Below are 72,089 nucleotides of genomic sequence, written 5' to 3' on the forward strand. Positions count from 1 at the left end.
ATATGTGGCTTGTGCCAAGCACTGACATTTACTATTCTTAAGCACATACTGGCAAGCTGAAAGCGGTCCAGGAAGCATTTCGGTCAACAGTGGACACAAACAGGAAGCTGCCTTATACTGAATCAGACCATCATTCCATCAAGGTCACTACTGTCTGCTCAAACTAGCAGCAGCTCTCCAGGGTCTCAGGTGGAGGTCTTTCACATCACCTACTGCCTGGAGATGCGGGGATTGAATCAGGGACTTTCTGTGGACTCGCTGCAGTAGGCCTTGCCCTGATGGGGCTGTAGACAGTGTGGTCACGTCCCATCCGGATAGCCTTTCGCCATCTGTGGTTTTAGCAAAGCTTTACCCCTCTGTTAAAGCTATATGAGGGAAACGACTGATACTGCCTGGACTAACCTTTCAGGAACAGCCCGTTTCGGGAGTGGTGAGAGGTTTATGCCTGAAAAACATCATGCATCGTTTGCAAGCCGACTTACAGTAAAGCTTTAATGGGCTAACTGAATCACAGAACGTAGAACAGGTTTTACAGCTCTGCAAGGCTACCCACCCTTCTTGGTTTCTGTATGGGAAAGGCTATACGCTGGGGGCTGAAGCACATCTTGTGTGTGTGTGTGTGTGTGTGTGTTAAGTGCCATCAAGTCGCTTCTGACTCATGGCGACCCTATGAATCGATGTCCTCCAAAATGTCCTATCTTTGACAGCCTTGCTCAGATCTTGCAAATTGAGGGCTGTGGCTTCCTTTATTGATTCAATCCATCTCTTGTTGGGACTTCCTCTTTTCCTGCTGCCCTCAACTTTTCATAGCATGACTGTCCTTTCAAGTGACTCTTGCCTTCTCATGTGACCAAAATGCGATAGCCTCAGTTTAGTCATTTTAGCTTCCAGGGTCAGTTCATGATTTGATCTATAAACCCACTGATTTGTTGTTTTTTGGCAGTCCACGGTATCCGTAACACTCTTCTCCAACACCACATTTCAAAAGAATCTACTTTCCTCCTATCAGCTTTCTTCAATGTCCAGCTTTCACACCCATACATAGTATTAGGGAATACGATGTCATATATTAACTTGATCTTGGTGGCCAGTGACACATCCCTACACTTAACCTTTTCTAGCTCCTTCATGGCTGCCCTTCCCAGTCTCAATCTCCTTCTGATTTCTTGGCTGCAGTCCCCTTTTTGGTTGATGATGGAGCCAAGGAATAGAAGCACATCTCAGACATAATTAAAAAAACAACCCTGCAGTTCCATTTCCTATCCCACCAAAAAGGGGAACAGAACAGCAACAGCAATCATCTTGTGTAAGAATGTACCACAAACTGTTGGCAACAGCTGCCTAGATGAATGAAGAGAACGGATCTGAGCAAATGTATGGAGACATAAAGCATGCACGTCAAAACAAGGCAGCGGATGCGGGTGACAAGTCCTTCAAAGTGAAACCACTGAACATTGCTAACTCGAGCAGAGGAACTTAGGACAGGTAGAGGCTCGAAAACCGCTGCCAAAGAAGTACAGAAAAATGAAAGCTGTCATACGGTTTCCTTTCCCGACTGCTGAACAAGAGGAATAAGCAGATGAGACCGCATTTGTGAATGGTTTTTATCAATGCACACATAAAATGTAAATATTTGCACAATTGGAAAAAATTAACATCTTCAGTCAAAACACTGGTGATGGGGAATGCACTTCGAGGGGCGGGGGAGAGAGATCTGTTAAGTCAACTATATTGAAAACGCAAGCAAATAACCAGCATTATTTCCTCACAGTTGCTTTACTAAGAAAGAACTGAATTGGTATTTTGTCATTTCAGTTTCAGGCTGAAATGTAATGATTCAGAGGAATGATATAAAGTCTTAACTTTTAAAATGTTTATAGAACTAAACACACACAATGGTCTCCCGAGTCAGTCAAAGAAAGGAAGCGCGAGAGAGAAAGCGAACAATCAAACTCCTTCCAGATTCTGAGAAGTCGTTTTGGTCTTGGCCATATTTCGGATGAGCCTTGCTGCTGCTTTTTTTTAAAAAACAAAAAAAATCTTTGTTTTGTTTTGTTAAGCCTGCCCTTCCACAGAGGTGAATACTTGCTCTCGGCAGTGTCTACTTGTCAAATACAGTACTCTGCTTTCTGAAGAAAGAAAGGGGAAAAAAATCAAAGGTTAACATTAAGGCGTACGCTGAGCTATGCGGTCTTGCTTTCGTTCAATCAGAATCGGTTCACTCGGATTTGAATACATGGAATGTTGTTGGCACAGGGCTGAAGCCGCAGCAGTCGCGGCTAACCGACCGCACCGATTCTGTCGGGGCCTCTTGACTTGCAGGTCCCCTAAGACACTCACACAAGCATGTCCTGAAATGGCTTTTCGTCATACAAATTGAAAACGGGATTAAAACCTCCAAATAGTAAGTGACGGGTTAAAATAAGGGGTTTGCTTTATTTGTATGCTATCTACAGAATACACTTCTTGGATTAGGATGGGGGGGGGCAGGTCGAGACCACAGCTGTAACCTCAAAAACGATGCTGTTCTTTTTACTTTCCCCCCTGATGCAGATGGGTTCTTTGCTCTGAACCGGATGGACAAAACAGTCTGGATTTCCTAAGTTGGTTGCACACGGTTGGAAAAAAAAAAAAGACGAGAGAGAGAGAGAGGAAGTTTCAATCCCCTACAGCCAAGTCAGCGTTAACTTATGTCTTCAGCAAAGACAACAACAACAACAACACCAAAAGTTCTAAAAAAATTCTTACCAGTTTTATGAAGATTGCTATCAATAGAATGAGATGAAAAGTGCTTTGCTGAACGGATCGATCAATTGATCTGCCAGGAATAATGTGAAATTTGGTCATTCAACAACTACCCTTTTAAGTTACTGCTTTGGGGAAAAAAAGCCTTTCGCTTCAGAAAGCATTACACAATCTTCCCAACTATTATTCTGTTCCTTCATAAGTTTTGTTGCCTTGCCTAGAGAGATTAGAACATCTACTCATTGACAAATTGGAAACTGACAGCTTTTATAAAGGTACCTTACTTAAAACTACACCAGGTTAAGGGGTTCTCTTTCATTTGTAAAACAAAATGGGACTAGAGTCTAAAGCTGTTTGGCTAAAGCTGCGTAATGTCAGCAAATAAAGAGAGGAGAGAATGGTATCAGGTGGTGTACCAGCCAACATAGAAAACCCAACTGCTTGCACAATATTCAGTCCATGCTACAGTTAAATTATGATTGTTCATGTAAAGGCCCGGGTTCTTCTTCCTCTTCCTCCTCCTCCTCTTCGTCGTCTTCTTCGCAGTCACCTTCGTCCGTCTGCTGGTCAAGTTCCTCTTTTGTGATCATTTCAAAATCATTCCCGTTCCCACTACTGTGCTGGGATCGGTCATCCTCCCGCCTGTCACTGTCTGTGTCCGAATGCCGCTCTCCTCCAGGACCTTCTGACCCAAAGCTTGCCAGCAGATCCGCTTTACCATCCTCGTCTTCCTTTTTATCGCTATCCGATTTCTCGTCACTGTCGGACTTTGGCTGCTTTTTGGACTCGGACTTTTCTTCTTTCTTCGAGTGAGCCTTTGGTCCTTTGTATTCGTGCGTGTACAGGGGCCTGAAGGAGTCGATGAAGCCGACGTCCGCTGTCAGATTCGGCAAGAACCAGAAGTGATGCCTTCCGCCCGTTATCACCCAGATGATAAGGAAGAGGATGCAGCGGGCTGCAAAAAAAAGAAAGAAAGAAGATGCCCATGTATTTTTAATGTGATGTTCACAAACCACAGAGATGCAGTTAACAGGAGCCAATGACAAATATCCAAAATTGTAAAACAAAATGAAAATTCCGAGTGAGATAAATCAGGTCATCCAGGACAGCTCTGAGGCTGACATGAGGTACCTGAAAAGTCTGGGTTTTCCCCACCTCCAGTTCTTTTAAACACACCGTTCCTCTTATCTATAAGCTACATTTAGAACAATGGTTTCAAAACACATATTCGATCACTCAGTTGGTATATGGCTCATCACATTCTCAAACTGCCTCACCATTTGCAGAGAAGGCATCTGGCTGGCTGCTACTCTCGAAAAGTAGGCCCTGAAGCAAAATCAGGGTACACAACTGAAGAGTGACCTGAGGACCAATAACCATACTGATAAAAGACTGTCCTATTTCAAAGTAATGAATAGTGATTGATGCTACCCCCCAATATCTCTGGAAAAGAGCTGAAGGAGAAGAAAGCAAAGTACTACAAAGTCGCACAGAAACAAGATAAATAAAAAAACAGGAACATAAGAAAAGAAATGCTGGATCAGACCAAGGCCCATCAATGTCAGGCTCAGGCATCTGCCCCTAGCATCCCAAAGCAAACTCGTCCAGGCAAGCGACTCTGATAACAGGATCAGTAAAACTATACACAGAGTTTGTGGTATGTGAACCAAGGACTTGAACTGAAGCCAGAGCCTGGCCTGCTCATGCCAAGAGCCCTTCTTCAAGTGACTTTAGTCAGGACCTGACAATCAAGTCCAGCAGTCTGTTCACACAGTGGCCAACCAGGTGCCTCTGGGAAGCCCACAAACAAGACAACTGCAGCAGCATTATCCTGCCTGTGCTCCACGTCACCTAATATAATGGGCATGCTCCTCTGATCCTGGAGAGAATAGGTACACATAATGACTAGTATTCATTTGGATAGCCCCACCCTCCACGAACATTTCCACTCCCCAATTAAAGCCTTCCAATATGGCAGCCATCGCCACGCCCTAGGGCAGGGAGTACCACAATGTAACTATGTGTTAAATTGTGCATTAAGTAGAACTTTTAATTTCTTCCATAAAATTGAATCCCCTCATATATCAGACAGCAGCCTTTAAGAAAACAAGATAACAATTAAGTTAGGAGTTGGAGTTATTGAACTAACCAGTCTAATTTTATCGCTGCAATCGAGGGTACTTCTATGACTGAGAGAGAACAGGATCAAAGCCATGAATGGCTCCTTCCAAAGTCTTGCAAAAAGTGTGTGCGGCTTGATCCTACGCATATTTATTCAGAAGCAAGTCCCACCAAATTCAATGAGGCTTATTGTCGAAGGCTTTCACGGTCAGAGTTCATTGGTTCTTGTAGGTTATCCGGGTTGTGTAACCGTGGTCTTGGAATTTTCTTTCCTGACGTTTCGCCAGCAACTGTGGCAGGCATCTTCAGAGTAGTAACACTGAAGGACAGTGTCTCTCAGTGTCAAGGGTGTAGGAAGAGTAATATATAGTCAGAAAGGGGTTGGGTTTGAGCTGAGTATTGTCCTGCAAAAGTATTGTCCTGTAAGTATCAAGATAATGTGCTAATGAGGGTATGGTATGTTAATATGGAACCATTGTATCCTGAAGTGATCTGTTAATGTGTGTAATCCAAAACTAATCTGTATGGCTATTGTTGAATGTTGTCTTTGTCTGGAGGTTTTTCAGGGCAGGAAGCCAAGCCTTATTCATTCTTAAACTCTCCTCTTTTCTGTTAAAGTTGTGCTGATGTTTATGAATTTCAATGGCTTCTCTGTGCAATCTGACAAAATAGTTGGTAGAATTGTCCAGTCTTTCAGTGTCTTGGAATAAGACCCTGTGTCCTGTTTGTGTCAGTCCATGTTCAGCCACTGCTGATTTCTCAGGTTGGCCAAGTCTGCAGTATCTTTCATGTTCTTTTATGTTCACATTATCTTGATACTTACAGGACAATACTTTTGCAGGACAATACTCAGCTCAAACCCAACCCCTTTCTGACTATATATTACTCTTCCTACACCCTTGACACTGAGAGACACTGTCCTTCAGTGTTACTACTCTGAAGATGCCTGCCACAGTTGCTGGCGAAACGTCAGGAAAGAAAATTCCAAGACCACGGTTACACAACCCGGATAACCTACAAGAATCAATGAGGCTTGTTTCCTAGAAGAGATGAGAAGGACGAGGCTGCAATCACCAGGCCAGTGAGTGGCAGCCTCAGTCCTAGAGCCAAGGGCTTCTCTGCCCAGAGGCAGATGCCCACTTGGCAGCTGCTCACCCATAGTGCAACATCTGTCCCAACAGCCACAAGTTGTTAAAACTGAGAAGGTGGGAAGAAAGAGGAAGCACGCAGGCTGATGCCATCTGCTGCATGGCACTGCAAAGTGATTTGCTCCTTGGCGGGCTTCCACCAGCAGTGAAGCGACCACCACCTCCATAGGGGATGACAGTAAACCGGAAGGAAATGTTTCCGGTGCCAGAGCAATGTGCTCGATGTGCAGGATTCTTGGCTCAGACTCTGCTATCAAACCTACTGGGACTTGGGAAGTCACAGCACAGGTGGGAATCTAAGTCTGCATGGAGCACCTGTGCTCAATTCGAGTCAATAAAGCTCATTCCCCACCCACCCACACATCTGGGGTTAGGGAACAGAGCCTCCAGAGGTTGGCTGGGCTTCCTGTCACTTCCGGGGCACCTGGATTTATATCCATGTGGGCAGTCGGTGCTGGGGGAAGCACTTCTGAAGGCTGGAAGGGGACAATAGAGTTCCAGGCACCACGGCAAGCTGGTGCCTTAAATTGCTGAGCCCTGGTTCTATGGTGAGACCACACTTGGAATACTGTGTACAGTTCTGGTCACCACACCTAAAAAGGATTTTACAGAGCTGGAGAAAGTGCAGAAAAGAACAACCAAAATGATCAGGGGACTAGAGCAACTGCCCTATGAGGAACGGATAAAACACTTAGGGCTGTTTAGCTTGGAAAGAAGGCGGTTAAGGGGAGACATGATAGAGGTCTATAAAATTATGCATGGTTTGGAGAGAGTGGACAGGGAGAAGCTTTTTTCCCTCTCTCATAATACTAGAACACGGGGTCATCTGCTGAAGTTGGAGGGTGAGAGATTCAAAACAGATAAAAGGAAGTTATTTCTTCACACGATGCATAGTTAAATTGTGGAGCTCCCTGCCCCAGGATGTGGTGATGGCTGCCAACTTGGAAGACTTTAAGAGGGGAGTGGACAGATTCATGGAGGAGAGGGCTATCCATGGCTGCTAGTCAAAATGGGTACTAGTCATGATGCATACCTATTCTCTCCAGGATCAAAGGAACATGCCTATTATATTAGGTGCTTTGGAACACAGGCAGGATAATGCAGCGGTGGGCGTCTTGTTTGTGGGCTTCCTAGAAGCAGCTGGTTGGCCACTGTGTGAACTGACTGCTGGACTTGATGGACCTTGGATGGCCTTTCTTATGTTCTAGTTCAGCTATCCGTTTTGCTGATTCCACCATGGGAAAAACAGAGTTGTGCGAAGCAATCTTTTAAGGGCTACTCTAATTAACAGAATGCAGGCAGAGTCCTTACCTCCAGCTCTACAGAAAAGTCACACAGCAGGCCCTTCCTGGGGCCTGGGTGTACCCAATTGTCAGTGAGAGGAAATTCCAACTGATCTCACAGGGCACTTCCCACTGCATTCGCAAACGTGTGTGTGTGGGTGGCAGAGACATGCAGTTCAGCCCTGAAACAAGTCGTTTCTGCAAGAGCAGTCAGGGGTGGGGGGAAAGGCAAGCAAGACTTCACCCTATAGGGACTGGTGCACACACTCTCCCGAGAGACAGAAATGGCAGGCAGCAGACAGCAGGGATGTCTGCTCACCGCTGCAAATCTATTGTGAGGAATGCACAACTGCAGGAAGCTGTATTTCAAACAGCGCAATGGTGACATGCAGTGGCCACCTGGGAAATATTCACATCGCAGAAGCTTGTGGGGAAACTTCAAGGAGACCTGTGCATACCTGGGAGGAGAAGGCAGAAGAGAGGGAGGAGGGCAAGGAAGAAATCACTGTATACTCACCAACAGCAAGTAGGAGAATGCTAGCCACAAAACAGCCTGCGCCGACGCTCAGATAATAAACACCTACTCGCATCTCTGCGGGCCAGAGTGGGAAGAGAGTGGCAGCTATAACAGCAATCACTGTTAAAGAGAGAGAGAGAAAGCATGAGAAACACGGGGAACTTCAAAAAGGAGGGAAATAGGCCTCCACATTAGTCAGCTGAATAAATATGTTCAGAAACACAGATGTTCTGCATGGAAGTGTAACCCTGCCAATATTGTGGGCTTTAGGACCTAGGGCTCACTGAGCATAGGTTACTGACTGCAACGGCCACACCCCTCAGTCAGTTGGGCTGGCTAGGAAGAGGGAAGCCAGAGTTAAATGGAGGGGATTAATCATTTCCCTTTACAGGTCAGACTGGGGAGAGAGAAGAAGGCCTTCAGCATCTTCACAGCATTCATCAAGAATGTAAAGGGAAGCAACAACCCTGCAGTTAAACTTGTGGACTTTTCTTTCTCTCCTTGTTATTGCACTTGGTGTTGTTTACCAATGTACAGCGTGCCCTTCCTGAAGGGCACTGAAGATTTTGTGTATTGTGTTTGTAATTGTTTGGTTACTTGAAGTTATATGTTGTGCTGTTATATTAAATGTTTTGCTATTCTATTGTAAGCAATTTCACATCTGTCCACAAGTAGTGCTGTCAGTTTATTGAATTCAGAACACCCCCCCCCCTTATCCTCTAGTGGGGATTTGTATCAACAGGGTTACAGAAGCAAAGGCACAACGGCCACTGGTTGAATCTGGAAATTACTGGCTTTCAGTCTGAGTGGGGGAAAAGGGCATGTTTTGAGCCTTCGTGTTTGCATAAGGAAGATTCAGGCAGGTATTTTCAAGAAGAAAAAGAAGAAGAGTTGGTTTTCATATGGCGACTTTCTCTACCACTTAAGGGAGACTCAAACCGGCTTACTATCAATAGAAGAAGAGTTCCCAACGGAACTTGGTTTCAGGTAGCTGGCTCAAGGTTGACTCAGTCTTCCATCCTTCCGAGGTCGGTAAAATGAGCAACCGGCTTGCTGGGGGTAAAGTGTAGATGGCTGGGGAAGGCACTGGCAAACCACCCCATAAACAAAGTTTGACTAGGAAACGTCAGGATGCGACATCACCCCATGCATCAGGAATGACCCGGTGCTTGCACAGGGGACCTTTACCTTTTACCTTAGAAGAGTTGGTTTTTATAAGCCAACTTTCCCTACCTTTTAAGGAGAATCAAACAGGCTTACAATCACCTTCCTCTCCCCATGACAGACACCTTATGAGGTAGGTGGGGTTGAGAGAGTTCGGAGAGAACTGTGACCAGCCCAAAGTCATCCAGCTGGCTTCATGTGGAGGAGTGGGGAAACCAACCCAGTCCACCAGATTAGAGCCCGGCACTTACGTGGAGGAGTGGGGAATCAAACCCAGTTCTAAAGATCTGCCGCTTATGTGGAGGAGTGGGGAATCAAACCCGGTTCACCAGATTAGAGTCCGCTGCTCCTAACCACACCATGCTGGCTCTTGTGCCATATGTTCCCACTAGCAGCCCCCCCCCTTCCCCAGTGCTCACACCATTACATTATGTACTAATAATAGCTTCTGGACCCTTTTCACAGGTGGCCCCAGAGTGTTACATGCATCTAGCTTGCATGTCACGAGAGAGAGAGAGAGAGCTTACATGTCACGAGAGAGAGAGAGAGAGAGAGAGAGAGAGAGAGGGAGGGAGGGAGGGAGGGAGGGAGGGAGGGGGAGAGAGAGAGAGAGAGAGAGAGAGAGAGAGAGAGAGAGAGAGAGAGAGAGAGAGAGAGAGAGAGAGAGAGAGTATTTGTTGGGGGAAATCTACAAAATAGTTGTTCAGAGCCAGCACTGATCTGAGAACAAAGGTTTCTGCCTTATTCACAGAATGGCTGTTTTCCCCCCTGCCCTGCTAGACCTGGGATCCTGAAGCAGGTGGTACACCACTATCAGAGCCAACTAGTAAACACTAAGAAGATTTTGCCCCTGGGAAAGCCACAGATGTGTTCAAAGGCAGGCAGCTTGTTTGGCATGAATTGCCCATGTCGCTCATTACTCACTGCTACTTACCAAGTATAAGTCCCATGGCAAATGTTTTGAAATGAACGGGGTCATAGATCCACACATATACCTGGAAAGGGAATGATTGGGTGGGAATTAGACCGATTTCCGAAAACATAACAGACTTCTGAGAAAACTGCTTTGTTTCCCCTGCAAGAGCTCTTCATCAGTCTAAGCGCACATAGAAGATACACTAGTGCCATCTAACACTGATGAACAAGATGGAACAAAAACCCCAAGCAGACTGAAGAGCTCCAAAAGGTTCTTATCAAGTTGGGTGAGAGGGTAACAAAATGGCAAATGAAACTCATTAAGTACATATAAAACAACATGTACAGAGGCAAACCCCCCCACAAATCATGCCTATTTATTGACCCGAGTTGGCTGTGATTTTCCAGGAAAGAAGGCTAGAAGAATGGAAATGTCAATGACGGGTGTTGTGGAAGTGAAAATCACTCTGGAGTACATTACAAAAAAAAATTGAAAATATATGGCTGGTACCATAAGGCCCTCATATTAATCTATAGCTCAGCTGCACTTGTAGAGTTCTCATTATTCTCTCTCAAAAAGGGCACCACAGTACCAGAAGCTATGCAGAAAAGGACCAGCAGAACAACTGCAGCATTTTTCCTACAAGGAAATATTACAGCATTTGGGGATTTTAGTTTAGCAATTTCTTTTCCACCATGACCTGAATGGCCCAGGGTAGCTCGATCTTGTCAGGTCTTGGAAGCTAGGCAGGGTCAGCCCTGGTTAATACGTGGATGTGAGACTATCAAGGAAGTCCAGGTTGTTATGCAGGAGAATGGCAAACCACCTCTGAATGTCTCTTGCTTTGAAAACCTTACGGGGCTACCATAAGTCATCTGCGACTTAACAGAACTTTCCACCATGCCAAATGTTGTTATGCCAATAAAGATACCTGAACTACTTTCCACCAGCAATGTTTTTTTCCTACTATGGCTAGTAGCTCCCATTTCCCTGTTGCTGCTACTAGAGAAACAATATGTGTATGGAGGGAGGTGGGTTTTCCCCCTCCCCTAGTACTGCAGCCCGGATCCAAGCCTCTTCACCCTGCTTAATTAAAATGTCAGAAGATCGGACTTCAGACCTTGCTCATAATGTAAAGTCTGGCCTTACACAGGTATGTGACAGAAGCTTTAAAACCCATGCACAGAAGAGAAAGTAGACTAAGTCCTAGTACTCTGAGAGAGCGAGACAGACCCACCTCATGAAACTGACTGGCAATACATTCAGGACACACACAAAAATACTGTAATTATGGCGTTTGCTGCCATAAAATGTGGCAATGACCACTGCCTTAGACAGCTTTACAAGATTAGACAAATTCGTGGAGTTCAGGTCTACGAATGGATACTAGTCATGATGGTTAAAAAGAACCTCTATTTTCAGAGGCACTATACCTCCAAATACTAGGTGCTACAGGCAGCAGCAGCTCGCAGGGTGGGTTGGCAGCAGAGGACAGGACTCACAATAACGGGTTTAAATTACAGGCGGAAAGGTACCGGCTGGATATTAGGAAAACAATTTTTACAGTAATAGTAGTTCTGCTGTGGAATTGGCTGCCTAGGGAGGTGGTGAGCTCCTCCTCACTGGCAGTCTTCAAGCAGAGGCTGGACAAGCAGTTGTCAGGGATGCTCTAGGCTGATCCTGCATCGAGCAGGGGGTTGGACTAGATGGCCTGTCTGGCCTTCCAACTCTATGGTTCTATGATTCCCACCCATCAGCAGTCCATCAAGGGCTGCTGGCTAGGGGGCAAGGAGTAGGGCAGGGTGGCGAAGAACAACACATGGAAAGAAAAACAGAATAAAGCAGGCCGCTAAAAAAGTATTAGAAAATTCACTTCGGCACAAACCAGGATGCAGATGAGGGAACGGCACATGTAAAATGGGAGGGATGTTGTGCGTTTGTCATTCCCTCCCTCCATTTTAGAAGTTGAACACACATAGCTTCCTGCCTTCACACAGAGTCATCCTTCTGAGCGGCAGAAGCTCTCCAAGGTCTTTTCCAGATCTGCTACCCAAAGTGAAGCTGAGGATTAAATCTCGGACCTTACAAACCCAAAACAGGCACCTCTGTTACTGAACCACCCTTGAAAAAATTTAGAAAACAACATCTACAGCCCTGAAAGAGCTGCAACTTCTAGCTTAAAAACAAGAACAATGTAGTCACAGTGTTCCCTCAGAGATAACTGATGTGAGGGATGTTAAAGACAAAGAAGGATGGGGAGAAAAATGAGAGAAATCAGCAAAAACTGCGGTGTAGGACAAGAACCGAAATGCATACAGGCAAAGGAAACCATCTTTGCTGAAGTGAATTGCAGACAAACAGACAGTCCTGTACAAGGTTAAAGAGCCTCCCAAAGTTTCTACAATTACAAACAACGGTACACCGTTTTATTGCAATCCACTAAAAAAGGAGATCTGCTCATCCCAAGGGACTGTTCGGCTACATAACACTACAGTACTATGAATAAGACACGGCGCCTTTAGCAGAACCTTACTGTTTGTTCAATGAGCATCATTCCAGCTGGGCTGAGCCCTTCATTCAGCGCGTGGCAATTCAACAAACACCGGATGATCACAACATATAATAAACCTCCTAGCTGTATAGTAAATCTCACATGTATTAGAACAGAGGAGACAATATAGTCACATGACCCATGAGAATGGCCAACAGCTTATGGTTCATGAATAGCAAGAGCTGAGCTATACAAAGGGGTGACTCTGCCGCTCTTGTTAACAAGTAATTGAAAGAGAGTACAAGGATTTTAAATTACTGCTCAACGGGAAATGTCCTTGATATGGCCCTTTGGCATGCAACAGTTCCCTGCCTATTCATCCTAGAAAGGTACACCGAATTCAATTATTTTGCATATCTTTTCAACAGAAGATCATGGCGTACATTAGAAACGATTTCCATCTTTTCTGTCCCAGTTCCAATGACTTCTGAAAGACCGAATGACATCAGAAGAACGTCTGTGACTTATGCACTAGCAGCAATTTTAGAGTCTTGCCAATTTTGTGAACAGAAGAGCATCGGAATATAACTAGCTCCCAGGTTCTCAAATAATGGGGTGCTGTACCTGGCAGGAAGCCACCGCTAACCTCCTCCAAATTGCACTTTTCTGTCCAAGAGACAGGAATGCCAACCCAGCTTTCTCCAGCTGTCTCTCTCCTTCGCTTCTTTTGTCTTTCTTGACAGTGGTGGAAATCCGTGATGCCAGACACTTTCCTTGCCATCACTGCCCCCCCTTCTGGGAACGCCAAGAAATCACCTGGCCCTCATTTCCTTATTTTTCTCTTCAAATTCTGTCTCTGATAGAGGACAAGAGCAGCTGAGCCATCCAGGCCTAATTATACTAGAGGAAGGATGAACATTTTCTCCTGGACTTCAAACCGCCACTTTGGCCTCTTTCATTAGTCCAGCTCATCTGACAGAAGAGAGTGATTTTACTCCCTTTCTCCTCCGCACTGCAGCCTCCCACGTGGCCATTAGTCCACAAGGTTCCTGCAACCCCGAATTTTCCTAGGTTTAGACATCTGAAGGCCCAGGAAAAAGCCGGAAAAAAATTGGAAAGCATCCCATTCTTTTTCCTGAGGCTTCCCCCCTCCCCCAATTTTAGGGAATACTGGGGGGGAAAGCCTCCTATTAAATGTTTTCCCTTTTAGAATGAGTTAAATGCTTTCAAAGACAAGGTGGGCATGCTCTAGATCAGTGGTTCCCAAATTTTTTGAGTCACAGAGCACTTTTTAGGAGAGAAATTCGTCACGGAGCATTAATTTTCACCTAGCACCTATATACTAAACCGAATGACAGTAGTATTTTTCTTTCCAATCTCTTCATGGAGCACTAGGAGATGTTTATCAGAGCACCAAGTGATCCGTGGAGCACCGTTTGGGAACTGCTGCTCTAGATATATACAGCTCTTAAACCTAGGATGCATTTCTGTACTTAAAAGGATACCTAATCTTCATGAGAGGAGCATGCAGGGCTTTCACTGTCTCTCAGCTGTTGTCCTTTTGACCTGACTCTTGCCTTGAGGTTGGTCTTTTCACCTCTCCCTCAAACCACTATGACACATTTACCCACAGACTGGCAAACAAGATGCTTATTGCCCTACCTTGTGGGGCTGAAGAAAAAAAAGATCAGAAGGAAGCGGGGCAGAAACTGCACCGAAGTCTCAGAGGAAAACTCTGAAAGGCCATTTATGCAGGGCTTTAATTGCAATTGACCCCTTGCGATTGACCCTGCCAACTGCTTTGAGGCTTCCTTTTGATTATGCATGCCTTTCCCGACCGTCAGAGGCTGCCTCGCTCTTCCCACGTGTTTCCGTGTGGTTTGCCTGTGTTTTCCGGATGCTGTTTTAGCCAGAATCCGGAAAATGTGGGCAAAATGTGTGGAAAGTGCATGGTGACCTCTGACTGTCGGGAACGGCATCCATAATCAAAAGGAAGCCCGAAGCAGTCAGCGGGGGTGACCGCAGGGAAACAGCCCTGCATAAATGGCCTCAGTTTCATTGAGGACTAAGCTCTCTAACCAAAAACTACAGACGGAAGAAGACAGCATCTAGCTGGAACTACATCTAGCTGTGCACATGTTATTATTGAAAGTTTAAAGTGATTTATTTTATGTGGTTAAAACAGTACAATTAGTTTTGGTTTGATAGGACATTAAATATTGCACGTATTTCAATTCCCACCCCCCAATTTTTTTAGTTTTTTCCTGGGGAAAAAAGGGGGGGACCCTGTATTTCCCCTGTGAATTCAAAATTTCCAGAAATTTTACATCTCTACTCAGGATTGAAAAAGACTGCTGGGGGGGGGGGGGGCGAGTGAAACGCAGGAAAGATCTATGACTGTTGCACCCACAGATCACGGTACCCAGATCTTTGACAGCAATTATCAGGATCTGAGGGCAGCGTCATTCTAATGACTACACACTTGTTGGGGGAACCACAACCTGCCCCACTGCTGTAGCAATTGTACCAGGAAATAATAATTGCAATTTCTACACATCATGATTTTGCAGTAAGATTTCCTTTATGGGTCTTTAATTTAGTTAACTTAGGTCATTTATGCATGGTCGCTTTATCCTCCCTTATTCCGTTTCAGCCATGATCAAAATTTTCAGTATGCACGTTACCTCATTCCTTGGAAGCTCAATGCTATTTTAACGCAAAACGAACCCGGCTTTTCCCATTCCTCTTCTGGCCTGAATTAAACCGTTCATCCTGGCTTATTCCGGAGTCACAGAGCATGTATACTCTGTTCTCAGGTTGAGCTTCGCCCCACCCTTTTCCAAACCCCTCTTCAAGGCAGCATGCAGGTAGCCAAACAGGGGAAGCACAGCCAATCACGAAGCAGTGTGTAAAGTGGCAGGGATTCAAGTGTTTCCAGCTACCTAGGAGCTCTTTCTGAGCAAAAGAAAGCCTTTTTTAAAACGAGGTTTGGATTTCTCTCCCTACCCCTTCTTTCAGATTGCTCATTTTTTGTTCTTAAAATGCTTCTTTATGCGGCAGTTGGGTCTGGGGGGGAAGGAAATCTTCTCTCAGGGTGAGTACTGCAAGTCAGCCAATTACAGAGCAGCATTTAAAGGGGTGGTACTTGAATTTGAACTTGGAAGACTGCTTTTCTGTAGTCATGCCTCCATGGGCACACAGTTTCGTTCCTGATCATTCCAGCCAATGCATAGTTTTCCCCAACCCGGGTTACTTTGATCCTGGCTGAAACGGGGAATGAAGGAGGTTAAAGTGACCATGCATAAATGACCTTAGAAATGCTTTCTTCGGCTGTGCAGCAACACCTCTCTAATGACACCACTAGCAAGTCAAGAAAAATAAAGTTGGGCTAATAGATTTCTCTACCTTTTACCACCTTACACTAAGCATTACACCAAGCAGCTAAATATTAACATTTTGACAATGGCGACTGCTCAAGTGTGGTACCTCATTTCCATCCAGGAAAACTTGATCTTCATGAGGTTCTAGTTTAAATTTTCTCTTTGTTTCCTTCTTCTTGGGTGTGCCCGGGCTCTCGTCCTAAGGACATACATTGCAAACAACTTGTCAATGAAAGGGCTCAGTCATAAGCAGTTCCCATTTAGCCGGAAAACAGAAGCAAGCAAATTATCTTTGGGACACAAAGAAGACATACTTTCCCTTTCTCTTGCTGGTTATTAATTTGGAAAAAGCAACACTGAAAAGGAAGACCGGGTTACAGTTCTGATTGCAGAGTTTGATATACTCTAGGACTAGATATTTCCTTAAATCTAGATGAGATCTTTCAGGTATCAGCTGGAAACGTGCCCGCAGATCAAAGAATGTAACATTTATCAATTCGCTGAATTCTGGTTTGGTTCAGATGCAACATAAAACCCTTGCCTATCTTAAGTATGGCTGGTTTGTGAAGAAAAAATGACCAGCCTAAAATTTCATGGCTACCTGGAAATTTGCACCTAGTCCTATTCTGACATGCTAATCACTACCCACAAACTGACATCACTCTCTCATCTATCTACCTCCTGAAAAAGAAGCCCAGAACTTATTTTGTATCAGAAGACAAGAGTCACTGGAAAAGACAATAACGCTAGGAAAAGTTGAAGGAAGCAGGAAAAGAAGACCCAACATGAGATGGGTTGACTCAAAGAAAGCCACGGTCCTCCCTTTGCAAGTCCTGAGCAAGGCTGTTAACGATAGGACGTTTCGGAGGTCATTAATTCATAGGGTTTCTTTAAGTCAGAAGCAACTTGAAGGCACTTAACACATACACAACTAATTTCCAACAAGTAGATAAATGCATCAGATACTTCAATACGCAGATAACCAACAGATCTTTTCAGGATATCTTATATTTCTGAATAAAGAACCCTCATCTTTTGATTACTTTATGTATTTCACATTTCCTTAGAATTGACCTTGTCAATACTAGAGGAGCAACAAGTGTAATCCTATGGAAAGTTACTGCAGTCTAAGCCCACGGAAATTAGAACAGTTAGAAATTGAAGGTCAGAATAGAGTAAATTAGAAATTGAAGCTTAGAATGGAGTAACTCCGCACAGGACTGCACTGTTAACCTCTGAAATAAACTCCAGAACACAACCCCTGTGGTTATATTACACATAATGTCTAGTTTGGGCCTTAAATGCCAGAGCAGAGGGATCAACCATCTTCAAGTACTTGAAGGGCTGCCTTATAGAGGAGGGTGCCAAGTTGTTTTCTGTTGCCCCAGAAGGTCGGACCAGAACCAACGGGTTGAAATTAAATCAAAAGAGTTTCCGTTAAACGTTAGGAAGAATTTTCTAACAGTTAGAGCGGTTCCTCAGTGGAACAGGCTTACTCGGGAGGTGGTAAGCTCTCCTTCCCTAGAGGATTTTAAGCAGAGTCTAGATGGCCATCTGTCAGTAATGCTGATTCTATGACCTTAGGCAGATGATGAGAGGCAGGCATCTTGGCCATCTTCTGGGCATGGAGTAGGGGTCACTGGGGGTGTGGGGGAAAGGTAGTTGCGAATTTTCTGCATTGTGCAGGGAGTTGGACTAGATGACCCTGGTGTTTCCTTCCAACTCTATGATTCTATGAAAATGAGCAGCCATATCGGTGCCTCTTCCTAGATTAAACTTTCAGACATACATCGATTTCCATGTATTTTTGCATCAAGATTACCATAGATAACAGACATAACACTGCCCAAGAGTCAATTTTCAACAGTAATTGAAATAAACCTTTTCTCCATCCAGAAAAATATGCTTACTAAATAAATTATATTTAATACCTTTGCTACGTTGTCAGTTTTTTACTGGTTTTATTAAGTGTTGCAGGCAAGACAGGTATACAGATCTTTAAAAACTAGATTGAGAAAAGAGACAGGAATATCAGCGTCAGGGTCCGCTCAACCTTTTCCCTCTCCCATTACAATGCCCTGACCTGGATGGACCAGGCTAGCCTGATCTCGTCAGATCTCAGAAGCTAAGCAGGGTCAGCCCTGGTTAGTATTTGGATGGGAGACCACCAAGGAATACCAGGGTTGCTGTGCAGAGGAAGGCACTGGCAAACCACCTCTGTTAGTCTCTTGCCTTGAAAACCCCAAAAGGGGTCGCCATAAGTCGGCTGCGACTCGGCACTTTACACACACACACACACATTACAACAACGGACTTCCTTGCAGGAGCAAGGGAGAATTCCAGTACACTTTCATCGCAAGTTGTTTTAGCATGTGGTTTTCTTAATATGGTGCAAAAGCCTTGTTGTACTCTCATGGGGGACAATCTGGGCAAAGAACTTTGCATTCTTTATTTTTATTACTCTTCCCCACTTCTTTTCATGGACTCTTTAAATCAGACTCCTAGTGGCTTCAGCTGAAAATTTACCATTTCCCCCTTTTGGATCCACGTTCTTAAGGACCGCAAAGTAACACCAGAAAAGATGCCACAGAAAAAAGTCATGCCAGGATGCTTCTGACCCACTTTCAAAGAGAGTTTTCTATCCGAGTCCCATCTTATGCAAGTAATATTATTTCATCTGAAAGACACTGAAAGACTGGACAATTCTACCAACTATTTTGTCAGACTGCACAGAGAAGCCATTGAAATTCATAAACATCAGCACAACTTTAACAGAAAAGAGGAGAGTTTAAGAATGAATAAGGCTTGGCTTCCTGTTCTGAAAACCTCCAGACTAACAAAGACAACATTCAACAATAGCCATGCAGATTAGTTTTGGATTACACACATTAACAGATCACTTCAGGATACAATGGTTCCATATTAACATACCATACCCTCATTAGCACATTATCTTGATACTTACAGGACAATGATTAGCACATTACTTTTGCAGGACAGTACTCAGCTCAAACCCAACCCCTTCTGACTATATATTACTCTTCCTACACACTTGACACTGAGAGACACTGTCCTTCAGTGTTACTACTCTGAAGATGCCTGCCACAGTTGCTGGCGAAATGTCAGGAAAGAAAATTCCAAGACCACGGTTACACAGCCCAGATAACCTACAAGAACCAATTATTTCATCTGTTTGGGATCTGCTCTGATCTTGACCAGCCCTGGCAGTTCACACTCACCTTCTTGCCCTCTTCCTTCTCTCCGTCCTTTTTCTTTTCCTTCTCTTTTTCCTTCTTAGACTTCTCTTCTTTCCCACTATCTTTTTTGCTCTTTTTTTCGTCTTCTTTCCCACTTTCAGTCTTCCCTTTCTCTTTTTCCTTTTCTTTCTTTATGTCCTTGTCTGGCTTCATTTTCATCACTTTTAGTGCTCGATGAAAAAACTGTTTCTTTAGAAGCCTGGAAGGAAAATTAAATTCATACTTTGTTTGTATAAACGCTGCTAGAGTGTAATTATGTGGGCAAAAGCTTCAGAACTACAATTTTAGTCAGTCTTTATTCTACATTGCCTTTATCTTTAGAGAGAGGTTGGTAAATTCCTTGAATAAAAGGACAGTTTAATAAACAGCCAATAAAACTGTGCCTGGAACTGATTCCTTCTGGCACTGAAGTACCCTGTCTGAATTATGTCATTCTGATAGAATAACTTCAGGAATTGTACAGACTATTGGGTTGGTAAAGCCAAAAACTGTTCGCCAGATACTCTTTCTTTTCATTAGAGAGCAAAACAACAACTACAAGGAGATTAGATCTTTAGACCCAGTGACCAATAATTAGGAGATCCTTAACACAACCTGTTTTTCACACATAATAATGTTAAGAGGCAACATTTCTGTTCATCGCCAAAACTTTAAAAGACTAAGCTTCTACCTGTTACAATAGTCAACTATGGTCTCTCGAGTTGTGAACAGGGCCTCTTCTCCTTTCTTGGCTTTTGCCCACTTAGAATCCAAAAGGCAGTCCACAGCTTTCGAGGCTGAAAGAAGGAGGGAAAAAACACAGGAGAAAGGTGACGTCTCAGCCTTTGATCTACCTAAATGGAAATTCTCAAAGTCCTTTTTTTTTTAACTCAGGGGACCAGTAATGGAATTTTCTCTTTGATTATGATCACCCCCATAGCTCTTTAAAGAGAGACAGAATCTTTATTTTTTCCCCCGAACTAGAAGAGAACCCAAGACTTTATTTGAAAAGCTTTGATGAGCTCAGACACAATCTAAAAATAATTGTTTTCAGTTTAAAAATCACAGCTCCCCCCCCCCCCGAGGTGGAGATATATTTAACTGGCTTCAGTACTGAGCCTAGCGCCTAGTATCTGGGAGCACGTATTAACATTTTAGGTTTATAAGAACATAAGAAAAGCCCTGCTGGATCAGACCAAGGTCCATCAAGTCCAGCAGTCTGTTCACACAGTAGCCAACCAGGTGCCTCTAGGAAGCTCCCAAACAAGACGACTGCAGCAGCATTGTCCTGCCGGTGTTCCACAGCACCTACGATAATAGGCGTGCTCCTCTGATCCTGGAGAGAATAGGTATGCATCATGACTAGTATCCATTTTAACTAGTAGCCATGAATACCCCTTTCCTCCATGAACATGTCCACTCCCCTCTTAAAGCCTTCCAAGTTGGCAGCCATCACCACATCTTCGGGCAGGGAATTCCACAATTTAACTATGCATCGTGTGAAGAAATATTTCCTTTTATCCAGGCTTCTGTACCCTTGTCCTCTTATAATCATATGGAACCATCTTACAGTAAGTCAGACTACTGGCCCCTGTTGCTCAGTACAGTCCACTGTGACTAGCCCAACAAATGGCATCAGAGATTAATTGGAGATGACGGGGCTTGAACCAGGGACCTTATGCATGCAAATCGGGTGTTTTACCACAGGTTCACATGTCCTCCTGAGCCGTAGCACTCTGCTGAAGCAGCGAATTAGCAGCCCCTGACAGAGATGCTGTATCAGGAGGTATAACCATACCACTCTGTAAACTCCAACTCACTGCCATGATGCAATCCTGAACAAGTCACTGCCGCGTTGGTTTACTGTCATGGCCAAAAGAACTTTGGAAAAAGCAACCAGCCAGAAATCGTAAGTCACATGACTATGTCATGAATTCCTGTGTTTTATCGATTCAATCTGAAAACACTGATGTTTTTTTAGAATTTCAGAGTTCAGCTTGTGAGTTTCGGTTCCAAAGTTAAGCAGACAGGAGGACACAGCTGAACAAACAGGTACCCCTAGTGTTTGAATCCTACAAGTGACCGTGGACGCTCCTCCGGAAAAGATTACAATGACAATTATTTGAAGAGGGAAAAAAGGCGAGGGCGGAGGATTACCCTTCTATCTGTCACAACTTCTGCTGTCCTAAAGGAGCATCGACTATCAGTAACTGAGGGAGGGGGTACTGCTTTTTGGTACTGATTATATGTGTTCAAGCTGTCCCAATTTACCAGGGCACTTGAAAAAAATAAAGACAGCACATATTTTTAAATAAACGCCACACAGTGAATATAAGTAATTAGGGGAGTTAGACTCTTCCACTCACACCCTGAGCTCCTAGCAATAAGCAAGGCTGAGTGTGGAACCCCTGTTATGCCATTTTCCCCATAATGTTACAAGCCTGGCAATTCAGTCGCCTTGCGGTTTGGATAAAATCAGCCTTACCAATGAAATAGTCAACTCTGTGACCCATCATGTTGGTGGATTTGGTGGGACAATTGAAACGCAGGTATTTAGCGACAGCCTTCTCTTCTTTGAACGGCTCACCAACCTCCTACAAGAGAAATAGGGAACAAAATTCACATTTAAAACTCAAAGCTAGGGCATTTTCATTCGAATTTACAGCTCCCTGAGGGAAGTGACATGGACAAGATCAGGAAATTGGAGCCAGTTGTTTTCACTTTCAATGCTTGTTTGTCATGGCTTATACAAAAAGTGTGGCTCAAACAGATTTTGCTTTTAACACATATCACCGATTGAAGGGTTGGTCCTGCAGTCTAAAGGAAGTTGTAATCCACTCTCCTCTTGAAAAACCTTCAGCAGACAAGACTGACAGGAAGAAAGTAGGTTCCTTTGAAATGTGGTGTTGGAAGAGAGTGTTATGGATACAAGGGACCGCCAAAACACACACAAACATATGCACACAAATAAGTGGTTCTATATCAAATCAAGCCTGAACTGTCCCTAGAAGCTAAAATGACTAAACTGAGGCTATCATACTTTGGTCACCTTATGAGAAAACAAGAGTCACTGGAAAATACAATAATGCTAGGAAAAATTGAAGGCAGCAGGAAAAGAGGAAGACTCAACATGAAATGGATTGATTCTATAAAGGAAGCCACGGCCCTCAGTTTGCAAGATGTGAGCAAGGCTGTTAACGATAGGACGTTTTGGAGGACGTTGATTCACAGGGTCGCCATGAGTTGGAAGCGACTTGACGGCACTTAACACACAGACAAGCCTGGTTTCTCTGCAAACGGTCTTTTTTAAGCTAAGGTGACACAGTGAAGTGGTGGGAAAGCTCCACAACTCTAGGATGATAATGATTTTCTGGACCATTTTGGGTGCAATTCGAGGCCAGGCCTGAGAGAGAAATTGTCTTATTTATCCTGGTTAACCACCTTTGTTTGACGCTGAGGTGGTGACTAAGGAACAGGGCTTAAAATCAAGAAATCCCTGGTTCAAAGATCACCTCTGCCATGGTCTCAGCAGATGACAAGGTATTCTCTTTCAAATTCAGCTCTCCACCTGCAATCAGGGGGTGATAATATTCACTCGTCTTGCAGAGCCTTTATGACTATTACAACAAGAAAAATGTACGTGAAGCGCTCTGAACACTTGAAAACACTATGGAAACAAAGTTTTTTTTTTTTTTAATGGCGGACAGGGGAAGGGTGATTCCACTTGTTCTTGACCTCGCAGCAACATTTTATCAACATCAAGTTCTTCTGAGCCTCTTGAGATGATGGAGGATGAGGTGTACTGCTCCGCAATGACTACATTTCTATTTCAGGATGGGCCTGAAAGTAGCGATGGGCGACTATAGTTCTTCTGTTCCGTGGGATTTTATCTGCATGTAACCACTGTGGGGGAGATCATTTGGTGCTATAGAATGCAGGGTCATTAACAGTCATCTTATTGCTGATCATAGGTATTTTACACTTTTAACTGATGGAGGTTTTAGATTTGTTCTGCACGCAGTTCTGGGTGCCATCTAATAAATCCTCTGTCCTAAACAAAGCACACTGAAAGCAAAACGTACTCCCAGGTAAAATGCTGCAACTAAAGCACTGACGGGTTTCCATAGCGCTGAAATACCTTTCGGTGCTGGTTCCCCCCACCCCTTCCTTTTTTAAATGTTTCACATACTAATAATGGCAGCCAAACAGCAAGGCAGAAGAAGAACAAGCTATTCTGATGGAAATCCGAGTTTCGAGTAATCAAGCAAAGGCTTCTGAATCATGAGCTGCAAAACCTTTCCCCTAAGGCGTATATATGTTCACCTGCTTTTTTTGGCATTTCTAGCCAGCTAAGCTCTATGGCTCATTATTTTCATAATTTAGTTGATCTAGACCAAAGAGCTTTTTTCTTAGCTCGTATGAATGCCTTTCCATCGAAGGTCCTACTAGGTAGATTTAGTCACATTCCGTATCAGGAGAGACTCTGCACCTGCAGTTCAGGATCTCCAGATTCCCTTATGCATATTATATTGGAATGTCGCCTGGGTGAGGGCCCTCGTAATGACTGTCTATTAGATCTGCTTGATACCGAAATAGTCAATAATAAAAGTCGAATATTATTTGCTCTATTGTCTGATACTAAGCCTGAAACAACTGCTTCGGTTGCAAAAATTTTGGTAATGTTATTGAGACGGGGATCCATGAAGCCCGTCTAATATTTTAAGTTGCTGTTGTGATTGCAGTTTATCTAGTGAATGGTCAATGATTATGACTATTATTGTTTATTGTATTATATCACAGTCCGGCTGGATGGGCAGATTATTTTAATCTTTTGCTTAATTTCAATAATGTGGTATATTTTATATATTTTATATTTATTTTTATTTTATATATTCTGTATATTTCTGAGCCTGATAGGGGCCCTGGTTTGGTTATCTTGGGTTGGTATGATTTGATTTTGATCGTGAGAATTTGTACGAGATGTCTTTTGAACTATGCCTATTAAAGGTTAATGAATGAATGAATGAAATAACAAGCTAGATTAATTTTGTTCTTTTAAAATTCCATGCTAAGTAACATGTTGAATTATTGTAGTAATTGAAAAAAGTTATTAAAAACAAGTTAAAACTCTGTTCAAGAATGCCCATCGCCTACTCCATGGGGACAAAAAATCACGTTGAGCCTGTGAAGCAAGTTTACGGATGACACGGCTGTTCTCTCTCTCTCTCTCTCCCTCTCTCTCCTGCTAGCAGAGTATGGTAGGGTCAAGGATGTGCAAAAACAGTCTTGGAAATGCAACAACAAAGATACAAAGCTCTGAGATTATTACCGCCGCTGCCAAACTCTTCCACGGCTGCAGTTCAAGGCACTGCTGCTATGGTGAAGGGGTGGGTTTCAGCTAGTTCTCTAGCATAGAGCAGGACGCCGCAAAGGAGAGTTTGGAAAATGCAAAGGGGGTTTCGAAGAGTGCACAGAAAATGTATGGGATCATGAACACCCTTCATTCATAAGTTATTCCAGTGATTCGAGTATCAGTATTTAAGTTCCAGAAGGAGGCAGCGCATTTCAAATGTAATTCCAGTGAGCCCTAGAAACAAAAACGCTCCAGGGTTAAAGCGAAAGCTAACCAGGGTTTAGAAACCGGAGACTCGGATCATGTGGATTCCCCTTCCATTTCTCAAGCCCACATTTCTCCTGCCCTTTTAAAAAAAATTAAGGGAGGGGAAAATTATCAAATAGTGTGTGCCTCAAGGGAAACGTTCTGCCTTGAATCTTCTACTTAGAAAGCTATCTGCAGTGACATTATACATGAACATTATAGTTGCAGGGCTACTGATGTAGTTAAATCCAGAAAAATGATCCCCCCTCCAATCCTAAACACATATACTTAATAAACCCTATTCATCTCAGCAGAACTTTCCAGATATTTCCTACTGCAGAGATTTAGAGTTTTTGCAAGTTGTTAGCTATCCTGGTTTTTGCAAGTTGTTAGCTGCGCCATCCAGGACAAAGCTAGCAGCAGGGAGTAGCTCAACACATGATTTGTAGGGTAGAAGAAGAAAAGTTGGTTTTTATACCACACTTTTCTCTACCTTTAAGAAGTCTCAAAGCGGCTTACAGTCACCTTCCCTTCTCCTCCTCATGACAAACCTTGTGAGGCAGGTGGGTCTGAGAGAGTTCTGAAAGAACTGTGACTGACCCAAGGTCACCCAGTAGGCTTCCCGTGGAAGAGCGGAGAATCAGACCCAGTTCTCCAGATCAGAGTCTGCTGCTCTTAACCACTACACCACGCTGGCTCTCCAAGTACCCAAAAAGCACAGTATACGATTCTGCTCCTCATTAAGTGCCCCCATTTCACATGGCTTTTGACCATGCAGGTCCCATGATCACCAACAGAGCCTCTTTGGTAGCTCTTTCCCTTTTTCACCAACAGGAAAAAAAAAACCCTGGTTGGATCCAACCCTACATCTCAAAGCGCTCCAGAATGAATCTTCCTCTGGCTGGAATGATACACCACCAACTAAGCAGCTAACTCAACAGCCCCTAAAAATACTAATCAGCACCTCATTTCCACGCAGATCAGGAGGAAGTTGCGGATATAACGGGAGCACGTCTTCCGGAGTCTCATCTTCATATCCCCACATGACACTTTTGAGCAGAAATGCACCGGCACCAAGAAAGTGAGCGCACCTAGCAGGTTTGCTCTTAATGCTACAGGACACACATGTCGCAGCAGCCAGAAAGGACTGGAAGCCAGTGCAAGTCAGCGCTGAGAAGGAAGTTATGTAAATGAGGAAGCAATGTCCCAATACCTTAAGTACTCACATATTCACCTTGTTACGACAACATCATTTTTGCTAGAGGGCTGTTGAAGAATGGTGAAACAAGACTGGCTAAGTTATTTCCGCAGTGTGCAATCCTGGAAGCTTTCAAGAAACTCAAAAGATCTTGCTTTCAGCTCCTTGAAATGTGTTTGTTAGTCAAGGAGGGACAACCTGTTGTACACCAAGGACTATACCAGAAATACATAAATAGGCCTACTCTTTATGAGAGCCAGTGTGGTGTAGCGGTTAAGAGCAGTGGTTTGAAGCGGTGGACTCTGGAGAACCGGGTTTGATTCCCCACTCCTCCACATGAGCAGCGGAGGCTAATCTGGTGAACTGGGTTTGTGTCCCCACTCCTACACATGAAGCCAGTTGGATGACCTTGGGCTAGTCACACTCTCTCAGCCCCACCTACCTCACAGGGTGTCTGTTGTGGGGAAGGGAAGGTGATTGTAAGCCGGTTTGATTCTTCCTTAAGTGGAAGAGAAAGTTGGCATATAAAAACCAACTCTTCATCTTCCAGCCTATTTGCAGTCTTTACATACATGTAATTAATCTTAATTTCATGAACATGATAGATCAGCCTTACAATTACCTACTTGCCTGGGAAGACTTATTACTTTCTCCCCCAGACAATGCATATGATAGAAAGGATTTTTTTAAAGACACGGTAGACATGATAATACCATGCCTCCTTTTACCCTACTTCCCACCAGGCTGCCACCAGTTATGTCCTTTGGGGACACCCAAATCGAATCAGGGCTTTCTGCATGCCAAGCAGATGCCCTGCTACTGATATATAGCCTTAGGTATACATGCAACCATTCACAGGAATTGTCCGGGTTCCAACAAACCATCTGTGAAGAACCACCAGAGCGCAATGTCCCTCTGCAATTGTTCTACAGCACAGACCTAACTACTGTAGCCTGGCACTGACATGACCGCGCATAATCAGTCACAGATGGGGGAAGAGTACTGGGAGGAAGAAAACTTATCCTTCCTACTCTCTCTTTGTGTCCCCTTCCCCATAAACTGCTGAGAAATTCCTTTGTGACTGGATATAATGGGCTTGCACAGGTAGGTACGCAGTGTTTGCCACTAGTGCTGCTAGTCTATTTAGCCTGGGAATTTCCAGGAGCGCCAAAGGCAGGTGGGCCCTCACTTAAGTTGGGAAGCGGCTTCCCAGCAGGCCGCTTGCTGTCTTCCAGCACAGGAACATCTATCCACTCAACTACCACATTTTTACCTTCCCTTGCTTTCAGGAGGTGAAAGTGGTATACATGGGTCTCTCCTCTTCAATTTTAACCTCACAATAACTGTGAAGGAGGTTAGACCGAGAGAATTGCTAGCCCAAGGTGATTGGAACCTGGGTGTTTCCAGTCCTAGTCAGATACTCTAACCCAGGGGTGTCAAAGATAAGGCCCGATCGCTGGATCCGGCCCTTCGAGCGTTGTTATCCGGCCTGCAAGCTGAGGCAGCCACCCCCCACACTCTCCCCCTGCTCCAGATTCTGGGCTGCGGGGGCATTCCGACCCATGCCTCTTGCTGGCTGGGAACTCCACATGGAGGTCCAAGTCCACAGGCAACGGGAATTGGAAGATGGTAGCTCCAGTCCAGTGCATGGATCGCCCTTCTCCACCACCCCCGGAGTTAGGGCTGCTGGGGAGGGCAATGTACACGCTGGGCTTGTCAGCTGAGGAAGGCCCCCTCCAGCTCCTGGTCTGGCGAGCCTGCTGTGGGCTGGTACACATGGCCCGCCTGACCAAATGAAGTTTCTGAGACCTGATGGTTGGTTTCAGGGGCAAGGTGAACCTGCACTGAGAGTAACGGACGAAGTCTCCCAAATGGAATGCACTGGCAGAGACAGAAATCTGCAGTCCCTCCCTCATTCCTGCCAGCTGTTGTCTAGTCCCGTCATGCTACTCTTGCTCTCTAGAAGAGTTCTGGCAAAAGTTATTTTCAGACCACCCCATAGCTCTGAAGGGTGGTGCGTGTGAGCGTAAAGTGTCGTCATGTCACAGCTGACTTATGGCGACCCCAGCAAGGGGCTTTCAAGGCAAGTAAGAATCAGAGGTGGTTTCCCAGCCAGTGCCTTCCTCTGCAGAGCCAGCGTGGCGTAGTGGCTAAGAGCGGTGGTTTAGAGCAGTGGAGTCTGATCTGGAGAACTGGGTTTGATTTCTCACTCCTCCACATGAGCGGCGGAGGAGGCTAATCTGGTGAACTGGATTTGTTTCCCCACTCCTACACATGAAGTCAGCTGGGTGACCTTGGGCTAGTCACAGCTCTATCAGCCTCACCTACCTCACAGGGTGTCTGTTGTGGGGAGGGGAAGGGAAGATGATTGTAAGCCGGTTTGATTCTTCCTTAAGTGGTAGATAAAGTCGGCATATAAAAACCAACTCTTCTTCTTCCTTGGTGGTCTCCCTTCCAAGTACTGGCCCCGCTTAGCTGCCAAGATCTGACAAGATCGGGCTATACTATGCCGCCTTCCCTCTTAAGGGTGGTACAGGCTATCGAGTACATGATAGCTGCCGGTCCTTGAGGGCTTAGTAGCGATGGTGGGGGGAAACTGGGTTGCTAGCAGAAGCTCTGGCTTCTGTGCCTGCATGTTCTTACGCTCGACTATCTATCGCACACTAGAAATGTTACTGTAACCACTTCAAAGAAATCTGCAAGCAAAGGTTCAGCTTCGTTTGATATAATTGTCCATGCAACAAGTCAGCAAGTACAGTCTCTTCTCACTCGGAGGTTTAAGCTTGTTTGGATTTCTGCACCCACATCCTCACTGGGGAAAATTCACATTCAAGCGCCAGCTGCATAACAAGTGGAGTGGCTTCATATCTGAGTTAAATCATGTAAACCATGCATCCTGTTCTTTGGAAAAGGAAAGTGAAACAAATGTCTGAAGTCCAAATAAATAAAGCAACTCAGTCCGTTCAGTGGACCCCCTTTTCTTCTACTCAGTGCCTCAAGATAGTAGAGCTAGATTTGAGTCCAGTAGCACCTTGGAGGACAACAAGATTTTAAAACTCCATTCATCAGGTAAACGAAGGGAGCTTTGAATCTAGAAAGCTTATCTCGAAAATCTTACTGGTCTCTAAGGTGCCACTGGACTCGAATCTAGCTCTTCTACTGCGGACCAACATGGCTACCCTCTGTGTCCCAGAGAGTGACACTTTATCCAGCAGAGGCTGCAGGCAAGTAGTAGTAGAAGAAGAAGAGTTGGTTTTTATATGCCAACTTTCTCTACCACTTAAGGAAGAATCAAACTGGCTTACAATCACCTTCCCCTCCCAACAGACACCCTGTGAAGTAGGTGGGGATGAGAGAGCTCTAAGAGAGCTGTGACTAAGCCCAAGGTCACCCAGCTGGCTTCATGTGTAGGAGTGGAGGAAACAAATCCAGTTCACCAGATTAGCGTCCGCCGCTCATCTGGAGGAGTCTGGAAGTGAATGCTCATTAACCAAAGTTAACCAGAAATATCTCTAGGTACTAGATTAGGTTATATGCATCTCCATAGAGGTTCAGATTTATGTTTCATTCTGTGTTTCTAGTGCCTCACTACACAGCAACAGCAGAACCATTCTTGCCCAGAGTGCTTTTCATTGCTAATCGAAGAACAAAGGTTCACAATTATTTTCTTCTTCTTCAAGAAACCTTGACCAGAACAGCATGACAAGTCAGAGTACGGAAACTGAGACAACATGGAAAGATTAGAGAAAAGACAAAGCTCAAAGAGATAGTTTTGTAACTCCTGAAATAATATTAAAGATTGAGAAAGGATTATTTAGTCAATTTTCCTTCCACATGAACTTCCCAACATCTGTAAGAATAGACAAGTTGTGATTGTTCAAAACATTACAGGCAAAGCAGAGGAAAATGCTCACCAGTAAATGCACCTTACACGTGAGCAAACTACCAGTAGCCAGGGAGGTTGCCAGTATTGAGAAACACAGGGGGAAAAAATCAAGAAACATCTGGAAAGGAACCAACTCCACCTTCATTTGGGAATAGGGCTGTTGAAGTTACCCCCACTAGCATGCAGAAGTAGTAAAGTAGTAAATCAAAACTAGCTGGAAAGGTCTGTGGTTTAAACATGCACACATCCATAACCCAATTTATAAAGGAAAGGAATAGATCCAGTTCCTTTCACCTGGGCATTAATTCAGTTTCCTCTTACCAGCCTATTTGATAGCATGCAACCTGGCCCCATCAGTGTTTATTTGGAAGCAAAAGCCCACTGTACACAATGAGGCTTACTCTGAACTAAGTGTGCAACAGACTGTAGTTTAGTATTGCTCACATCTCTCTACAGTGCCCCTCCAATATTTCCAGGTACTTGCTGTTATGTACCAAAAGCTTCATGGGAATCAGTGAAATATGATCTTAAGAAAAATTTGCATTTTATGCATATTGATGTGAACCACTCTACAAGAGTAAGTTTCACAACATGCACCAAGAGGCTGCAGATGAGTCTTATGCAGGAGGTAGGAAAGTATTTATAGAAAGGCCAGATTTGCTATCACTACAAAGGGTCACTTAAGATAGTGACACTAATCCAACCTCGAAAGGTAGTCACGACAGGAAAGTTTATTCATGAAGACATAGCAGGGACATCTTTATAATTTAATTAGGTTGTATCATTACTAAAGAATTTCATACCAGATAGAATTCAACACTATTGGATTTTATTAGACATCTACAAATATATGTGTGTTGTAAAATACAGTTATTCAAACATGTTTTTAGTACTGCTGTAACATCAACTTTTAAAACAGGGTAAAACATTATTCTAAGTGCCAGTTATGTTATTTTCATCAGCGCTAAATGAGATTTAAATGAGCCAGCGTGGTGTAGTGGTTAAAAGCTGCAAACTCTAATCTGGAGAACCGGGTTCGTTCCCCCACTCCTCCACATGAAGCCTGCTGGGTGACCTTGGGCCAGTCACAGTTCCCTTAGAACTCTCTCAGCCCAATCAGAGGAAGCCAATAGCAAACCACCTCCAAATGTCCCTTGCTTTGAAAACCCTACGGGATCACTATAATGGCTGATGGTATGCCATCGTCGTGTTAACTTATTATTATTGTTTTAATACTTTTAATTGTGAGATTGATTGTTGTTGTCTTTTATTGTAATGAACCTGTTGCAACCTGCCCTGAGCCCGGCCTTGCCTGGGGATTGAGGGTGGGCTAGAAATAAATAAATAAAAGTCAGCTGTGACTTGATGGCAAAATCACAGGCAACAGTTTTGCACTTCACTGCAGAACCAATGGAAGCTTCATGTACAAATACCTGTTGAATCTGCAGTTACCCTAGCATGAATCAAGAAGCCTATATATGATGGATTACCTACAGAGTTCTTGAATGTGTTGGGGGGGGGGGGTTGCCCTGTACATTCCTGTACAATACTGAAACTACTTGAGATCATATAGTTTCCTGTAATTTATGACCAGAAAAGGCTGTATCAAGAAGGCTTAAACATGCTGCAAGTGTGCGCACGCACACACATCTAAAATGTTTTAGCAGCACTCAGCATCCTCAGGTCTGGTCTGCACTGACGTTAGATGAAACTCCAGCCCATATCATGAAGAGGACGACAACTGTGCCATCTCTCCTCTAGCCAAAACCACACATAGACAGTGAAAGTTCTGGGCCACTGTGTGAATCTACTATTGGACTGGACTGTAAGCTCCTGTTTTTCCACGCAAATCCTGTGAGCTGATCTCTACTATAAAGAAGACTTAGCATTCCTATCTGTCTCCATTCAGATAACTTCCACCGACATCGGAATTCGGGACACAGCCCTTCAATAGCTGTGCTCCTTTCTCCACGTTCAGGGGCAGAGGGTGCTCGGGGAGAAGGTATCGCAGCAGCACCCTTTGGTGCGTGGGGTGCCACAGGGTGCTATCCTCTCCTCGCCCCCTCGCCCAGCTTGTCAGTTTCCGGCGGGGTTGCCATCAGTACGCTGATGACACCCAGCTTTATCTGCTGATGGGCGACCATCTGGACTCTACCCCAGACACATTGGCCGGGTGCCTTGATGCTGTGACTGAATGGTTGAGAAAAAGACAGCTGAAACAAAATCCATCGAAGGTGGAGGTCTTGGGGCGGCTCTGGGGTGGGGTGCCAACTCCCAGTGTGCAATTAACACCAGCACGTGCTTTCAAGAGTTTGGGGGTTATCTTTGATGCCTCCTTAACAATGAAGGCTCAGGTCACAGCCGTGGTCAAGGTGGCCTTCTTCCATCTCCGCCAGGTCAGGCAGTTGGCGCCCTATCTCTCCCACCCTGACCTAGCCTGGTCATCCATGTGACGCTCACCTCCAGGCTGGATCACTGTAACTCGCTCTACGAGGGGCTGCCCTCGAGACTGATTCGGAAACTCCAGCTGGTACAAAATGCTGCAGTCAGGCTCCTTATGGGGACTTTGCTGAGGGCTCATATTCAGCCAGTGCTCTGTCGACTGCACTGGCTCCAGCTGGAACACTGGATCAGGTTCAAAGTGCTGGTTTTGACCTTTAAAGCCGTACACGGACTGGGACTTCCGTTATCTGCGGAACCGCCTCTCCTGGTATGCCCCCTAGAGAACACAACATTCGACAAATAACAACCTCCTGGTGGTACCCGGCCAAAGAGTGTCCGGCTCTCTTCGACCAGGGCTAGGACTTTTTCAGCCCTGGCCTGGTGGAACTCCCTTTCAAATGAGACCAAGCCCTGCAGGATCTCAAAGAATTCTGCAGGGCCTGCAAGATGGAGTTATTCTACAAGACCTATGGTTGAGGACAGCTACGGTTTTCCAACAGTGCTGGCCCTGCTCCCCTCCTCCACCTTGTATTGTTTACCAACTACTCTGCAGCGGCTCATATGCCTCAAAATGAACACCATTCTTTCATTGTTTAATGTTCATGGGTTGGTTAAATTGTCACACTGTTGATATTTGTAAATTGTTTTATTTTTATAATTTTATTGTAATGTTATAGTATATATTACATTGATCATCATGCTGTTAGCCGTCCTGAGCCCGGCTTTGGCCAGGGAGTGAAGGGGGGGAATACAAAATGAACTAACTAAATAACAAAATAAATAGCTGTGGTTTGTAAGACCACAAACTAGCCATAGATCTGCACACTCCCTCCGATCTGACTTGCAGCTTCACCCTCACTTTCCTGTTTAGTGCTAACCGTAGTTTGTTGATCTGTGATACATTTACGGCGCAACTGTTAAGCAGTTTCAATCTTCTTACACCCACTGGCCTCCACACATTAGGAATGTGTAACTCCTCTTAAGACTACAGTGTTAACCAGGTACATTATAGTTAGCGCTAAACAGAACATTGCGACAGAAGCCATACATTAATAGCATGCATTAATACATCTCTTGTATACTTATTTATTTTTCCGATTTATAACCCGCCCTCCCTGGCCAAAGCCAGGCTCAGAGCGGGTAACATCATTTAAAATACATCATTATAATCAAAGATAAAATTAACCATACATTCTAAATTTAAAATAATAAATTCCAATTAAAACTTAAAACTGCAGATGACACCTAAGTTACCCTCATGTTGCCAGAGATAAGCGGCAGGTTACCCCTCAGTTAGTATAAAATAATATAAAAGGAGGTGGAGGGATAGGGAGGCCAGCAAGATGACAAATATATTTGTTGATATTACAAAATTGTGCATACGTGAAATAATAGCATCTATATCGGCATGCCAGTATCATATCTTAGTTTCGTACTGTACTGATAAAAAACTAAATCAGCCTATAGGTGAGTTGGTAATGGCGACTGAAGTTTGCAAAATAAGGTATCACTTACACTAAAACACTGCTATTTAGTGAACAAAGAATGCCATTGGTTACCTCTGCTTTGAACCATATGTGATAGAAAAGTTTTTAAAGAGCCTTTGTTTTATTACTTCAGCTGGTATGAGCCCCTCTCTCTGAAAGACTTCATCAGTATTCAGGAGCCTTAGGAGGATGTGAAATTTGTTTACCACAGTAGAAGTACAACACGCAGGTACGAGTGATACAAAATGTGTAGCGTATAGCAGCTGGCCTTACAGCACTTGAGGCCTGAACTGAGAAAAGCTTCAATTTCCTTCCACTCCAGAAGGAAAAAAAATAATTACTGCAGTTGACTGCAGGAACAGTGATTCACTCATGTCACTACATCTGGAATATCTTAGGGACGATGACTCTAGGTGTGCATGGAGATGTATGTCAATACAGAGGTGTGAATGCAGATAACAGAACAGAGAGACGCGCATGCTAGAATTAGCAGGACTGAGATACAGGTGTTATTCTGATTCAAGTGGGTGGTATCTGTCATGAAACAAGAAAGGTCCCCAGAATATAAAGGTAATTAAATAGCATGTGGATTCTGCTCATCAAATAGGCACTTCTTGTATATGGGTTGTAAGATAATTATGCATCCACACCAAACCTGTATTTTAGGTGAAATAGACATTCCTCCATGCTAGGGATGAAGAGTGGTAAGATAATAAAGGAGTTTACTAGGGAGGAGGATACATTCAGCAGTGAAATCTTGTGGAGGAAAGATGCTGTTCTCGTAAAGTGGAACAATGGGATATACCTGGAAGATGACAGACCTAGTGAGGCAAGGTGTGAACAGGTGGATGCTGGGAAGATAAGGGAAGAGAGACAGTTCCAGATGTTAATCTGGTAGCCATGACAGTGTGATGCTGTGGCACCTTGAAGATTAACAAAGTTTATTCCCACATAAGCTTTCGTGAATCAGAGCTCGCTTAACAAGATGAACTGAAGATGTACAATGCATGTGATGTTAGTTAGCACTGATTCACAAAAGCTTACACTGAAATAAAATGTGTTGGTTTTTCAGTTATCACTGGACTCTTTTACTGGTATGTAGGAGATACAGGAAAAATAATGGAAGGAAGACATTTAGAGCGGTACATACCCAACCCTTCATGGATCTTGCTGAGCAAGATTTCCCCACCTCCCTCACCTGTGGCAGACCACTGGAATTTTGCAGGAGGGGATGTCTATGGACTTTCAAGAATAGCACAGGGGTCTCATAAATGATTATACCTGAAGGAAAATTGGAGCTTTGCAACGAGAGATGGCAAAGGTGGACTTCTGTTGAGTGACAACATTAAAGGGGAAAAGCCCCTGGGACAGGGAAAGCAGGAAAGGCTCCCTATTGGGATGGGAGCCATTGAAGAAAAACGCACCCCGTGTGCATGGGCAAGCTGAGAGTCGATGATGAGAGAGAAGAATAGCGGCTGCTGCTCACGCAGGACCAGCCAGAAAATTCTGCCACGAATATAAGAACCTAAGAAAGGCCATACTGGCCTTCAAGGCCCATCAAGTCCAGCAGTTTGTTCACACTGTGGCCAACTAGGTGTCTCTAGGAGGCCCACAAACAACACGACTGCAGCAGCAGCACCTAATATAACAGGCATAATATAGTAGGCATCCAATAAGAATATGGGGGGTGGGTTGCATTTTGGTGCTGTAGGGCTACATTTTTAACCCTACCCTCCTAAACATAGTTACACCCTTCCAAGCCCATTGAACTCAATGGACCTGGAAGGGGGTGCATCTAATTTTTTTTTTTTTTTAATTATTGCATAAGACTCCTGGTGAGGATGGTCGTTCTCTGCATTAGGGTTTGGGAGGATCTGCCGTACAGAAAGGGTTGCTCAGCATGGAGAGGGTTGAGGTGGCCAGAAAAAATGGGGAGGGGGGTGGAGAAAGAGGAGTCTGGGGCGCAGTGACGTCACGGCGGCCGTTGAGGGCGATGGGAGGGGGAGGGGGAGGGTAGCAACCAAGGGGCCGAAAAGGGGGAAAGGGAGGGCGTTTGGATGGGGGGAGATGGAGATGCGGCTCTGGCTGGGCGGCCGAGGAAGCGAGGGTGAGGGAAGGACGGGGATGGAGAGGGCGGAGGAGGGCCGCCGCGGCGGGGGGTGGGGAGAGAAGAGGGGCGAGGGCGCTACCTGAACCCGCTTCCTGTGTCTCCTCCGCTCCGCCATGTTGTCCCCGTCTGGTCTCCCGGTGACGTGGGGCTGAGCCGGGGGAGGAGGGAGAGAGAGAGAGAGGCTGGGGGGGGAGGGGCGTCAGCCTCGCGAGAGGCGGCGCGAACCATTATGTAACTGAGGGGAGGGGGAGGCGGAGGGGCCTTTTTTTTGTTTATTCCCCTCGCAAAAGGGGATGCGAAATACGGCTGTTTATTATGTATAACTCTCCTCGTTATCCGGTGCTGAAAGTGGAGTCGAGCCTGGCTGGGTGCGAGTCGTCTTATGGTCGTTTTTGCCGTCTCCCCCCACCCCCCTTCCAGGGCAGTCAGGTGACCCTATTTATTTAGCCTGGGGGTGGGGTGAGGGAGAAAACCCCTACTTCAAGGCAGTTCAGACCAAGCCGCGCGAGAGCCAGCGTGGTGTAGTGGACAGAGCGGCGGGCTAGGATCCTGGGACGCTGGGGTTCGAATCCGCCCTTCTCTGCCATGGAAGCCTTGCCTGGGTGACCTTGGGCCCGTCACGGTTTCTCTCAGCCCAGCCTACCTCGCAGGGCTGTTGTTGTGGGAAAACGGAGGAGGGGAGGGCGATGTGCTAATATAGCCACTTTGAGGCCAAAAGGTAAAAAAAGCGGGGTGTAAATAAATAAATAAATGCATCGTTCCCCCCTCCTCTATTTTTATCTATTTTATCTTTGGGGAATAAATAAATAAATGCATTGTTCCCCCCTCCTCTATTTTTTATCTATTTTATCTTTGGGGTATAAATAAATAAATTAATGCATCGTTCCTCCCTCCTCTATTTTTTATCTTTAGAACAACTCCTGTAAGGTATGTTAGGCTGTAGTTATTTATTTGTGGATTTTTGCCTGGACGAATGCAGCTAATCACTACGTTCTACTTTGCAGATACCTACCGTAATTTCAGCTTTTTCTTTTTTTAAAAAAGGGATTGATCCACAGGATGGGAGCAGCCTGGGAAAAGACTGCGTGCACATTTTTTTCATTTTTTAATTTCTGTCTTCACCATTCCCAGGAAATTTGGCCAATTGACTGTACCTTGTGCACCATCTTGAATTTATCTCAAACATTGTTAATATAAAAACTACTAAGTGCTTTCCTCTTTTCTCTGCCTTCAAAGGGAGCTGTGTTTCTTTGGTTTTGAGCGACCTGCGGACTTTTCTGGCCCTTATTTTTCCAAGGAGTCTACTCTCCATTGTTGTTTACTATTTTCTTCCCACTAGGGTTGCCAACCTCCAGGAATTACCTGGAGATCTCCTGCTATTACAACAGATTTCCAGCCAATCGCGATCAGTTCCTCTGGAGAAAATGGCCGCTTTGGCAATTGGACTCTATGGCATTAAATTCTCTCCCCAAACCCTGCCCTCCTTGGGCCCCTGCATTCCTCCTAAGGACTTTCAGCCCTCAATGTCAGGAATGGGCTGTATGTCCATGGTTTATTGGATGGCTTATGCTCTCTGATTGCATTTTTATATATATTTTGTAATCTACCTTGAGTGTCAGTAAAAAAAGATAAATAAAGAAAAGTAAAGGTAAATAAAGAAAACAAATAGGGTATTTTTAAGTGACACAAAGATTGTATAATTTGGCTAATAACTTCAAGAAACACAATGAAAATGTGCTCAACAGAAAGCAACTTAAAAAAAAACGCTATTCAATAATGTTGCATTGCTGACAATATATTGTCCCATACTTTTTTTTTATTATTTCTTGGTGAAAAGGGATGTATGTCAGATCTGCAAAAGGCCATTCTTTGATGGCAAATCAGCTATAACTCTTCATCAGAAAGACTTCCAAAGAATTAATTGGTCACTGCGCAAATCATGAAAGCCAAGACTGCGCTGTGACATCCCAGGATCAATGCGTACAGCGGTGGTGTCTTTTCTGCTGTGCAAGCATTATCAAACATGACTGCAGTCGCAGTGGTGGAGGGCATATAGAATGATCCATAGCAGCTCTCCGGTCCATCTTTCTCTGGAGGAAGCCATATTTACTGTCCACGAATGCTGTCAGCTTTATGACATATTGGCCAAGCTTTCTAAGGAGAAAAAGACAGTGGAAATTTTTTGAAGGATTTTACTTAACATTTGCATTGCTGAGTCATTATTGCAGAATATTTTTCATTTTATTTGCTTCATTTGTAGCCAGCCTTTCTCACTGAAACTAAAGGTGGATTGCAAAATAAAGCAAAAAAAAAAATCAATCAGACAGCAAAGATCTCCAGCAAGCAATGCAGTAGAACAAGGATCACGGAACTGGAGAACAATGCAAACCAAAAAACTATCTAAGGCATGACATACCATAATGCAGAAAGGGGGGACGGCGTGGCAGAAGTGCTGCCGGGAAGCCCCCAAAGCTGTTTCACGGCCGCCAAAAGATTTTTAAAAGCCTTTTGCCAGGTTTGGAGTTTTGTTTTTGTTTTTTAAAAATGGGGCTTTTTGCCCTATAGAGAACAGCGAAGCTGCGCTTGCAAAATATCAGGCGCAGCACCGCCATTCTCTGTGCCGGCATCCATGGCCAAAAGGGGACAGGGAGCTGTCTACAGGCAGCTCCACCTCCGGCACGCCCCGGGAACACCCCCCGGAACACCGGTGTGGGCCTTTACGCCAGTGGGGTGCCGGCGGAAGGCCAAGACAGCGTCCTGGGGTGGCGCTGCCATGGAACGCCGGCATCCAGGCCACTCCACTGGCGTTGGGGCCACTTATAGTGGCGTAAGTAGCCTGGACACTGGTGCGGGGGTCCCCAACGCCGGCGCAGCCCCTTCCTGGCCTCCTGAGGACTTTTGTCCTCGGAAGTCAGTAATGCTCTGTTAAAGAAACATCTCAAAAGAAGGAAGCGAGGGCATAACAGGAAAGTTTCCTTAGGATTGCTATTAAATATGCACGTACAAATCAACACATTCCATTCTACAGCATTATATAACATCCTATTGTGCTTACACTATAATTCATTTGTCGCAGTGTCCATATTTTGGAAATTGTGTACTCCTGGACAGGAAGCATTCAAAAGAGATAAGAGTTGCAGATCTTAACTGAAGCAACGGTTGGGGAAGTGGTTACAAGAGCTTACTCAAATACGTGACTAATAGCCAACAGACTTGGGAGGAATCAGTTTAGGGTGGGCATTGAAAATTCAGGTTTAAAAGTGTTCTGTTTTTTTGTAAATGATTTGTATTCTGCCTCTTTACGGATCTGCAGGGCAACTCACAGTAAACCACAGTACAAACCCAGCTCTCCAGATTAGAGTCTGCCGCACTTAACCACTGCACCACACTGGCTGTCAGGAGTTCCATAACCTGCCCCATGTAGTGGCAGCGTGGTGTAGAAGTCAGTGTATTAGACCAGGATCTGGAAGACTCAGGTTCAAATCCCCATTCGCACCATGGAAGCTCACTGGGTGACCTTGGGCCAGTCACACACACTCAGCCTAACCTACCTCACAGAGTTCTTGTGAGGATAAAATGGAGAAGGGAACGATGTAAGCTCCTTTGGGTTCCCTTTGGGGAGAAAGGCAGGGTATACTATAAATGAAATAAATAATAATATGTAGCCATCCATTGCATATCGGCTGGGCTTGGTAGCTGTCTAGGGTCCTGTGGGATTCAGCTCTTTTTTGCTTCCTGCTCCACCGAAGCAATAATAAGTACATTCCTTTTGTACCCATGGCTGATAAGAGGCTTTATAGGGGAGGACTAGTCAGAGGGGCAGGTGTGTGTCTGTGAGCTGTAGTAATGAGGCTATATTAAGCTAGAGGTTTTCTAGTTCTTAAGTGACATCTTCATAGCTGCCCAAATCCACTGAGTTCAGAATTCATTAGCTCCGAAAGGCTTCTCAAGCATCATTCTCCAGAAAGTAACACCACCAGAACCAAAACAATAATCCGAATTAGGTTTGCCAGCCTCTGGGTGGGAATTCAAAAATGCACCTCATGCTGATATACCAAAGGTACTAAAACAACAGCACTGATGGCTAAATATAACAGGTAAGTATTAATGAACAGTGTATTTAATAAACATTGTGGAAATGTGTACAACAATATTACAACAAGATATTCTCCTTAGTTGTCTCCAAGTGGTTATTCACAACAATGCATGACGTGTATCAGAAACGTGACAATATCACAGCACAGTTCAAGTACCATACACTATGTTCGAAGGTGTAACAAGAGAGTCCATACTCCCATAGGAGCAACAGTAATTGCACAATTATGCATAGAAGATGCCACGGGACTAAGGGCTTCCGGTAATCACCCATTTCACCATGGAGGTTTCTTCAGTTGGGAATATCCTCTGTGTGGCTGTTAGGTGGAATGCCTGTCCTATGACAGAATAATTGTATCTCCTTCAAACGGAGGGCAAATTGGCTCAACTTTAATATGCCATCCATCTGAAGGATGGATCTCAGAAACTAAGCAGGGTCAGCCCTGGTTAGTATTTGGATGGGAGACCACCAAGAAATACCAGGGTTGCTATGCAGAGGAAGACAATGGCAAACCACCTCTGTTATTCTCTTGCCTTGAAAACCTCATAAGGGGTCACAAGTTGACTGCGACTTGAAAACATTTTACACACACACACACCAAATGCAATGCTGAAAACCTAGGGTTGCCAACTCCAGCTTGAGAAATTCATGCAGATTTAAGGGTGGAGTCTGAGGAAGGTGGGGTTTGAGATGGTGGGGGGACTTCAGCTTGTATGATGTCACAGAGTTTCCTATCCAAAGCAGCCATTTTCTCCAGGGGAACTGATTACTCTTGTCTGGAGATCAGTTTAATTGCAGGAGATCTCCAGACCCTACCTGGCGCTTGGCAACCCTATGAAAACCCTTAAATTCTGCCGGGGTGTGTGTGTGCACAATTTTATTCATATACAAGATGTTCCAGGTCCTCCTTTACCAATCTACTGAGCAAGGTTTATCGTCTATTAGAACAAATGGTTTAACCGGTATGTATTGTTGGGAAACATTGGGTTGGATCCAAAGAACTGTGAGCAGAGCTTTGCTTCCAGGATGCACTTCTACTCCCAGAAGGGAGAGTCTGAATGAAAGCTCTTACAGTTTGGATTGGAGTAAGGAAGCATCAGTAGGAAGACTGAAATTAATGTACTCCACGAACTGAAAGGTAAAAGTTATTTTTGATAAGGAATTGTTGAAGGAATTGAATGTAGTTAGTACTTAGTGATGATGATGAATAATAATAATAGGATGTTACTTATTAGATATACTGTAGTATTTGTACAAGCATACTGTTAGCCAAGATGTTCAGTTAAGAGTTATTATATGGCGGAATTAGCATTCAGTAACCGGCACGGGACATAACTTAAGCAGGGATGCAACCTTTGTATACCAGACTCTGTACCATGACCAGAAAATGAGGCAGAAGCAATGGAATTAGGTTTAAAAGAATTTTACTCAAATTATATGTTCAAACACACATACAAAATTACACATACACAACACACAACACGCAGGCCCTCTGAAGACGGGTAATACTGCACCTGGTCCAGAAGTGGATTTCCGAGGTTCCATGCGGCTAAACGAGGGGGAAGGGGTAGGGATTCCCATGGCTTAACCAGCGAGGCTGGGGAGCTGTGTGGTCTGGCATTGCTACCCAGACCGACAGAACAACAGCAAGTGTGGGAGAGAGCGAGAGAGCTAGCGTATGGATGAGAGCGACCCCAGATATATTCTTCCTGGGGTGGGGGAAGTGGGTCCTACCCCCTCGTGGCTCCCATGGTGAACAAAAGGTGAACAATACCTTAATGGTTGGCTGCTAGGGTGTGATGGGGCGATTTGGACAGGCCAACCTGAACCATTGACTGCACAATTCAGTAGGATGATCGTTGATGGGATAGACAAAAGACGTGAACAGCTGCGTCTGGCCGAGTCACTTCCTGGATGCTGGAGGTGCGATCTTCCAGTGCTGATATCTTGGAGGGTTCCGATGAGCCATTAATCATGTAGATGGAGGTGGGGGGGAGACTGCGTGCGTGCCTGGTCGCCTCTTGCAAAATGACAGCTTGCTGGAGACTGGGTCAGAGAAAATGGATTCCCTCTGGTTCACTGTGAGGAGCTTCCCTGCCTATGGTTCCTCCTTGTCAGTTTGGCTATACAGTACGGGGGCCTCTGTCCATATTGTCTGGGCTTGGCTCACGTCTGGAATGGTGGCGACACGTGTTTGTAGGTTTTCCAGGTGACACAATCCGGAAGACTGCATCCGTTTGGTAACAATACCTTGGAGATATTGTGGGCTCGGTTCCAGACTACCGCAAGAAAGTGAATATTGCAATAAAGTGAATCACATGATTTTTCTGGTTTCCCAATGCAAATAAAAGTTATGTTTACACTATACTGTAGTCTATTAAGTGTGCAATAGCATTATGTCTAAAAAATGTACTGTAATAATAATGAAAAAGTTAGAAATATTGCGAGAATAACCAAAATGTAACACAGAGAAACAGAGTGAGCACATGCTGTTGGAAAAATGGTGCCAATAGACTTGCTCGAAAACGCAATATCTGTGAAGTGCAATAAAACAAGGCCTGCCTGTATTGTATTTTATTGTGCGAAATATTATGAGTGAAATTCATGCAATGAGACTCCCACTGATTCCACTGAAATGAGGGTCAGGGGACCCTCATAGAATCATAGAGTTGGAAGGAACCACCAGGGTCATCTAGTCCAACCCTCTGCACAATGCAGGAAATTAACAACTACCTCCCCCCACATCCCCAGTGACCCTAACCCTCCCCTCCATGCAGGATCCCACAAGCAAAGCACTCCCGACAGATGGCCATCTAACCTCTGCTTAAAGACCTCCAAAGATGGGGACTCCACCACCTTCCGAGGCAGCACATTCTACCGTCGAACAGCCCTCACTGTCAGAAAGTTGTTCTTATGTTTAGGTGGAATTGCTTTTCTTAGTTTAAATTCATTACTCTGTGTCCTAGTCTCTGGAGCAACAGAGAACAAGCTAGTTCCCTCATCAACATGACATCCCTTCAAATATTTAAACATGGCTACCATGTCTCCCCTCAACCTTCTCTTCTCCAAACTAAACAAACCCAACTCCCTAAGTCTCTCCGCATAGGGCATGGATTCCAGACCTCTGACCATTCTGGTCACCCTCCTCTGGACACGCTCCAACTTGTCAACATCCTTCTTAAATTGTGGAGCCCAAAACTGGACACAGTATTCCAAGTGAGGTCTGACCAATGCAGAATACAGTGGTAGTATTACTTCCCTTGATCTAGACACAATACTCCTACTGACGCAGCCCAGAATTGCATTGGCCTTCTTAGCCGCCATATCACACTGTTGACTCAGAACCACTGTGTGGTGGGATGAAGTGGGGGTCTGTAGTGAGAAGGGGGAAATTAGCAAAAATCACCCCCCTTCCTTTGCCAATACGAAGGCTATTCCGCCAGTGCAGAAGCTATTCTGCCAGCGGGAGAGCACCTTTGGATCCAACACAATGTTTCTAAACGAGTCTGTGGTTGTGAGTTCAAATCCCCAGCAAAATCATGTGGCTAGAGGAATGAGTCACATGACCTTTTGTGTTTCTGCTCATTGCCTGCAATCCAGGAAAATAGCTAGAGGACAGGGAAGAGAGCTGTTGAAGGGCAGATTAGTCATTGCTGCCCAGAACCCAGCCTTGGCCTTGCAGCATCTTCTTCTCCCTCAAATGTATGTTTTATCGCATTTATGTTCACTGAATGAATGGCACTTATAATTAATTGCACACATGTATGCATTTTTTAAAAAATTAGCTTCTTTTAAAAATTAATACACTGTATTATACGGTGGTCATTTTACGTTTCCAAGTTTTAAAAAGCATGTTCGGTATCCACCGAAGTCCTTTGTTGCATTTGCAAGTTTCTTCTGTCTGAATAACCTCAGTTTTTCTGATAGCTGATCATCTGGAAATCGGTCTGAGCCCCACCTAAGTCGGGTGGGTTTTCTCTGCTTTCTGCGGCGATCGGCTCCATGGTCTTTGAAGCCTCTGGATCCTGAGAGCAAGGGCTGCCCAGACCATCACCAGCACTGTTGCAATGAAGAGGAGAGGCCATCTCTTGCGGAGGATCCGGAGGCTTGCCTGCAGCTGACGGCGCAGACACAGACAAAGGAAGATTCATCATGTAGAACATGCTGCCCAGGCGCCGGGAGACCTTTGGAGAGACAAGCAGTCACAGGTTCAAGTGCGTCAAACTGGCTGTCTAATTCAATCGACGCATTCTGCTCTTCACGTTTGTTGATGCCCAAATGCATCCTGAAACTCTGGACACCATATACAAGGTGTGAGCTGTCAGCCATGTTTTAAGGCACAGGGACGAACTATTTTAACATAAAGCCGCACAGAATAGAAGGCTTACATATATATTTTCTACCTTGTACAACGTATATGTCAGGATGTGTATTGTAAAATTGTGTATGTATGACCGTTAAGGAAGGCCTGTAAAAGGCCGAAATGCATCTGGTCAGACTTTGGTCATTTTATGTACTAATATCAATTGTTATGTGCTGGTTATATTTGTTTTTTTTTTAATTTTTTTAAATCATTTTCTCCAAAATCTTAACTTGACTATTCAACAAGTTTAAAAGTCCATTGTCATCAAAATTACAATAACAGAAAAACAAAACTTTGTTGATATATAATAACATTAAATTTAAATTGCGTTTGACCTCCCTCCACCTCCTTCCATCTAGAAATAAAATTATTTCTCTTTTGTAAATGGTTACTAATCTTACATATCATTGCATTCACTAATATCTTGATTACTTTATAAACCAATTATAACATAACATTTTGCCCTTATTATAAATTTAACATATGCTAAAAAGCTATTTTTACTTACATGTATAAACAGATTAGTTTAATGAATACCTTCTAAACGACCCCATTTGAAATTCACAATACGTTTTCCATGCCCCCCATTCTTCCGAAAATTGCGTATTATCTTTTTGATTCATTAGAGCTGTAAGTTTTGCCATTTCCATCAGGTCCATCATTTTCTGTATCCAGTCTTTTTTTATCTGGTATTTCAGTCAGTTTCCATTTAGCTGCATATGTCAATCTTGCTGCAGTAGTGGCATACATCAAAAATGATCTTTGGGTAATTATAGTGTCCGGTATCATACTTAATAGCATCATTTCAGGTATCTTTGGGATATTATTCTGTAAAATCAGCCTCATTTCATTATATATCATGTCCCAGAATTTTTTAGCTTTTTCACAAGTCCACCACATGTGATGAAATGAACCAATTTCTTTTTTACACTTCCAACATTGTGGGGACATTGTTTTGTAAGTCTTTGCCAGTTTTTTCAGTGTCAGATACCAACAGTACATCATTTTGTAAATATTTTCTCTTAATGATTGAGAGAATATGGATTTCATATCTCAAGACCAAAGTCTTTCCCATTTATGAAGTTGTATATTGTGACCCAACATTTGTGCCCAATTAATCATAGTGGGTTTAATTCTTTCTTGCTCACAATAAAGTTCCAACAATAACTTGTAGATTTTCGATACTAAGTGTTCATTTGTATCCAATATAAGTTTTTGAAAGGTCGATTTATTTTTTGAAAATCCCACTTTTTGATCTTGAAGAAAAACCGATTTTATTTGATAATATTGGAACCAAGTTAGATTGTCTTTAACTTCTTCATGTTCTTTAAGTGAGCAGTGTACTCCTTCCCACTTTAAAAGATCTTGATAAGTAATAAATTGGGCTGGTCTTAATGGTTTCAACGTCAACATTTCTTGTGATGAAATCCATAATGGGGTTTTTGTTTCCAGCAAATGTTTATATCTGGACCATGTTTTAAATAAATATGATTTAACTCTGTGTTGCTGAAATGATGCGTGAGTCTTAATTTTACCATACCATAAATATCCATGCCATCCACTTCTATTGTCAAAACCCTCTAAGTCTAATAAACGTGTATTGGACAATTCCATCCAATCTTTAAGCCATACCAAGGCAGCTGCTTCAGCATATAGTTTAAAATTAGGAAGTGCAAAACCACCCCTCTCTTTAGAGTCTACCAAGTACTTGTAGGCAGTTCTTGGTTTTTTCCCTTGCCAGATGAAGTTTATTAAAAAAAAATTCCAAGCATCTAAGTGTTTTACTTGGGATATTATAGGTAGATTTTGAAACAGAAACAATAATCTCAGTAAAATGTTCATTTGTATGGTCGAAATACGTCCAAGCAAAGAAAGTTTTTTATTTGACCATATCAGCATATCCTTTTTTATTGTTTCCCATAACTTGACATAACTGTTTGTAAACAAATCCTTATTTTTGATAGAAATCCAAATTCTCAAGTATTTTATTTTATTTTGCTTTTTCCCATTCTGTCTTGTCAATAAAATCATGTTGTTCTGCTATAGTAAGATTTTTAAAGATTGTTTGCGTTTTCTCTTGATTAATTTTAAATCCTGAAACCTCACTGTAAGAGTCCATGGTTATATTTGTAACCATGTTTGTGCTTTTTAGGAAGCCTGTATATTAGGCCCTGTGTTTTTAAATACAATTGTGCACAATATATATTAAAAACAGATTGATTGGTTGCTATATTAGATATTGTTTAGCTCAACCCCTTTAGTTTCCCGACTTTTAGGTTCAGTTTCTTTATTCCCCTTTTTCTTTAGTGGCATTTGAACCATACACATGAATCTGATAGCGGCTTATTCACAAGACTGACGGGGACATGTCTTCGGAGCCTTCTGGCTCTGGTTGATCCAAGCCCTTCCATGGGAGCCAGCCAGAGCCCAGGTAGCAAAGTCATCAGGGATGAACTGAATGGATCCTGTCCCCTCCAAATCTGTGTGAGCTACACGTCTGCTGAAGTGCATACTGTTCCTGGTGGGGGGAAGGATTTTAGAAGAAGAGTTGGTTTTTATACCCCACTTTTTTCTACCTTTAAGGAGTCTCAAAGTGTCTTACAATCACCTTCCTTTCCTGAGAGAGTTCGGAGAGAACTGTGAATAGACCAAGGTCACCCAACAGGCTTCATGTGTATGGTTGCCAGCTCTGAGTTTCCAAGTTGTCTTTGAAGGCAGGCCCAGGTAAAGTGAGTTACAATAGCCTTGAGGTTAGTGTGGCATAGATCTACCTGGCCAGATCAGCCTGGTCAAGGAAGGGAGCCATCCCCTGGGCTAAGTAAACATGGCAGAAAACATTTATTGCTGCTGAATTAGCTTGCTTCTCCAGCAATAGTGCTGGGACCAATATGACCCCAAGACTCTTAACTGAGTCAGATGAACCCAATGAAGTGTGGAAAGCACAATGTCTTCCAAGAAATACATTTCTGGGTGTAACTGCCCCCCATCTAATTAGGAGAAAACTCTTATCGATATTCCTGGATTTTTAGCAGCATCCTTATCTTTTTCAGAAGACATATATTTAAGTCTGTCTTCTATCACACCTCTGTACATCGCAGTGACTTATAGAAGCACATGTGTGCACTAAAATGCACTAAAGACAACAATCTACCTATCTCTTCTTAGGGGACAGGTAGACGGCACAACCTGAAGTTAGGTTAGTGTTAAGAATAATAAAGAGAAAGTTAATAAAAATTCAGCTATGTACTCTGTTAATAAGGGGAGGGCCTGGGGCTATGGCTCAGTGGTAGAGCCTCTGCTTGGCATGCAGAAGGTCCCAGGTTCAATCCCCGGCATCTCTAGTTAAAGGGACTAGACAAGTAGGTGATGTGAAAGACCTCTGCCTGAGACCCTGAGAGCTGCTGCCGGTCTTAGACAATACTGACTTTGATGGACCAAGGGTCTAATTCAGTATACTGCAGCTTCATGTGTTCGTGTGTTCAATGTGCACTTGGGTGCATTGGTTTACCTGAGACCGAATTTTCAGTGCAGGTCCAAGTTTTAATCCCATTGTGTCCAAAAGGTGTTCTTCTGTGAGTAGTGGTAGGGTTTCTCCATCAATGGCATGGTCTTTAAATACCTTATACAACAAAAGAAGCCGTAGCGAATACTATTAAACTTTTCCATATTGCAGCAACAAGCCCAAAAGGGTACAAAGGCAGGCTGGACTGAATAGACATACAGAATAATTTTATTTCTGCCTTTGTATTTCAAAATTGGGTTAAAATATACAGACGTCGTGGCTAAACAGTATTCCAGAGGTGAATTCCTGATCTTTGGCCTCAAATGACACTTGTTCCATAAATTAAGGGAGGGGTTGTGGCTCAGAGATAGAGCATCTACTTGGCATGCAGAAGGTCTCAGGTTCAATCCCTGGCATCACCAGTTAAAAGGGTCAGGTCGTAGATGATGTGAAAGACCTCCACCTGAGACCCCGGAGAGCTGCTGCTGCCAGTCTGAGTAGACAATACTTCCTTTGGTGCACTGATGGTCTGATTGACTATAAGGCAGCTACATGTGTGTGTGTATACACAGAGGACAGGCCCACAGAAATGCAAGCAAATGCACAACCTTCTTGCCCAGTTCCCTTTGCTGTTCCTGAAAGGTTCTATCATACATGACAGTCACATAGGACTTAGCACCTGCATCTCTTTTTTTTTTATAAATTAAGCACTCTTTTGCCAACATAGTGTGCATTCTCAGGAAACCTACCATTTCGTGTTTAGAATTGGGTCCCATCCCCAAGATACCTCATTATGTATATTCAAATATTCCAAAATACGGAGAGATCCGAAATATGGACCACTTCTGGTCTCAAGAAGTCCGGATAAGGGATGCTCAACCTGTAATAATTTAGCTGTTCTTGGCCCTGTGGGTGAATTTATCTCATGGCACATCTTTGGAAATCGTTTTAGAATTATTTATTAATTTCATTTTATACTAAATATGCACCACTTTCAGGACACCATCCAGCCAGGGTTAAGCACATTTACGTTCCATCAGTTTCAGTGGGAGAATTAAGCACATACTTAACTGTCTTTCATTGAACCCAATAAGGCTAACAGTGCAAACCTAAGCAAAGTTACACCCTTTCAAGCCCATTGAAGTCAGTAGTGCTTGGAAGGGTGTCACTCTGTTTAGGACAGCATTGTTAAATGTGTTTGATTTTAGCTGGAACAAACTCTCATCTTTTCAGCATCACAAGTCACAGGAAACCTCCCCTTAACAAAAGTTTAAATAAATATTTAGTGATTGTGGCTACCTGTGCATAGTCTGAACATCCTGGAAGGCTGATGATAAAATTGTAAACATCTTCAATGGCCCATTTGCGAATATCTTCAATGGGTGGTACATCTTCTCCATTCAGAATCAGGCTGGAAGCACCTAGGGGAATTTAAAAAAACAGCCTTGCATTTAGTGGCTGGCAATGTTATAAACTTTAATGTACATATGTAGAATCTACTTGATGCACTGAGAGCCAAAGGAGTCTCAAAGCGGATTACAATCACCTTCCCTTCCTCTCCCCAGAACATACACCTTGTGAGGCAGGTGGGGCTGAGAGAGTTCTGAGAGAACTGTGACTGGCCCAAGGTCACCCAGCAGGCTTCATGTGGCGGTATGGGGTATCAAACCTGGCTCTCTAGATTAGAGTCCACCACTCTTAACCACTACACCACACACTGATTTACCTCTTTCCCCTATTGCCACTCCCCCCTCCAGATGCAGCCCCCCACTTTAGTACTGCAAATGTTCCCATCCTGAAGGAGAAAGCAGCTTCTGAAGTTTCATTACACATATCTTCAGTATAACATGTAGTTTGGCACAGATGTTGGATTCCTGAGAAATTAACATGCTTTTTAAAAAATCAAGTTCCTAGCCCTTATGTTTCTACTACTTGAAAATATGCAGGCAGTGCCTGCAAAAGGCTCCAGTGTCGAGGTGGCAAAGCTTTTGTATCCTACACAGCCGTTTCACTTTCCTGCACATATCTAGTTGTGACACCATTCATGTGCATGCAGACATGCTCATCCACACCTCTCCTACTGACATCATAATGCTCTTCATTAAAAAAAATAAATCTAAACCTGTCAAAAGTTTCCACCTGGAATTTAAAAAGAGCTATCAGTACTGCAAGGAGCCCCGTGGCGCAGAGCGGTAAGCTGCAGTACTGCAGTCCAAGCTCTGCTCACGACCTGAGTTCAATCCCGACGGAAGTCAGTTTCAGGTAGCCGGCTCAAGGTTGAGTCAGCCTTCCATCCTTCCAGGGTCGGTGAAATGAGTACCCAGCTTGCTGGGGGTAAAGGGAAGATGACTGGGGAAGGCACTGGCAAACCACCCCGTAAACAAAGTCTGCCTTGGAAACGTCGGGATGTGACGTCACCCCATGGGTCAGGAATGACCCGGTGCTTGCACAGGGAACCTTTACCGTTACCTTTATCAGTTCTGCAGCCCTCTGTGTAGTCAGTCCTAACACAGAAAACCTTCAGAGTATCATTCTTTACTGAAACCAAAGCTTGGGTTTCTCCCATCAGCATAGGGTTGCTGGGTCCCTCTTGGCCACCAGCAGGAGGCTTTTGGGGCGCAGCCTGAGGAGGGCGGGGTTTGGAGAGGGGAGGGACTTCAATGCCATAGAGTCCAATGGCCAAAGTGGCCATTTTCTCCAAGTGAACTGATCTCTATTGGCTGGAGATCAGTTGTAATAGCAGGAGATCTCCAGCTAGTACCTGGAGGTTGGCAACCCTACATCAATATGATGCAACAGGTCTGCAAAGTCTTAACTTACTGGAAGGTAGCAGTGGATTGGTGGGTACCGAGAAGCCATAGGGCAGAGCAGAGAACGTGAATGCCGACGGATACACGTACTTTTCTTCAAAGGCCGTGCAAGGATTGCCAGGATCTTTTTCATTCCCACTGCTGCACCCATGTGCTTCGCTGGGCATTTCGTGGCGGGGCACCGTTTTTCTCAGGCTTTCTTCGTATTCCTTGCCGTCCTTGGCAGCCGCAGCTGACGGCTCCACATGGACTTTGCTTGGTTCATGTTTGTTCAGCGTTTCAGCCTCGGCTTCTTTTTTGTCCTCTTTCTCCTCATCGGCAGAGGCAGAAGCCGGATCCAGGCCCTTCTCCTCGGCCTGGCTCTTGGTCCCGCTGGCAGAACCGTCGGCAGCCTTGTGATTCCCAGCCCTTCTGCCTGGCCGGCGGGCTCGCTCCCTTTGCAGGGTGCCCACAGGTGGGTAAGGGCTGGTGGCCATCAGCATGGCGTTGCCGTGAAGGTCATCGAGGGTGGCTCGATGGACGTACAAGTCGTTCGGAACGTGGCCTTCAGGCACCCTGTGCCTTCCGCGGAAAGCCACTGGGCTGGCTGGGATGCTGTGGTACAGGAAAGGGCCTTCCAACCCCAGCAGCCCCTTGCGATGAGCTTTTTCTATTTCTTTTTGCTGGAAAATGGCATTCATTTCCATCTCCATCCTAAGTGAGGGAAAGGGCAGAAGCAAAAAGAAAAGGCATAAGCAGAGATGGCCGGTTCCACATGGGTTATCACAGGGTTGGCCACTCCCAGAGGTGCTTGGAGTTCTGAAATTCCAGCTGATCTCCAGACTAGAGATTTACTTCCCCTGGGGAAAATGGCAGCTTTGGAGGGTGAACTGTAAGAAGAGGAAGAAGAAGAAGAGGAGGAGGAGGAGTTGGTTTTTATATGCCGACTTTCTCTACCATTTAAGGGAGACTCAAACCAGCTTACAATCACCTTCCCTTCCCCTCCCCACAACAGACACCCTGTGAGGTAGGTGGAGCTGAGAGAGTGTGACTAGCCCAAGGTCACCCAGCTGGCTTTATGTGTAGGAGTGGGGAAACAAACCCGGTTCACCAGATTAGCCTCCGCCGCTCATGTGGAGGAGTGGGGAATCGAACCCGGTCTCCAGATCAGACTCCACCACTCCAAACCACCGCTCTTAACCACTACACCATGCTGGCATCACATCCCTGCTGAGCTCCTTTCCTTCCCCAGGCTCCACTCCAAAATCTCTAGGAATTTCCCAATCCAGAGTCAGCAACCCTAGTTAACTGCCCAGGTTCAATGCTGATGGGAAGCATTTCTTCTCCATGCTATTGTGGTCCCCCCTCTTCTCCGGTGGGAAGTTTTTGGTGTGGGGCTGGAACAACGATCCCACACACAATGTGATTATGTCACTTTATGTGTCACTTTATGTCACACACACAGTCGTGTGCGCGTACGATCCCTGCTCCGAGCAGGTCGACAGCTACCCTAATTGTGGTGCATTTGTGCACCTCTCAGGGTTTCCCCAGCTTTTCTCAAATTTTCTCATATCTGCTTTGCTGAGAGGTTTTTGGGAAAGATTGCAGTAAAACCTGGATGGCTGCCTTGGGGGCAGGAAAGTCCAGATTTTCCCACCCACGTAGCAGCCATTTTCCATGAGGCTGTGTCCTCATGTTGGCTATTTCCTCTATCTGCCACTTGCGGGAGGATGAGTTCAATTTTTTAAACTGACAACTGAATTTTGTTATATCCATATAATATTGTAACAAAATGGGTAAAAGGTAGGGCTGTGCACCATTTTTCGGCATTATTCAGGATCTGCTTTTTGGCTCCTTTTAATTGCCGCCTTTTTTTCTGGTACCCCCCCCCCCCCCGTTGGCTTCATGTGTAGGAGTGGGGAAACCAACCCGGTTCACCAGATTAGAGTCCACCGCATGTGGAGGAATCAAACCTGGTTCTCTGGTTTAGAGTCAACTGCTCCAAACCACCGCGCTTAACCACTGCACCACACTGGCTAAACTAGCATTTACTCTTTCCCTAGTTACATCAGCTTTGAATTCTAGGATACAGATTGCATTCATTTTAAAAAGGTAAAGGTAAAGGTCCTCTGTGCAAGTACCGGGTCATTCCTGACCCATGGGGTGATGTCACATCCCGACATTTACTAGGGTAAAGGGAAGATGACTTGGGAAGGCACTGGAAAACCACCCCGTAACAAAGTCTGCCTAGTAAATGTCGCCTGCATTAATTTTACCTGGCTATATTTTGTTTCTGAACCAATTCCTGCCTTCTGGTCACAGCTTCCATGGACTCTGGCTGGAGGAAACTATATCCTTAAAAAAACACATAAATGGGTAAAGAATATTAGAAGTCACCATGGCATGTAGATTAATGCACAAAAATGCACAATAAACAGATTAATGCACAAAAACAAGGGACACAAAGTACGAGCACTAGATAGTGTGTAACTGCAGGGATGATGAGTTGCTATGAATATTTCTACTCGTGGCTGACAAAGGGAAATTTGACTCTCGAAAGCTTATACGCTGAAACTCTTGTTGGTCTCTAAGATGCTACTGGACTCAAATCTGTTTTACTGCAGACCAACATGTAGGGTTGCCAACCTCCAGTTACTAGCCGGAGATCTCCTGCTATTGCAACTGATCTCCAGCCAACAGAGATCAGTTCACCTGGAGAAAACAGCCACTTTGGCAATTGGATTCTATGGCATTGAAGTCCTTCCCCAAACCTTGCCCTCCTCAGGCTCCACCCCAAAACCCTCCCACCGGTGGCGAAGGGGGACCTGGCAACCCTACCAACATAGCTACCCTCTGAAACGATTAATATTCGGTTTCGTATGGATTCCCAATGGCATCGTCATAGATTTTAGGCCACCTAAAAGGGAAGCTGAACTGTTTATATTGCACCAAAGATAAGGGAATGGTGATGGGAAAGATGCATGCATGTTCTGGAAGCTTTCTGTAACTGCGGAAGAATTTCTAGCATATGGATGAAGTGATACAGTGACCCGGGTTGGGATTACTGATAAATTGGTCACTTCATTTTCCCAGCCCATTGTAAAGATTAAGGTGTATAGTATCACTGCCACCCATAGATGGCACTGAAATGGCAGATTTCTTCAGAACACAACCATTCATTTAGAGCTTGCACAGATATTCATGGAGGTGTATAAGTGTGTAATTCCAGTTGACTTTCATGGGTTTTAGGTGCAGTGGGGCAGAGCACATGAGCCCAAAACATACTCTTCTGTCCCAGCACATTTCTTGCACAATGGAGCCATATGAGGCCAGTCCCCCAGTGAACAGCACAAGAATGTGCGAAAGGCCATGCTAGATCAGACCAAGGTCCATCAAGTCCAGCAGTCTGTTCACACAGTGGCCAACCAAGTGCCTCTAGGAAGCCCACAAACAATGCAGCAGCAGCAGAAGCATTATCCTGCCTGTGTTCCAAAGCACCTAATATAATAGGCATGCTCATCTGATCCTGGAGAGAATAGGTATGCATCATGACAAGTATCCATTTTGACTAGTAGCTATGAATACTCCTCTCCTCCATGAACATGCCCACTCCTCTCTTAAAGCCTTCCAAGTTGGCAGCCATCACCACATCCTGGGGCAGGGAGATCCACAATTTAACTATGCTCTTCTGTCCCGCTTCTTCTTTTTTTTAACCATCAAGTCACAGCTGACTTATGGCGACCCCATAAGGTTTTCAAGGCAAGAGACATTGGGAAGTGGTCTGCCATTGCCTGCCTCCGTGTTGTGACCCTGGTATTCCTTGGAGGTCTCCCATCCAGATTCTAGCTAGGATCAGGACGGAGAGTGTGTGACTGACCCAAGGTCACACAGCAAGCTTCCATGGTGCCAGTGGGGATTTGAACATGGGTTTCCCAGGTCCTAGTCCAACACCTTAACCACTACACCACACAATGGAGAATATATTAATTGCTCTTATTAGCTGAAACATTGTAAGGAACTACTAGTAACTATCCAGTTTTTACACTGGCAGTGTCCAGAATTCATGAACTTGGCTCTTACCTGGCCCTTGGTAAACACGATTGGATAATAGGTTTGGCATACTGGCATGTTGTGGGACTGAAGGACCAAGATGGGAAGCAACGTGAATTTGTCTTGGGTCAGCTGGCGCTAGCATCTCAGTGGAAGGCAACAAATCTCTAGATAGGGAGACGAAAAACATGTAGTTAAAGTATGCATGAGGGCGGTTGCATTTTGTAATGTGTAATTTCGGTACACAAAGGGCTACTTTATGTATTTATTCAGAAAATGAACGCACTTCCTCTCCAAAGGGCAGCTCAAGATGGCCCACAAAGTAAATCAGTGCAATAATAAACCCATAAAAGCAACAATGGGAAATGTCCAACATTAACACGAAGGCGAAGAAACAACTGGAGCGAGGGAAGTGATGCTTTGATAAGTTTTGTAACCCGACATGTTTTACGTAAAGCTTCTTTAGGGGGAATCTATTCAGATTCTACTTCAGCGTCCCGTGCAAGCAATAAAGCAAATTTTGCCAGAAGTCCACAGTAAAGTTGGGCGAAAACGCATGGTCACTTTAGCCTCCTTTATTCCCTGTTTCAGCCAGGATCGAACGCATGCGTTTCGCCGAACGTGTGTTCGATCCTGACTAAATCCTGGCTGAAACAGGGAATAAAGGAGGCTAAAGCAACCGTGAGTTTTCGCCCCAAGACAGACCTATTTCCACAGTCATTTCCTCAGTGAAGGTCTTCAGTCAGGCTAATCGAGGTCATTCCTGTCCCGAACCCAGGCTGGGATATTTGTAGAAAACTTTCCTGGACACCAGTTACATATGAAGCTCCCTCATGCCAAATCAGACCACGAGGCCACCTAGTTAGGCCACCATTGGTCTAACTTTTTCCACATCTTGTCACCTGGTATCCTTTTTTAAAAAACGGGACTAAAATTGCATACAAAGCATGTGCTTGAACGCTGAAGGCCCAATTACATATGATATTGGGTGTCCATGACAAAACATGTAGTGGGCAAAGCAATCCTGAGTTGGGGGGGGTAGTTGGAGGGTGCCTGGGAATGGTGCAGCCACAACACTAGGGTTGCCAATCTCCAGGTACTAGCTGGAGAGCTCCTGCTATTACAACGGATCTCCAGTCAATAGAGGGAATTTCGAGGAAAAACCCTGTGGAACTCCCCATAGAGTTCCACAAGGCTATGCCACCTTTTTACAGGTGTAACTCAGCGCCTAGAAAAAGAGGCACTCCCAGGCCAAAAGGGATTTGGGAGCTGACGTCAGTTCCGCCCCAAGGAACTCCCCAGGATGCTGGTGTGAGCTTTTATGCCAGAAAAACACCGCCAGCAAGGCAGAGCTGGCACCCGAGCCTTGTGCTGCCGCATAGCACCCCTACACTGGCGTAAGTGCTTTTGTGCCGGCATCCATGCCCACTTAGTTGGTGCAAGTGGCACTTATGCTGGCGTAGGGGTCATGCCGCCTTCTCAGCAGCTCTGCCCTCCCCTCCAGGATTGTTCGGTTAGTGTCAAAAAGCAACTTCTTGTGGGATGAGGAGGGAAAATAGGGATCTTACTATGGTTTGGGGCAACAGGCTGTTTTACTGTCCCCCCTGCACCATTCTGCTCATAGAATCTGATAGCCCTTCTCAGCTGCTTTTAGCCTCAGCAGGGAAAAAAGACCCCCACATTAAGGGTACCTCCCTTTTCCTTATCAAAGCTAAAGCTGGTGATGGCAGCAATTTCAGTCAAAGAACCAGTAGAAGAGGGAAGCTTCATGCTACCATCCTCCAGCTCTATGGGTCCCCTCCATAGCAGGACCCCTACAAGACAAATTCTGTGGATAAATTACATATCAGTGGATTTAGTTATGGAGTCACATGCTTTTAAAACAACAGCAGATGAATATGTTTTCCCTATATGCTCAATAATACAGATTAAGGTCGTTTATGCATGGGTACTTTCACTCACATTTGCCCCCAGTCTGTCTTGGTTGTTCCTTGGATTTTATGCATGAGTTTTCCATCCATTAGAGATGACCTCGCTGCTAGCCCTCACAAATCCCGGGGCTTCCCTTTCCTCTATTAACCTGATTCTTCCCTCTCCCCTGAACTCAGCCTGGGTGAAATCCCCATGCATAAGGCAAAGCGTGGGACATGCAAGCTTGGTTTCTCTCACAGCCAATTACAAAGCAGCATGTAAAGAGGCAGGGATTCAAATGCTTCCTGCTTCCTCGGAGCTCTTTCTAAGCAGAAGAAAGGCTTTTTAAAACCGAGGCTTGGATTTCTCCCCCTCCCCACTCCTTTCAGATTGCTTCATTTTTTGTTTTTTGTTCTTAAAATGCTTTTTTTATGCAGCAATTGAGTTGGGGGGGATTCTTTCACAGTAAACTCTACAAAGCTCTACAAAGTAAGCCAATTACAAAGCAGCATATAAAGGGGCGGGGACTTGATTTGAGCTTGGAGACTGCTGCTGCATAGATTCCCAACAGGAAAGTGTGGGTCCAGTCAGCAACAAACCTCAAGTAAAACTCACATGACCAAAGTCAAAGAGGAATACCTTTCCACAAATCGAGGCTCAAACTGTGAGGGAATAGCCTGGATTCTCTGGGGTGCTGGTCCCATCAGCTGTGGGTTTACAGCCATCATCTGATTTCTCATGATCATCTCCTGTCGCTGTCGCAATTCTGACATACAACACACAATCGCTTTAAGTAGACTTTCAAAGGAGGAAATCCAACTTAAATAAAAGTGATTCGAAATAGTATGTCCGCATCCATACAATTATCAGAGTGTGACTGAATCTTCTACATCTGCCTCACATAAAGAAAAATTGAATGACTAAACGTTCAACAAGTATTTAAAGTAATCCTATATTTAATTGGGTTCACTGCAGTCACTGAAGGCATTTGCAAGCTTTTCAGTTCCACAGAGCTTCTTTGCACTATATCTATGCATGTGTGTTTTTAACAGATAAATAACATAAATTTGATACTACACACACATCTCTATAATGAAGAAATACATGCATGCCTCGTTCTATTTCACTTCGCTTTATTGCGCTCTGCAGATATTGCATTTTTGAGCAAGTCTATTGGTGCCATTTTTCCAATAGCATACGCTTACTTCATATCTCTGTCACATCTCGGTAATTCTCATAATATTTCAAACTTTTTCATTATTATTACAGTACATTTTAAAGACATAATGCTATTGTACACTTTTTTAGACTACAGTATAGTGTAAAAGTAACTTTTACACTACATTTGTGCGACTTGCTTTATTGCGATATTAATCTTATTATGGTGGTGTGGAACCCAACTGCAATATCTCCGAGGTATGCTTCTAAAAGGTTAGATCCTATGAACTGCAATCAAAAGTTGCTGAAGAATAACAGAATGCAAGATGAGCCCGTCTGAATCACAGCAGTGGTCCATCTAGTCCAGCATCCTGTTTCCTGGCATGAGACTCCCCTTGCGGGGAGGTCTTACAGAACAGCTGGGTGGGTGGGGGATCCAGGGAAAGATATTTTGTCCCATGGTTGGTAATCCACAATTAATTTATTATGAAAAGGGTAGAAACGTTAGGGCCATGAACCTGATTTCCAACCATGCCCCAGTTCCCTACAACGGTGCATCTTGATTCCAGCTTACCGCCTGCTGCCATGCCACTTGCTAACCGGTATAAATGTTTGTCTTCCAAATTTCCTTGTTCCCCAAGGATTGACAGCTTTCTCATGTGATCTCGAGGAGTCATGATATAGAAGAATGTAGCAGGCTCCTTGTTCTTCCAGAATAATCAGTGAAAGGAACTGAGAGAAAAATAAAAAGCATAGTGCAACCAATATGTTGTAGAGAATTATTAAATCAAAGGAAGAAATGAGAGGGACTTAAAATGGTGTAGGCTCTACATATCTAAAGCTCTGCCTCCTCACTCCTCTGCACAGTCCATGAGGACAGCTGAGAATGCATCCGTGGAAGTACTATCTACGCACCAGTGCATCAAAGGTACATGAGAAGGACTTCCTGGTGGGCGCTGCCAGATTATGGAATGTGGCTCACATATGGTTCCCAAATGGTCTCCCAGCTAGGGTTGCCATCTTCCAGGTGGGGCCTGATCTTCCAATATCACAATTGATCTACAGAATACAAAGATCAGTTCCCCTTGGAGAAAGACAGAGTGAGAAACCCAGACACAACATGCATAAAGAATCATATGAGTTTGAAAGTCGATGCCACCACAGAATGTTTGAGGACCCGCCTACCAGTCTCGCTGCCCTTGGAATAAGAAAAGTTTACATTCTAAAATAAGAGATGGTAGGGGGACAAGGGGAGGGAAGACAGCATGGCACAGCCCGATCTCATGAGATCACAGAAGCTAAGCAGGGTCAGTGCTTGGAAGAGAGACCTCCAAGGAAGACTCTACAGAGGAATGCAATGGCAAGCCACCTCTGCTTCTCACTTGCCTTGAAAGCCCCTTGCTGGGGTCACCAAAGCCAGTTGTGACATGATGGCACTTATGTAGGTATGTAGGGGAGCAAGACTACCATGTGGAAACCCTTCCCCACAGTTCTAGACTCTCCAATCAGTAGCAGCTCCCTAAGATATTAGGCTGTGCCAGTTCTGCTACCCAAGATCCCTTTAACTAGAGATTATGGGTATTGGAGATGGGACCTTCTTGTGCAAAACATGTGAGCTACCACCCCTCCCCAGAGGACTGCAGAGTGGCTAAGAACCTGGAAGCCAAAGACGTATAAGACTGTACACACCAGCTGCCAGGGCTGCATTCACGGATGAATCTTTCCTGATCCCATGCCGCAAATCCTGGCTGTACAGCACATTATGGGGATGAAGACATGTTAATCTCCACTCTTAGAGTTTTACCCTCAACAAACCCTTCTTGGCAGCAGGCAGAACCACTCACCCAGGGCTAATTCTGTCTCAGTTTATTAGGCAAGGAGTAGACAGGCAACAGCCTTATGTCCTAAGAGCACTTAAGCATGTCATGATGACAGCCAGAATATTTGTGTGTGAAGGCTTGTGCTTGAAGACTGGGAGGGAAGGGAGCAATCTTTGAGGATGGGTGTGTGTGTGGAAGGATGCCTTCATTTACTTTCTATTTCATGACTTTAAATATAGTTGAAGCCCACATTTGAAGTTCAGTTTTCTGAATCTTTGGAGCGGAGGGGGGCACACTAATGCTCGTGCTTCGTGTTTGTAAAGTCACAGCTTCAATCCCAGGTATCTCTGCTTAATAGTTAGCAGAGTGAGAAGAAATCTCTGCCTCTCACCACATAATGTAGACCAAGGATTGCCAAGGGATTGTAGCTCAGTGGAAGAGTCTTCGCTTTTCATGCAGAAGGTCTCATGTTCAATCCCCGGCATCTGCAATTAAAGGACCAGGTAGCAGATGATGTGAAAGACCTCAACTTGACAAATATCCTGAGGTACTACCACACCCCAGCGCATTACCAAGTTTTGTTCTATCCTAGAAACAGAATATGGATTAGGAAGAGCACCAGAAATGAAGGCAACCATGAAGGCAACAGCAGAGAAAATCTTATTAAAAATGCTTTTAATTCACAAAAGCCCAGATGAGATCTTTTTGAGTTCTTTTCCGACACAAGCCTACTCTGCAGCAGCTAGAAAGCTATCAATAGCTCAGAAGCTCCCTGTTGGAGACCCCTGGTGTAGACAGTACTATGTGAACCATTGGTTCAGCAGTTTCTGAGTGAATACAATCAGGATATAAAACCAGTGTTCACACTGGGTCTCTGATCCTGGCTTCACCTCTGAAATCAAACAGCAGACATACGTATCAACCAATTGAACACTTTCTCAATTGTCAGTCTTGGTCTTCCCAGGATGCTTCAGGCAGACTGTTCTCCTTTTCTGGTTTTTTTTTTTAAAGCAGTGCATGAACATCTGTTCTTTGTCTGCCTTGTGATTTTTTTTTTAAAAGGGAACTTAAAAAAACTGCAACAAAAATCTAAACTGCGAAATTGCTCCGGGGTTAGGGGAGAACAGACTGCTGGGTCACATCACAGCGGTCAGCCCTTCAAAGCCAAGTGGCTTCAAATGTGCAGAAACCAGTTTCTTCCCAGTTCAAGCTTGCTGTGGAAAAGGTATGTTTGAATGGAAAGCCGCAAGGGTGCTTCTGGACAAGTCCCACCACTCTAAAAAAAACTGTGGCGTCTCTTATGTGTATAACATAACTTACATGAACACATGAAGCCGCCGTATACTTAGTCAGACCATTGGGTCTACGAAGGTTGGTGTTTGCTCTGAGTGGCAGCAGCTCCCCAGCATCTCAGCTCATCACCTATGACTGGAATCTTTTAACTGGAGGTGCCAGGGATCGAACCTGGGACCTTCTGCATGCAAATCAGAAGCTCTCCCATGGAGCAAACCCCCTCCCCACTGAGCCACAGCCTCAATAGGAGGCCTTGTACGTTGTAGCGGTCCTTTATGTTGCACTTTCCTGGACAAGTTTCTCTTTAGTAGGTTTGTGCACTATTAAGAGACAGAGAACAATTGCACAATTATATTAATAATCTTACCATATATGCATCATACTCGGAACATTTTACATTTACCTACATGAATGCACCCCTCTGTCACTGCAGCTCCATGAGTCACATTTTGTCCAAACACGTTCTTCAGCCTCCAACCTCAGTTTCTTAGAGGAGTTGGTGGGAGAAGGAGAATTTGAATTTGCAAGCAGCCTTGTTTTCCGGTTTTGTTGGAACCATCTCGTTGTAAATTGCATATATTTTATTATTTTTAATCAAGCAGGAACTTGCAAGGACTTGTGGCAGGAACCTCATTTCCCACTCCCCCACTGTTTCCTCTTTCCCTTTTCTGAAAGCCCCACAACTTTTTCCTGCTTCCTTCTCTCCTTCCCATCCAACAGCCAACCTACATTTATCTTCCCCCTGTGTCCCCCTCCCTCCACTATTTCCCCTTTCCCTTCTCCTGGCAGCCCCCATATCTTCTCTGCTTCTCCTGCCTCATTCTCTCCTTCTCAGCCATACACCAGCCTACCTTTTATCTGCCTCCCACCTTCAGCTGTATTTAATATTTATTTACTTCATTTATGCCCCTCCTTCCTCCACAGAAGGAACCAAGGCAGCTTACCTTATTCTCCTCTCCTCCGTTTTATCCTCACAACAACCCTGTGAGGTAGGTTAGCCTGAAAATATATGACTAGCCTAAAATCACCCAGTGAACTTCCACAGGAAGGTGGAGATTCGAACCTGGGTCACCTAGACCTTACTCTGAAGCTCTAACCACTACACCACAGGGTAGCTTTCATAGGGTGGCTGCTGTGGCAAGGACCTAGGCCTAGTTGAGTCATGCAAATTGGGTGGCATTAAGTCACTCAGTGATTGCTGCCAGGCCAAGGGTTGCCGACCTCCAGGTGGGACCTGGAGATTTCCCTGAATTACAGCTGATCTCCAGATGACAAGATCTGTCCCCCTGGAGAAAATGGCATCTTTGGAGGGTGGATTCTATGGTATCAAATTTGGCTGAGGCCTTCCCTCCCCAAACCCTGCTCTTTTTAGACTCCACCCCAAAATCTCCAAGAGTTTCCCAACCTGAAGCTGGCAACCCTAGCCAGGCCTGGCCCCAATGAGTCTTTCCTCAAAGGCCAAAACAGCTGGAAAGGACCGTGCCCCCTCCCGCTGCCTTTTACTCACTGAAACCCAGCCTGCAATGCTGTAGTTGTCTAGCAACAGCCACTGAGGGAATCCGTTCGTTCAAGATACATGTGCATCTTTTATTATTTGCATTTTTTTTCAAAAACCCTATTTTTTAGATTTCAGATTTTTCTGCAAACCTAGAGCATTTTTCAGGTTTGCAGAAAGATCTGTCTTGTCTGCTCACAGCTCCACCCACCAGATTTAAGTACCAGCAAATTTGTCCAACTTTGGTATTTGAATATAAGATAATGTTTTCATGCTGTGTTTAGCAACAGATCCCATTTACATAAGGATATATCACAATCCCTTCCAGTAACTCTTTTCAGCAGCAGTGCTAGGTAGCATTGAACTTTCACAGACTTTTTGTCTTACAAAACACCATTATAAGCCCATTGTTATACCCTTTTAGGCCCAACGACTTCGGTGGTTTTAGAAGGGTGTAACTCTTTTTAGGAATTGCACTGTAAGATACCTGGATCCTTTCCCCATCACCTCTACAAAGCCAGGTCTCTCACATCCTTTACTTGTGCCTTCGATTTCAGTGCTGAAATTCACTGTGTTGGTTCTGGCTCTTCAGTCTCAGTTATCCCTCCCAACATCATGTTTTCTGTATCTCACTTAATCATGCCGAGTGCATTCCCTTTCTATAAAAATATTTAAAATAACCCATTGGGTTTAATAATTTTTAAACTGTCAGTAAAGATCCGTTCTTTGGATTTTATGGGCTGTGGCAGCAACCCCCCCCCCCTTGGTCAAACCCCAAACATTCAGCTGGATCTACAAACTACTTCGACAAGAAGTCTTTGGATTGAATTGATTCTGTCCCAGATGGTATAATGAAATAGGTTTAAATTTAAGGGTGCTAGCTTAACTGACTGATGGCAAAGCATCCCATTTATCACGCATCACATGGAAAGCATCACCATGTAGAAATAGTTGCGACCCAGCAAACAAACAAAAAAACCCATCCTACAAATATAGAGTTGGATCCTGCAGATCCGTTCTGTGAACAGCAGGCTTTTGTCTGGTGTTGAAGGAAAAGTGTTACAGTTAGCAGATAGATCACGATCGGTAGCCGTGTTAGTCTGTTTGTAGCAGTAGAAAAGAGCAAGAGTCCAGTAGCACCTTCAAGACTAACAAAATTTCTGGCAGGGTATGAGCTTTTGTGAATCACAGCTCACTTCTTCAGATATCAATATAGTTAGCAGAGTGAGTCTATGCAAGCCAACCCATAAATTCAGCCACGTAATCCTTGCATTTCTTTGCTCTATTCAAACATTTGTATCTTGCTGCTACATATTGGCTCCCAGAACAGATTTTTATTATGGCATTGCCATTCTAAGAATACTTGATAAAATTGTCTACAGTTCACAATTGTGCATTAATTTAAAATACAAAAATATTGGCTCCCGACCTTATAAAAACAGACAAAATAGCTCAAATAAAACAGCCGTATTTCAGTTGACGCAGGTTCCTTACAAAGGTTAAGCGATGATGCTGAACAGTCCTCCTGTTGAAGGCTCCAGATGTAAAACAACCTCGCTCTCCATAAAATAATATAAAATAATTGCCATTTTTGTGGCAGCTCCATACAAGTTATGATCTGTTACTTACACCAGTTGCCAAGGCTTTCGTTTGGAAAACAGGTGAGACTGCGCAAATAGTGGAAGGGTTGCACCTTCCCTGTGGATCTTTTCTTCTGGCTGGAGCTGTCAGTCAGTTGGCAGCTTTTCAGACATATTTTCATTAGCCCTGGCAAACGAAACAAAAACCTGTTAACTAATGCTGAGTTTGCTTTAAATACAAACTCATCTTGATTATCCTTCATCCTTGCTTCGAAGCCCTTCCCACTCTGACATCACGGTCTCTTCTCCCACACCATCTCTTAGGCAAGCTGCAAAAACATAATTACAAATAGCACCTCCCGCTGATCCGATAAACCTATTTCAACATTTAACCTGTTAAGCTGTTGTTAGCCTTTAAGGCACTTTGGTACATTCATTGAAAACATTAATTGATCCTGAGATCGCATAAACGCACATCACCAGAGATCAGAATTGGCTTTGGCTGCATGTCTGTTCTTGGAATATTTCCCCCTATTGATTTTGTCTTAGAAACTCTATGCTCTGGGTCACATGACAAGTCTGGTGCCCCAGAATTACTTATCCTGTTGGGTTGGAGAGATGAAAATCCTGTTAATCACATTGTGAGGCTAACAGAGGGATCAGATGGTTATACAGCTCAAGCAGCCAGTTTACTCTTTAATTCTCAAGGGCTTCTTCACAAGTTGCTGATTTCCTGCTTAGGGGCATGGATGGGTTAAATCATTCCTCAGAATTCCATAGAGTAACCCATGGGCATTCCATGAGGTCTGTCTGGGGTGCTCATTAAATTGGTGGGTTTCCCCACTTGTATTAGGTCATACTAGGCCCACGGTAAAACAAATCAGTGGGTTATAGATCAAATCAAGCCAGAACGGACCCTAGAAGCTAAAATGACTAAACTGAGGCTATCGTATTTTGGTCATGTCATGAGATGACAAGAGTCACTGGAAAAGACAGTCATGCTAGGAAAAGTTGAGGGCAGCAGGAAAAGAGGAAGACCCAACAAGAGATGGATGGACTCAATAAAGGAAGCCACAGCCTTCAATTTGCAGGATCTGAGCAAGGCTGTCAAAGATAGGACATTTTGGAGGACTTTCATTCATAGGGTCGCCATGAGTCGGAAGCGACTTGACGGCACTTAATACACACACAGGCCCACGGTTAAGTTTCTGCCTTTTGGGTTTGCCCCAGTTCCTAGTGTTTTCTAGGAATAGGATAGGCTATAGGGTAGCAGTAGATATAGTACCACGTCCAACATGCTGTGTACATGAATGCAGCCATCCATGTTTGCACTTCTGAGCCAGCGTGGTGTAGTGGTTAAGAGTGGCAGACTCTAATCTGGTGAACCGGGTTGGTTTCCCCACTCCTACACATGAAGCCAGCTGGGTGACCTTGGGCTAGTCACAGTTCTTGCTGAACTCTCTCAGTCCCACTTACCTCACAAGGTGTCTGTTGTGGGGAGAGGAAGGGAAGGTGATTGTAAGCCGGTTTGATTCTTCATAAAAGGTAGCGAAAGTCAGCATATAAAAACCAGCTCTTCTTCGTCTTCTTCTGATGGGAACTACGAAACTCAGAAATGACGGGGCCTGCACAGCATGGACCAGACCTTGTTCATCCATTGCATCACCTGAAGGCTCTGTAAGTGCAGCAGACACAACTACATCACTAGGAACAGAAGTTTCCTTAGTCCTAGCACTGTATGAAGATGTCATCTACTGGGCAGGCCTACTATGGCATGGTGAAATGGGAAGGATCCTAACCACAAGAGAACCAATAGAAGAACATGGATGGCTAATATACCAGCAACAACATCCAAATTATGTTCTACTGAATATAGGAGTTGTTCCATAAATTGGAAATCTTAAAGGAAACAAATCACACCACAGAATCTATATGCATAGAAATTCAGTGTAAAGTTTTTAAAAGTCGGTAGCCACGTGGGTCCACAGAAGATTCCAGAAAACAAAACCCACATAACACCTTTGATTAAAGTCTAACTAAAAACACAATAAATGTGTTTACATTTTCCAAAACTCTTCAGCAGGTTAGATGTTTTAAATAGTGGGGGGGGGGTAGTGAGGGGCATATATTTCAGCCCATGGTGTTAAGGCATCTTTAACTGCATTCTGTGGGATTTTTAGTTTACTTCAATGGGTGCAGGGTGTGGATAGCTAGTACCAAGAGGTGCCCTTGATATGCTGGGAAGCAGAAGCTAAAATGAAAGCCATCCAGTTGAAAGTATCATGACCAATAGTTGATGAAAATAGTTGATGCCAAATAAAATGCACATCCCTTTAAATTCTGAGAACTTCAGGAAAACATAGTAGTCCTTATATTAACAATGCTGGAGATTCATTTACATTGGTGCACTAAGTAAAGAATCCATATAAGCCAAATTGGGGTAGTATTACCTAGTGACATTTCCAAGTTTTTATTCTTCCTGTTGAAGTGTAAGAGAGCAGAAGTAGACACTACAGCAGAATAGAGAATCATAGTAATTAACATGACAGAAATGTAATTTTATTTCATATTTATTTTAGTTTATTTATACTGCAGTGGGCTCTTGAAGTGATCTACAACATTCTCCCCTTCTCCATTTTATCCTCACAACAACCCTGTGAGGTAGGTTAGGCTGAAAATTTGTGATTGGCTATGGCCATCCAGCAAGCTTACAAGGCAGATTGGGGATTCAAACCTGAGTCGCCCAGATCCTAGTCTGACACTCAAACCTACTATACCATGCTGGAATAAATCATTGGAGACTTCAGTTGTTATTGGGTCACCAGGGTAAAACATCCATGCAAGTTCGTCAGCACTTTTGCAAATGGGTATCGAACCAAGCTAGACTAACTATAAATGAAAGAGTCAAAGATACTGAGCGTCAAACGGATTTCATGAGATCCCCTGCATATATAGCACCTCAACATTTCAGGTATATTCTAGCACCAGCTGCATATTTCTACACCCTGGGAAGGAACACACATAGGAGGGCCTATACACTGGCCAGATGTGCAGCCCTGCCATATTAGAAGGGAGATTTAAGAAGATCCCCAGGGTGGAGAGACTTTGCCCGTGCAACACAGGGGAGCTGGAAACCATTGAGCATGTATTTTTTAAATGTCCCCTCTACAAGTCAGCCCTCTTCAATATTATTAACCCTTTGATTAGGGAAATGGGCTCTGGTGATGAGGGTGAATGGACCCAAAGGTTTCTGCTGGGAGACAACTCACCAATCATCACCCAGGTTGCAAAATATTGTGCCGTAGCAATGAAGCTACGTCGCCTCAATGTTCCCTAATCTGTGGAAGTGTAAAACTGGGTGATTCCTAATTTTGTTGTTCTTGGTTGTAAACATCTACTCTGTATGGTCAGTTTCTGTTTTATCTGGCATATTAGCCGTAAATAAAATTTATTTATTATCCATGCAAGTAATAATTAAGAGTCTGGGTCCCAGAGGTAGTAAATGCCTTCTTGAGAGAAGCTTGAAACAGACTGTGGTGTGTCCATTTCTAAAGAAGCCTGCCCTGAACCCAGCAGATCTCAATAATTATTGACCAGGCTCAAATGAACGCGTGGTAGTTGGACAACTTCAAGCTTTCCTGGATGTGGCAAATTGTTTAGATCCTTTCCAGTCTGGTTTTAGACCCGGACCCCGGTTATGTGGCGCAGAGCGGTAAGCTGCAGTACTGCAGTCAAAGCTCTGCTCACGACTTGAGTTCAATCCCGACAAAAGTTGGGTTTTGGTAGCTGGCTCAACGTTGACTCAGCCATCCTTCCGAGGTTGTTCTTTCTGGTTGGTTTTCATGGTTTTAAAATGTTAATTTATTATGTATGTTTATAGATCAACACAGTTACCCACATGAAACTATCCAATATAGAGAATCTTAACACCAGGGCCAACATTATGAGTTTGTGAAAGTTTTTCAGTTGCCTTCCCACATGCACGGTGTGACGTGAGAATTGTTCCACAGAGGTTCTGTTCTGTATCTGTTTGTAGATATAATAAACGATGATGGCTGAGAGTCATTCTTTATGGAACTGCCAAGAGCAGAGGTGACTCTTGGTCTAATCCTAGGCGGTGCTTAGGATCCCGTACAATGGGTAAGCCTTGTCAAGCTGCTTGGCAACCATGACCACAATACTCTTAAGTTCAAACAGGTATGTGGGTGGGGATGTCAAGTGGCTGAGCTTGTCTGGAGACCTGCAATTAATCGCATCTTAAATGCCCAGAAGGAATTACGTCCTTTTCTGTTGGGCTTTTATGCTGTCCAGGTCAATTAATTTCTATTCAAACTGGAACGCCACAATCAAGATAACAGCAGGAGAGTAAGGAAAGAGCTTAAAACACAGCTTTTATTATCGCCTAAGACCGATCCAGGTTCACATTCGCTTGTGGCTATTTAAAGAGGTTCATGCGCTCTGCCATCCTTGCCCTGGATATCTGCCTACTCCTGCACACTCAATGAGTCTGAGGTTCCTGACATTGCGCCATGTGGGAAGTAACATACGCTGTCCAAATTTTTGTCTTTGCTTCTTTAGCTTTACGCTTTACATACTTAGGGAATTCAATTCTGACTCCTTTTATAGCAGCTCCAGATGTTACACAGCAATTGTCTTTGCTATGGGTACACTGGAGTTACATGTAGCTGCAAACCCATATTCAAGAGGGCTTTTTTAAACACAGGTAATAGGGGCTGTAATGTAAATGGTTCCAAAAGATGCTCTGGTGAAGGGACCGGGACTGTGGACTTTACTACTATGTATAATATATACTGTCTGCTGCTGTAGGTATGATCCTAGTTAGTGATTTCTGCATTGTTTAACGTCTTGTTAATGCTTCTGCGTTGTTTCAGCTCTGTTTTCAGAATGTCCTGTTGCATTGTTTATTGGGTGTCCAATCCTGTTGATTGCATTGACTTACACTGTGTAACCTGCCTTGAGTCTCAATGAGAAAAGCAAAATACAAATAATGAAAATGAATAAATAAATGTGGGAATGACACAGGACAGGGGCCATGGCTCAGGAGCAGAGCATCTGCTTGGCATGCAGAAGGTCCCAGGTTCAGTCACCGGCATCTCCAGTAAAAGGGACTAGGCAAGTAGATGATATGAAACACCTCTGCCTGAGACCCTGGAGAGCTGCTGCCCGTCTGAGTAGACAATACTGACTTTGATGGATCAAAGGTCTGATTCAGTATAAGGCAGCTTCATATGTTCATGTGACAGGTGCACATACCTAAATATTCATATACATGCTCCTTACATGTACCTATGGGTTTAAAGACACATCACATATTATCTGTTCTGCAACTCACCTGGAGTGACAACCCATGGGGGGTGACAACCACTCTTCTATAATACAGCATTATGTTTATTTATTTGTTACTTTTGCATCTCATGCTTCCTCCAAGGAACTCGGAAAGATGTATATCTTCCCCCCCTTCTCCATTTTATCCTCACAACAACCCTGTGAGGTAGGCTAGGCTGAGGGTATGTAATTGGCCCCCCAAGGTCACCTAAGTGAGCTTCCATGGCAGAGTGGAGATTCAAACCCGGGTCTCACAGTTCCTAGTCTGACACTCTAACATCCACACCACACAATATATTGTGTTTTCTGCTCTTTAAAAGGGTGAGTGCTCTTCTTGAGCATTCCCATATCCTTCTAAATTACTTGAAAACTCTCAACATGTCACACCTTAATCTTCCTTTCACACAATGCATAGTTAAACTGTGGAACTCCCTGCCCCATGATGTGGTGATAGCTGCCAACTTGGAAGGCTTTAAGAGTGAAGCGGACATGTTCCTGGAGGAGAGGGCAATTCATGACTACTAGTAGAAATGGATACTAGTCTTGATGCATACCTATTCTCTCCAGGATCAGAGGAGCATGCCTATTATATTAGGTGCTGCGGAACACAGGCAGGATAATGCTACTGCAGTGGTCTTGCTTGTGGGATTCATAGAGGCACTTGGTTGGCCACTGTGTGAACAGACTGCTGGACTTGATGGACCTTGGTCCGATCCAACATGGCCTTTCTTATGTTCCTTTGTTTTCACATGGCTTAAACACACCCAAATCATTCAGCTCTATTCTCATATGACAATATGTCCTCTGGACCTCATGCCATCCTCCTAACAACCTCCTGAATCCTGTTCAAGGGTATTTGTGGCAATTCCTGAGAAGGTAAGCATAGAAGAAGAAGGGCAAAAACCCACTGAAGTGACTTCTTCATTGTGACATTTGACATCTGTTTGGCCCAATCGCTTAAACCTTCTTGAAATCACTAAACCTACTTACGGCGTTTCAAAGACCTTTGTCCCATTTCAAAGACTCTTACACATCTACCATCAGCCTTCTGGTCCATTGAAAGAAAAGGAGGATCAGAATGTTAGATGTCCAGCGCTGCCTAGCCCTTCCGGTTTGTAGGATCCAACTCCAATGATTTCAGCTGAGCAGTGCGTCAGCTTGGCGGGGGAAAACATAGATAGTAAAAATGGGTCCATTGCAAAACGGTGGGTTGGCTCCCATGGACACATTTCTCTAGCCATGACTCGAGTCAGGTAACAGCTCGTTGCACCACAAGAAAGTTCCCCCATTAGCAGAACAGAATCATAGGCCATTTATGCATGGGAGTTCTACCTGAGGTTCGTTGCTTCCTGGGCCCACACTTTCCTGTTGGGAATCTATGCACCAGTAGTCTCCAAGCTCAAATCAAGTTGGTTTTTATACAAGCACCTTCCCTCCCCCTCCTCACAACAGGCACCCTGTAAGGTAGGTGGGGCTGAGAGAGTTCAGAGAGAACTGTGATTAGCCCACGGTCACAAAGCAAACTTCATGTGGAAGAGTGGGGAATCAAACCTGGTTCTCCAGATTAGAGTCTGCTGCTCTTGACCACTACACTGTGATGGCTCTCCAATGACAGCAGTTCCCCCCTGAACCTGCCCATGGGAGCTGTGTACTGGGAAAGGGTTGATAGATAAAAGTTTAATACTGTCCAAGACCAGCATAAAAACTTACCAGATATATATACATAACATCACACATATTAAAGAGTGTCAAGTGCGAGCCCCTATAACGTCTTACAATCTCTCACTCAAAATCCGTTAAGCGCATAATTTTAAAAATATTACATAATTGGAATTAACATAAATATAAATCTAAAATCGCTCAACCATTAAGCATTAAGTTCGACCCATGCACGCCTGATCCTCATAGCTTGCCACCCAAATTTGGCCACTTTAAAAGTTATCTCCATATCCTTGTCTGAGAGCATGTTAGAAAGACTAAAAGCTCTGGATCACCCTGGGAGGCCCCATAATACAGAAAGAACCGCTTCTCGTATCTTGTTATAGGGAAAGGGTTAATATCTGACAGTGGTAGAAGCACTGTATACACAACCCCTCTGCACCATTGACTGAATGGAGGGGGAATAGAGTTGCCAGACACAGCCTGGCAACTGGCAGAAAATGGGGGGGGGGGAAGGTGGGTACAAGGTTTGCGATGCTGTCTTGCAGCAGTAGCTACCACCTGTCCCACAAGTACAAGAGCCAGCTGGGGGCAGCTTCCCAAACCATTGGCTCACCAGGACTTTCCTGGTTTTTCTTAATGTCCAATCCACCCCCGTCTGTGGCCACATTGAGGGTGTGCAGCTGTGATAAAATCACAGAGTTGGAAGGGGCCATGCAGGCCATCTAGTCCAACCCCCTGCTTAATGCCGGATCAGCCTAGAACATCCCTCACAAGTGTTTGTCCAGCCTCTGCTTAAAGACAGCCAGTGAGGGGGAGCTCACCCCGCCCCTAGGCAGCTGATTCCACTGTTGAACAATGCTTACTGTAAAAAGATTTCCCCCTAATATCCAGCCGGTACCTTTCAACCTGCAATTTAAACCCATTATTGTGAGTCCTCTGCTGCCAACAGCTCCCTGCCCTCCACTAAGTGACAGCCCTTCAAATGCTTAAAGAGAGCAATCGTGTCCCCCTTCAACCTCCTCTTCTCCAGACTAAACATTCCCAGCTCCCTCAACCTTTCCTCATAAGGCTTGGTCTCCAGGCCCCTGGAGACTCACTTTGCTAGTCGATCGGTTACTTGGGAGTGACCTGAAGCTCTCCATCCCTCCCCCCACCCCAATTCTATTCAAGAACTTTTGGATTTTATCCCCAAGACTCAAAAAGCGACAGAGTACCCATCAACAGATTGGCAGGCAAGAGGGGGCCACCGGGCACCAGTTTGGGGGATTCTGCCTTTCGTAAATGCAAAATAGACGCTGGGG

The 72,089-nt window shown here is 44.3% G+C and overlaps 2 protein-coding genes across 2 annotated transcripts; both read right to left on the minus strand.

Annotated features, from left to right (window-relative positions):
- Positions 1-3,097: 3,097 nt before the first annotated feature.
- On the minus strand, positions 3,098-35,880 carry SEC62 (SEC62 homolog, preprotein translocation factor). The gene is made up of 8 exons (XM_056849899.1): positions 35,803-35,880; positions 21,487-21,595; positions 19,693-19,798; positions 19,005-19,221; positions 15,872-15,964; positions 9,913-9,973; positions 7,815-7,934; positions 3,098-3,700 (listed from the first exon to the last, which is right to left on the minus strand). Exons 1-8 carry the CDS (start codon positions 35,836-35,838, stop codon positions 3,219-3,221), a joined length of 1,224 nt encoding a protein of 407 aa, XP_056705877.1. The 5' UTR covers positions 35,839-35,880; the 3' UTR covers positions 3,098-3,218.
- A 7,850-nt stretch (positions 35,881-43,730) lies between these two features.
- Positions 43,731-58,269, minus strand: SAMD7 (sterile alpha motif domain containing 7). Its single transcript, XM_056850253.1, has 8 exons — positions 58,167-58,269; positions 57,074-57,200; positions 54,554-54,690; positions 52,750-52,828; positions 50,505-51,187; positions 48,984-49,105; positions 47,691-47,801; positions 43,731-44,003 (listed from the first exon to the last, which is right to left on the minus strand). Exons 1-8 carry the CDS (start codon positions 58,267-58,269, stop codon positions 43,731-43,733), a joined length of 1,635 nt encoding a protein of 544 aa, XP_056706231.1.
- Between the last annotated feature and the right edge of the window lie 13,820 nt (positions 58,270-72,089).

The sequence above is a fragment of the Euleptes europaea genome, chromosome 5 (assembly GCF_029931775.1).
Source record: "Euleptes europaea isolate rEulEur1 chromosome 5, rEulEur1.hap1, whole genome shotgun sequence".
Taxonomy (NCBI): Eukaryota; Metazoa; Chordata; class Lepidosauria; order Squamata; family Sphaerodactylidae; genus Euleptes; species Euleptes europaea.

Excerpts from the sequence above, each read along its gene's own strand:
- SEC62 (XM_056849899.1), bottom strand. The coding sequence starts at position 35,838 with ATGGCGGAGCGGAGGAGACACAGGAAGCGGGTTCAG. Across the intron at positions 19,799-21,486 it reads CAGAGTTGACTATTTCATTG|CCTCGAAAGCTGTGGACTGC; the intron begins GTAAGGCTGATT and ends TCCTTCTTTCAG. Across the intron at positions 9,974-15,871 it reads TTTTCCTGGATGGAAATGAG|GTATATGTGTGGATCTATGA; the intron begins GTACCACACTTG and ends TTCCCTTTCCAG.
- SAMD7 (XM_056850253.1), bottom strand. The coding sequence starts at position 58,269 with ATGACTCCTCGAGATCACATGAGAAAGCTGTCAATCCTTGGGGAACAA. Across the intron at positions 57,201-58,166 it reads AAGTGGCATGGCAGCAGGCG|AATTGCGACAGCGACAGGAG; the intron begins GTAAGCTGGAAT and ends GTTGTATGTCAG. Across the intron at positions 51,188-52,749 it reads CAGAAACAAAATATAGCCAG|GATGGAGATGGAAATGAATG; the intron begins GTAAAATTAATG and ends TCCCTCACTTAG.